At 41.0% G+C, this 72,089-nt stretch overlaps 1 protein-coding gene across 1 annotated transcript; it reads left to right on the forward strand.

Moving 5' to 3' along the window:
- Positions 1 to 31,402: 31,402 nt before the first annotated feature.
- Positions 31,403 to 39,248, forward strand: LOC310813849 (leucine-rich repeat and fibronectin type-III domain-containing protein 2; the record flags this gene model as incomplete). Its single annotated transcript, XM_083682987.1, has 2 exons — positions 31,403 to 32,778; positions 38,255 to 39,248. The coding sequence occupies 2 exons, from the start codon at positions 31,403 to 31,405 to the stop codon at positions 39,246 to 39,248; spliced, it is 2,370 nt and encodes a 789-aa protein (XP_083539113.1).
- Positions 39,249 to 72,089: the final 32,841 nt, after the last annotated feature.

The raw sequence follows: 72,089 nt of genomic DNA on the forward strand, positions 1-72,089 counted from the left end.
TCTTGCTTCGTTGCATTCACTTTGCAACACATTTTCTTTGTAAATAGGCTAAAAGGCTAGGTATATATCTTAACATTCTATTTGAAAATCACAAGAAGGACATTTTGCTACCATGTCAGAATTTATTTGACATGTTTGCACATGACCTAATGTCTGACGTTGTTGAGGAGAAAATTAGATCTGACCGATCGCCTCAGGGAAATGTATATCATATCACGAAAAATCTACATTTATGAAATAATACTTTGATGACTTCTATAATAGAAATAATGGTAGAAGGCATAACCCTTTGCATAAAGCTAATTCTTGGTAGTTCTCAAAGTTATCTTTTGCAGTTGTTGATGTTTCTGGTTTTAAAAAAGCTTCCTAACTGTCTAACAGGTAGAATTTTGATTGCAGAATAAGTATAGGTTGATTGTACGGGTGTTGATCCACCCTAGGGCCCAGAATTGTACATGGTCCTTTCACATAATCAAGAAAAACTCTGGACCCTAAAGAAATCAGCTACAGGTAAAGGTATTTTGATAAAAAAGTATCACCCCAGGATTTGGTCCTTGCTAAAGCCATATGAAATCATATGGCTTAGGATGAAATACTTATTTGGTCAGTAACAGTGAGAACAGAAACATTAAGGCAGAGGGGGCTCTGCCTTAATGTTTCTGTTCTCACTGTTACTGACCAAATAAGTATTTCATCCTAAGCCAGTGATTTGTAAACATTGGGCTGAGGCCAATTCATTTTTGGTCCAAGGCTTAAAAGCCAAGGTCCTGGCTTGAAACATTGTTTTTGCTTATGTAACTGCAAAACCCCAAATCTTGGAGAAACCGTTCAACTCCCAATATTGAATTTGGCCTACCATTCCACTCATCAAAATCCAAATGTATTCCAATGTGAGCCACTCAAGCCCAGCCAGTAGATACAGAAAAATACTGCTTGAGGATGGTGAAGGGTGTAACAAATGGTGCAGGAGATCAGGGTTTGATACCTGAGTGGAGCAAGTTGTGGTGTTGTAGTTTTAGCGAGTTTTGGATTGCTAGCAGGTGTTTTCAATTGCATTGTTATAGTATTCTGTTTTCTAAACCGAGGTGGGTTTTGTTTTCTAAGCTTGGCCAAACCCCTAACCTTTACCATAACCAATGATTTACATGATAAAGATAATTAAATGCACACTGCTCACCTGCGAAATTCTGGCATCGAAAACCTATTAAGCTAACTCCATGTTTTTGCAAGTCATTTTGTGCAATGTGGGCAAATTGGTTTGTAAACAAGAGCACAGGCAGAGGAGATCATCACAAGCAACTCATGTGGAGCCTACAGCAAAAAAGTTTTGAGGGGTGTAAACTTGCTGACAACTTCCTTTCTACTTCCTTCACCCCCAGAATCTCAATCAAGAGATGAGATTCTGGGTTCCGAGATGACCTGTAACCAGAAGTCATAATACAACAGTCCTAGTTAGAATTGAACCTATTAGGAAACAAACCATATGTTTAAGAATGCAGTGAGATGATGAAATCATATCGCTTTCGAAGTTGCCTCATTTATCCTTTGCTTATATCCTCCTAACTCGGTCTGACATTCAAAACAACAGGGGGGAGCAATATCACATTACTGGGTTCTGCAGTTGGCAAAAGCTCTGAACAAAACATACGCCCTGGCCTAAACTGCGCTCTGGTCATCACCCAGCGCTGAAAACAACCCAATCCCATGGTTGGAAGTGAACCTTTCCTCTAACAGGCTGATAGACCCCATCCATCCTCCCCTACTCCTTCTTGTCTCGCCACCCTCCCACAGCTGTGCATGAGAGCTCTATCACGCTTCACTAATCCCTCTCGTTAAGCTAAGGCCCAAGGCTCTCGTTACTGTACATCTATTCCTGGAAGCCATGTACTACACTCTCTTTCATCTTCCATAGCATGTGCAGCAGATGTCATGAATATCCTTCACTTTTGCGATGTGGCACATGTGGCAGGATCTTGACGTCTCTGTCCACCGACACCTTGATACTGAACATCCAGGCAGCTGCTGTTATCCATGTGAACAGCTCTCGGTGGAGCATCATCTCCATGTATGATCTGAAGAATTCAAATGTAGCCACTCCCCCCTCACACACTAAAAACCTTCCTGAGATGTGGCAGCTGACCTTCTGTTGGCACCAAGACAAGACACTGTACCACCCCACATGAGTGTTGAGCTTTGGTGGTCGCGGAAATAGATTATTATGGGTAATACAATGATTCAAATTTTTATTCTGAAAAAATAACACATTTGAATTCCTCAGATGGATTAAGATACTTTTCTGTAGACAGACAGACAGACAGACAGACAGGGGAAAGTAAGCAAACAGTGTACCAAAACACAGAAGATGGAAAGACAATGGATGAAATGAAATGTCAGTGTTTTAGGAGAGTAAGTGGGAGAAGAGAAGTGAGGAGGTTTTACTCAAAGATGGAGAGAGTGAGATGAAAGATTGGTAGATTGGGATGGCGAGAGAGAGCATGAGAGAAATACTTGAATACTTGAAGTAGTATTGGAGCGATAAACACTGTACCCAGACAGCCGTTGGAAGGCATGAGAGTGCAAGACCATAGTAAAACAAACCCATCACTTTTCATCACCAGTCTCCATAGCCTCTAGGCTCACTCTGTATCTCTGGATACATAAGCTGTGCTCTTTGTAGCTTGTCCCACACTACCAGTGATATGTAATGTATGTTGCAATATACACTTTGTAGCTGTGCACTCTAGAATATACACATCAAGGGGGGAGAACTATGTCTCTGTAAAGGTAAAGTGACTCTCACAAACACACATTGCTATTCTATGCCTGTACAAGAGGGTCATTCTCATGAGCAATGCATCCTTCTGACCTCACAGAAGAATTTTGATATTTCAGATGAGTGTAATGTTGATATCAGTACTACTATGATTAAACATTCCCAGAGTTTTGTTCATGTATGTTGTGCATGCACACACTCTCTCAAGCACACACACACACATGCAAACACATCCATGCACACACATGCCTTTTCATCTAACATATTTGAACGTGATATCAAATAATTTCGCCATCTGAGAGACAAAAATCAGGTGTGATAGTAATGATTTTTCAGGATGTCTACAGTCATGCATACTTAGCAGGATCTGCTCAATGCACAACACATGCTCTATTGAGAAATTTCTATCCCCCGACCCCCAAAATATCGATAATTAAAGAAATAAATCCTTGTTCTTTTTTACTTTGAATGTTTCCTCATTAGTTACTTTCTACCATGTTTTATATGCATTGCCATTTGTCATCAATTTCCAACCAACAAAGAGAAAGCAAAAGGTGTTTTATGAATGTATTCAAGGCACTCTTCAAATGTGTGGACCTGTGAATCAGGTTTGAGTTTTGTTTACGAATATTGCATTAAATTACACGTTTACTCAGAATGTCACTCTCTCATGACATGTTTGTAAGTGTGCCATGTTTTTAACAATTTGTCTTGCGGATATTCCAATTCAATAAAGTTATTTTCGATTTTAATAAAGTCTGTGCCTTCAACATCCACTTGAGAAAAAGTCTCAAACTTTTTCTTTCATAACACCCTGAAACATAGAGTGACAGGATAAGCTGAATTTGAGGGTTACAGTTGATCCACTGTGGCAGCTGAATCAGAAAGTTGGAGGGCTAAGACGGTGTATCGGAAATATGCTCAGAGAGATGAGATGCGCTATTTATAATTCCAAGGGATAAGGATTTTTTGTGTGTTTTTACCACCATAGGGAAAAGGCTGAACTCTGTGACTGTAAACTCTGATGTAATACTCACGGCTTCTCAAAGGGAGGTTTAATAGAGACATCTGACAAGGAATTAAACTACAGCAGCAGTGGTGGTTTAGGTGATAAACTGTGAAACACTTCCTGTCAACATCTCCCTCCATCCCACATTCTCGTTTATTAAATTAAGCATATTCAACTGCCTAAGGTATCTCTGAAGGTACAGACAGAGCAATGGCTACGTTTTGTTTCAATTGGAGATGTAATACTAATTGTGCTATTGCACTAAAATAGCTTTATATTGAGATCAGTGCCCTTTTTCTCTATTTGTCTGCATGCCACGTAAACTGGAACACAGTAGAGAAGGGCTATTTAATGTCTGGCCTGAAGGTTGGCAGCACTTTCATTCTTTCCTTTTAATCAGGGAGCATTTCAGACCCGGTACACCAGGTGAGTGGACTCTCAATCCAAATATTTGACATTCATTGATCATCTGACTACCAGGGAGGGAGTCAAGAAAACCATGACTGTTGCAGAATCAAGTTATATACTTATTATAAAGTATATGTATGTGTGTGTGTGTGTGTGTGTGTGTGTGTGTGTGTGTGTGTGTGTGTGTGTGTGTGTGTGTGTGTATATATATATATACCCATTACTTATGCAGGGCGCTGTATATATATATAATACATTATATAACGTGATCTGTATATATATAATACATTATATAACATGATCTCTCTCTATATATATATATATAATACATTATATAACATGATCTGTATATATATATAATACATTATATAACGTGATCTGTGTATATATATATATATATATATATATATATATATATATATATATATATATATATATATATTATACTCTCTAGAATTGTCTAATGTTGCACATTATTTATTATCTTTTAGTTCTTATAGTGTGCAGGGTGATGCCAATGTAAGCGGGTGATGCCAATGTGTATGAATTCGATAAACCTGTGGGCACTTGAACTACCCTTGTGGAAAATGTGATTACACATCTCCACAGGAGGCACAGTGTGGTCATAAGGAAGACTTGTCATTGAGACACAGCCTCCTTGATGTCTCATGCCCCACCAACAGCTTTGTCATACATGTCGAGGGCATACTATGTAGAAGACAGGTTTCTCCCTGAACAAGGATGAGCTATTTGTGTGTGTGTGTGTGTGTGTGTGTGTGTGTGTCTCAACCAGCAATTTAGTCTCATCAAATAATTTGACCTTCCACTATCAATGTCAGTCTAATGTTTGGCTGGGATTATTCTGCTCCTCCATTACAATAATAGAGGTTATTCATGTTCTCACTCAGGGTTTTAATTTTAGTATTCAATTTCAGGTTAATGTACTTTTAAAAAGGCATCCTCATATAATTCTTGAAAGGGGAGTAGAGAGAAAAAGGTCATGGTCTGTAATTTATACTGTAACTGCCTTATGGAATAAGACTTGTATGCTCACTGTGTGCTGTGTATTTCAGATTTCAGACTCATATTTGTTTTAACTTCCACTACAAGGGTGTCATAAAAGTGATGTAACAGATGTCATAAATACCCATGACAATTAGTGTCAGCTTTTGACAACAGATCTTTACTCATTGATGACACCCTGTGTCAACTACTCAATTTGTTTACAGTTGTCATGAGGACTACTTATGACATTTCTTATGTTATCATTATGACACCATTATGAGAGTCTTATGATGCATTTAATTTAATTACCTAAATATGTGCAAGGTCAAGGTCAAGGTCATAACTCAATTAAATGTAAATGAAAAAGCTATAATGTGTCCCCCAAATCTTAGAAAAAACAGATTTAGTCCTAAAACAGTTTTGGCCTGAATATTATACATTTAATGACATAGTTTTATGACATAATTTTGCCAATGAAATAAAACCACTAGCAGAGAAAAAATTTGAAAGTTATGGCCCAACCGATCTTCCCTAACAACGAGGATGAGTGCAAACCAATAGTCTGTATCCAAGTTTTGTCTGCAAAACTTTTAATGGAAATCCTCATCAATCTGTTTTACTCCTTCATCTATTTTGTGAAGGGCCCAATCTGTTTGACAACTTGCAAAAAGGCAAGCTGTCCCTGGGGAGAATGTGGTTTGTTAAAAAAAAGTAATACCTATAAACATCATGGGATTTGTCTTTTAGCCAAGACTTGGATGTCTTGCACAATTGTTGTAAAGACACGCCTGTGCTTTTGTAACAAGATCCTTTGACACAGAGGCGGACTCAGTAGGTGTGGTAAGGGCAAACCCCGTTTATTAACACTTTTCCTCGCCGACTTTCCAGTCACAGCTTTCCAGCCTCCCTACCAAAGTAGAGGCACACACATCTTAAACCATTTCGTTAACAAGGCTTCATTCGCAACAGGTGCGCAACCAGCCTCGCTTCCGTAACCCTGACCACGGTCCTGTAGCTCCCTCTACAGGCCGAACGCTACATGTCCCCCCACATACCCCCACCGCCCGACACAGGCCGGGGACACGACGGCCGACAGCCTACTCCCCCCCCCCTGCCCGGGAGAGGAAGTCTGCCACGACCATCTGCACCCCCGGTCTGTGCATGACCGAAAAGTTGAAGGGCTGCAACGCGAGATACCACCGGGTGATCCTCGCGTTCACATCCTTCATGCGGTGGAGCCACTGGAGGGGAGCATGGTCGGAATAGAGGGTGAAAGCGCGACCCAGCAGGTAGTAGCGGAGGGCGCCGACCGCCCACTTGATGGCGAGGCACTCCTTCTCCACCGTGCTGTACCGGCCCTCCCTCTCCGACAGTTTGCGGCTCAGGTACAGCACCAGCCGGTCAGCCCCCTCCACCCGTTGGGTCAGCACTGCTCCCAGGCCTCTATCTGACGCGTCCGTCTGTAGGGAAAAAGGGAGGTTAAAATCAGGCGCATCCAGGACCGTTTCTCCACAAAGAGCTCCCTTACGGGCCTCGAAGGACCCCTGGCACTGGCCCGACCCTTGGACCGGATCCGAGGCACCCTTCCGGGTGAGGTCCGTCAAGGGACTGGCCAGCTCTGAGAAGCCCGGCACGAACTGCCGGTAATAGCCAGCCAGCCCCAGGAATGCTCTCACCTCCTTCTTCGTCTTGGGCGGTGGAGAGGCGGCGATGGCCGCAGTCTTTTCAACCTGCGGCCGCACCTCCCCTCGACCCAAGTGGTACCCCAGATACCGGATCTCCCTCCGCCCGATCACGTACTTTTTCGGGTTGGCCGTCAGCCCCGCCTGCCTCAGGGACCGCAGAACAGCAGCCACACGCTGCACATCCTGCGCCCAGGTGTCACTGGAAATGACAATGTCATCCAGATAGGCAGCAGCATAGGCAGAGTGCGGCCGCAGAATGCGGTCCATGAGGCGCTGGAAAGTGGCTGGGGTTCCGAACAACCCGAAAGGGAGCACCGTGAATTAATACAACCCGAGCGGAGTGGAGAATGCAGTCTTCTCCCGGGATACCGGCGAGAGGGGAATCTGCCAGTATGCCTTCGTGCAATCCAATGTCGTAAAAAACCTGGCCGTGCCAAGCTGGTCCAAGAGCTCGTCAACCCGGGGCATCGGGTAGGCATCGAATTTGGAGACCGCATTAACCCTTCTATAATCCACACAGAACCGTATAGACCCATCCTGCTTGTTGACAAGCACGATGGGGCTACACCAGTCACTGCGGGACTCCTCAACCACACCCAGCTCCAGCATGGCTTCCAATTCCTTGCACACAACGTCTCGTTTGTGTACCGGCAGCCTATAGGGATGCGTGCGCACCGTTAAACCCGGATGCATTTCTATATGGTGGTCGATAAGCGTAGTCCGAGCGGGCAGGGGAGAGAACACGTCAGCGAACCTAGCTTGCAAATCTGCAACGTCCGTGGCCTGGCTAACAGAGAGGTGGTTATCAATATCGACCGGAGTGCTAATTTTTGATTTTGGGACTTCCGGTCCGAACTCATCTCTCTCTGGAATTATTGGAGCCAGAGCAACAGTGACCACGTCGTTCCATTTTTTAAGGAGATTTACATGATACACCTGCAAGCTATCCCCCCGGTCCGAGCGTACTACCTCATAATCCACGTCCCCCATGCGACGTGTGACCACAAACGGCCCTTGCCACTTCACGAGTAATTTCGTGCTGGAGGTGGGTAACAGTACGAGCACCTTGTCTCCCGGTGTAAATTCTCGTAGGTTAGATCCCCTGTCGTAGAGGCGCTTTTGACGCTCCTGGGCTTGCTGCAAATGCTCGCGTGAGATAACCCCTAGGGCGTGGAGCTTTGTGTGCAAGTGCAGGACGTACTGAATCTCATTTTTACCGTCGCTAGACCCTTCCTCCCAATTTTCTTTAAGAAGGTCTAGGACACCCCGGGGCTTACGCCCGTAGAGCAATTCAAACGGGGAAAACCCGATGGAAGCTTGGGGAACTTCCCGTACCGCAAACAGCAGGGGATCTAGTCATTTATGCCAATTCCGACTATCCTCGTGCACAAACTTCCGGATCATTGATTTCAAGGTCCGATTGAACCTCTCACAAAGGCCATCCGTGGCCGGGTGGTAGACACTGTTTCGAATCACCTTGATGTTCAACAACCCGTACAGTTCCTTGAGGGTGCGTGACATAAAATTGGTGCCCTCGTCGGTGAGAATCTCTTTCGGGATTCCCACCCAGGAGTTCACTTGAAACAATGCCTGCGCTACACTCCTGGCAGAAATATTGCGCAGCGGTATTGCCTCGGGGTATCGGGTTGCGTAATTTATCAAGACCAACACAAATCGATATCCCTGTGTACACCGATCAAATGGCCCGATAATATCCATGTCAATGCGGCCGAATGGGTTCTCGACCAATGGTAAGGGCCGCAACGGGGCCCGGGGAATGGCCGGGGGATTTACCAACTGACATTCGCGACAGGAAGCGCACCACCTACGCACCTCTGCGTATCATCAGGGAATGCGGATCATTCCCTGATGATCGCAAAATAGGGGTGGACGCGCACTGTGTCTGGCCATACCAACGTACCATCAATCGCTATCACTTGGTCATAGGCCGATCGTAGGGTCTCGTCACGAGACTGCTCGAGGGGGAAGTGACCTAGCAGCGGGTAGTTCGGTGGGGAAATCTCGGGTTGAGACCCCCCCGCCGGGTCCCACTCCTCTGCAGTGTCGCGAGGCGTCGCCTCAGCACAGAGCACATTACACGCCTCACACCTCCCTCTCTGTCGTGCACGCACCCTGGTAGCCCGCTTTACCGCTTGAGGAAACCCCTCCCAATCTACACCCAGAACAAGGGGATGCGTGAGGCGCGGGCTAACCGCCGCCTGTACACTATGCTTTTTTCCCTCATAATGAATTTCGATAGCGACCACAGGATATTCGTGAATGTCCCCATGCACACACTTCACCAACACCCTCGATGCCTTTAAAAATGCCCCCGGTCGAACCAGGCGCTCCTGGATCATGGACTGCATGCAGCCCGAATCCAAGAACACCTGGTGCGTATCGTGTTGTATCCTTACCGGAACACAATTCGCCTCTCCTGGTCCGGGGGGAGGGCCCGGTATGTTGCCAATGCGGACGACCTGCCCCACCTCCATCACTGGGCAATTCGCCTGGACATGGCCCAGCCGCCCGCAGCGCCAACACACCCCCTCTGCCGCTCGGGGTGCTTCCTGTGGGGCCAGGGCTGGTTCTCGACATGCCTGCCCCTGCCATCTCCGACCTCCTCCGCCCCCGACCTCCTCCGCCGAGCTGTTCCTTGGGTCCAGCCACCACCACGCGCTGTCCCGCAGCCACTGGGCGTAGGCAAAGGGCCGGCTCCCCTCCTCCATCGTCAGGGCCCGGAACCAGCGACGGTGTTCCTCCGGGGTGAGGCCCAGGCGGTCTCGAATCGCCCGGCCCAGGGAGGGATAATCCCACTGGGCGGCCGCTGGCAGGCTGTGGGCAGCGAGCTGCTCCTCACCTGACAGGAGGGGCAGCAGATGGTACGCCCACTCTCCGGCCACCCCAAGATCCTTGCCGTCCCCTCGAACACCGCCAGGAACGCCTCCGGGTCGTCCAGGTCCCTCATCTTCTGGAGGTGGACCTTGGGGGGACCTTGTGCCGACCCGGGCGCCGGTCCCGCCTTGATGGCCCCGACGAGCTCCCGGAGGAGGGCACGGTCCTCAGCCCTCGCGGTCGCCATCTCTCCCACCGCGGACTGCTGCTCCTGCTGCAGGTGGGCCTGCTGCTCCAGGATGAGGGTCATCCTGGCGATGGCCGCGCTTAATGTCTCCATATTACTCTTTACTATCCACCTTCACTCTGTGTCCCAGGTTGGGCGCCAATGTAACAAGATCCTTTGACACAGAGGCGGACTCAGTAGGTGTGGTAAGGGCAAACCCCATTTATTAACACTTTTTCTCGCCGACTTTCCATTCGCAGCTTTCCAGCCTCCCTATCAAAGCAGAGGCACACACATCTTAAACCATTTCGTTAACGAGGCTTCATTCGCAACAGGTGCGCAACCAGCCTCGCTTCCGTAACCCTGACCACGGTCCTGTAGCTCCCTCTACAGGCCGAACGCTGCATGTCCCCCCACAGCTTTTTTAGAACACAAGCCTTATGTCACGGTCATTTAGTTGTCGATGAACAAGACATTAGAAGAGTTGCACAGTGAAGATGAAGTCATCACTATTGACTTAAGTGACGTGACAACAATCAAATGTTATTCCGTAGATTCTGGACAAGAGTTTCAAACAATCAACATGACCCATTCAATCTATGCCCTGTACACCTCTGCATCAAAATCTAGCAATCACTCATTTTGTAGTGATCCCCTGCACACACCTGCATTAAATCTAGCTGATCAACAATACACTGTTCATTCTCACCTTTTTCTGCTTGGGGCCTAGAGGGTTTGGCAGTCGGCATAAACCTTGGTCCGCGATCAGATGTAAGCCTCTCCAGTAGTGCATCCAAGCCAAACCATCTATACCATCCATCCATATCCATCCATATCACCTACCACAGCTTACAATGATCACTGTCATCATCATGCAAGAAGCTTGAACTAGTAAATACTGTATTTGCTGTATGAGAATGTATGAAGTCTTCCTAAAATAAGACATGGCTAAATCTCTACCTCCGTGCCAGTCCAGATAAAGAAAGATGTGTTCTTAGTGGTCAAGGTTACCAAACACCTTGGGCTAGGCTGCTGACGGGTATATTTAATATGAGTACTGTTGCTATGAGTCATGTTGCAGAGCAGCTTCTATGTTGTGTTTGACTCTCAGTGCAGAGCCAGTGACCCCAATAATACTCTTCATTGACACTGTCTGAGCGAGTCAGGCAGTTATGCTGGACTGTGATTTCCATTACATTGTCAGGATGTTCTGCTATACCGTATTTCACCTAAATCTTTGTATTTATTCAATTCGCAATTTTTTGACAATTCGATGAAGCTATGAAGCTAGCTTTGTCCTACTATGCACATTCTGGCTCCTGCTGTATCGGCTCCTGCTATAATCGAATGTGATTGCAAATGGAAATGTAATTAGCCTAATGAAGACAGTTAATGAAGGTAAGCCGTTAATTGACTTGGGAAGTCATTAGTGCTTTACAATCCAAGAAGCGAGGATGAATGGATCTCAGGTGATCAGCTCTTTATTATGTTCATCCATCTATCTTTGCATGGCTTCCTAGCTTTCGTAAAAGCATTGAATATTCAAGGCAGGGAATGTTTACTCAACACTATGTGTGGGCGTTGTCTTCTTTGTTTGACATCGTGAGCTCTGCGATTGACAGTTTTAAGCTGGTTGGGGGGCTTCTATAAACTGAGGCTTAGATTGTACCTCTGCAGGTCCCTTGGTCGATAGGTAAGCAGCCCAGAGCGAGATGTGCTCCAGAATTCATAGCACCAGTGGGGGTGTGCTGTGAAAGGCCATCTGCCTGTCATACTACGCAGGTCCAGGACGGAGGGAGGGGAAAGAGAGAACAAGAGACAAATTAAGCTGAACTGAAAGAAAGAGGTGGATCACAAGTCTCTTGAGAGAGAGGGAAAGAGAGAGGGTGAGAGAGATAGGATCAAATGTCAGAGACCGGTGGATGTGAAGACGTTGAACATGAGACTCTTGTGTGTATGAGAGTGTGTACTGCATGTATGCAAAGGAGGTAGAGAGAGAGAGAGTGAAGACACTGTGAAGGGATTGATAATGGATCAACATTACAGGGGGTAAATAAAGTAGGCTTATTGTCAGGGGTAAAGACAATCCCCTTGAATGCTAGAGAATCCCCTTTCTCTTTCTTCCCCATGTAAATCTAAAGAGAGGAATTGACATAAAAAAAATCACACACACACACACACAAAAACAAAAACATCCCTCATCACAGCCAATGTGCATTTAGTACAACAAATAGCTTCCAGGAAATGGGATGTAATAAGATATAAGGAAAGAAATAATGGATTTTCAATCATTTCAGAGATCATCATGTCACTGGGGCGCTGTGGCACTGCACAAATACTCCTGCTGTGCATGCGCTATTTCAATAATTTCCCTGTGAATCAAACTAATCTGCCCTTCCTCCTACACTATGCTTTAAGGGGATTGGCTTGTCTTTGTTTGCAGATGAAACCCTATGAATCATAATCACAGAACCAGGATGGTGAAGTTGGCTCAATGCAAACATATGTGTATTTGAATTCAGCCTGATCCTCAGTTATATGTTTGAGTTTAAGTGGGTGTACTCCTGATTTGTACTTGGATCCAACTTGTGAGGTTATAATAGATCAAGTGGCTGTGAGGAATTGATATTTTTTTCAGTTCTGAGTTGCTATACTGGTCTTGCATATGTTTGCAAACTTTCTCGTCTTTCCTTGTCTACATTGTCAATACAGTTTGTCAACTTGCAGCAATTCAGTCAATTTAATACGCATGTCATGACCACCATGACCTGATCACTAGTGAGTTTGACATTGACTGACACAATGAATTAATAATCAACAAATGTGACAACTCCACCTTCTGACAGTAATGACTCAAAATGAATTCTATAGGCACTGCATGTGTGCGGAGGTGGGTAGAATACACGAAATATGTACTTAATTAAAAGTACAGTTACTAAATAAAGTGCTTAAGTGGAAGTGATGTGTGTCACCTGGAATGAAACAAAAAGGATGACTAGCTCTGTTTCTTTGTTTTCCTCTTTCTTTAGGCTGGCCAAAATCTCTCGGTGTAAATTCACAGACAGTGAATACCTGGCTTTGTGAGTGTGTAAGGGATCCTATGGCAGAAAACCGCACAATATAGGTAAGAAACAGACATGTATTTATCAAATCATTGAATATTAATGCTAAAAGCTTTAATAAAAAAAAAGGCCTTTCATTACGAACCAAAAGTACCCAGATTGACATCTGGAGACCTCCATTTTTTGTTAGTGTTGAATTAGATCACTTCCATGCACAAAATAATTAACTGGTTGTGTCAGGACTTCATTAGAATTTTGTATTTTAAATGTTGAATATATTACATATTGAATATAACATATTGACAGACATCATTGGTGTAACCCACGGTCAAATGTGAAGCGCCAATACAATATAACACATGAAACAGAACACAGTCCACAGACAAATCAGTCGGCTCCATGCTCCACCATGCAAATCACATTCTAAACAACTACTGATTTGGTCACCTGGCAAGCAATCAACAAGAAATCGAGTTACTCACAAAATATTGTGTTCCAAATGTCTGTAATCAGGGCAAATGTGTCCATCTCCCTGCACGTGGATATTGTGCCCTTATCAACACATACCTGTAGCCTACATACACACATAGGTGGAGAAAATATTAAAAAAAAAAAATAATAATAATTCGAAATACGGGTGTGATAAAGGGTACATGTCTTTTCTTTGCAGTCTGGGTGCGCGCTGCGCGGGATTTTATTCACATGTAATCGCTTTGATCATGCAAATAATTATAGTCTGTCTGTCTATGATGCCAATATTGCCATTACAGTTGAAATGGGTAAGAGTTTGTTTGTCCTATTCATTATCCACATCATTATGCATCGACTGCCCACCTTGAACTGGCCTTTACGCAGACATGCATACTGTAGCTCACATTCACACACAGGAGGAGATATCATAGGATGCTCATTGAAAACAAAGTCAAAATAGACTGAGAGAAAAACCGTGTATCAACATACGGGTCTCTTCTTCGGAGGCTGGGTGCTTGCTGGCTTCTATTCACATGCAATTGTGTATTAATCATGCAAATAACTGTTATTGTCTCTCTGTCTATATAAGTGACCCATTATGGTTGAAATGGGTAAGCCATTAATAACTGTAAGGTCAGTTTCGATGCACCATAATGAGGGTAAAAGGTACGGTGAGGGAGCGCAAATGGACCATCCAGATTTGTTTCTATGAGTGATTTGGAATTTGGAATTGTTATTATGATAAAAGCAGGAGGAGGAGGGCATGGGTTTCACAATGGAGTAGTGAAGTTATTTTATTATAGTGTCACATCACACCCATGGATGTCCATTTGGTATGACTAGTGTTAAGAGGAAACCCTCCCATATCACGACTCTGAACAGCTACTAATTATCAGTGACTTGAGACATCTACAAAACAGTGATCAGCTACCTTTACTCCAATGGAATCCCATATGCATTCACTGTTTCTTCAGGCGGAAATTCAAAACAGTTCACAACAGCTCAACCTTAGCAGTGTTAAAGTATCTGCTGTGTTTACAAGTGACCACAGACATCCATCTCAACCTGGTTCCGTGTGATTAACACTGGCTGCCAAATTAACACCATAATTAAGTCTGTCTTTTATTGTGACTTTTATCATGGCAAGTAGGTGGAGGTCCTTTTTCATGGCGTTCTAGATAAAACAGGCTAATTCAAAATAGAAGAAGTAATAGGGTTGGGTTGTGAACCAGTATCTTTATTTAAATATGAATATACAGTCTCTTTTAGTATAATTTTTTTAAATCCAAACATCTAACCAATGTTCACAATACAAACAGCAAGGTACATTAGACAATCAAATACAATCTTTAACAAAATGTTAGTGGTTCATATTCAAGCCAGCTTCTGAGCAAATGCATTGATTAGTTCTCACACACTTTGTATTTGCATTTTGATGAGGCATCTGGTTCCTTGCTCCTTTCGTGGAGCGAAAAGTGATGATGTGGTTCTTAAAACAAACATACCTCATGGTTCGTTAAATTAAAAAAGGTACAAGATAAACCGACTATAAATACCGACTTACCGTGGCGGCAACATCAAGGGCCTCCCTAGACTCTGAAGTCAAGTACGGAGTACTATGAACTTCAAGACGTGCTTTAGCTACGCTACTTTTTGATTCATTGATGATGCACATTCTGTACTAGTGTGTGCTGGTAGTGGTACATAACATGGGTCATCTTTAACCTATACTAAGTAACTGATATTCCCCCCTACAGTGCATGAGAGCTGCATAGTGGCTCACTAGCTTACAGTCGGAAGTCAAAGCTGCAAACCTATTGGTCTCAAGCTACGCTTTTTTGTGCGTGTGTGTGTGTGTGTGTGTGCATATTTGTGTGTTTTTTTGTCTTGAGTGGTTGTGTTAATCAGATTGCCAATACAGTGCAATATATGTTTTATGAAGGATATAGTGAGAATTAGACCCTGTCAGGAGGTATTTTTAGGCCATGAAAGAGAATAGCGCTTTGCTACTTAATGAGGTTTGACATTTGGATCACAATCAATCTCAACCAGTTTTAAAACAGTGACTTTTTCAACTATCTTGGGAAAACCCATCATGTATTGTTTAAATGGGTTCCCCTCTGCGGGGATAATATCTTAATTAATTCACTTTTGCACACAGATGTTAATTCTCTCATTAATTTGTGCATGTTAGGTTATCTATCCAATGACAGGACCCTCGTAGCATTTCTGTTCACTGAGCTTTCCAGTCTAGTTGGCATGGGGGGGAGGGGGGCGGGGTGCAGAAATTGGTGTAGGGAAATCAAATTTATTTTTCATACGCTTCCGAGATAGAATACCATATATCATGTCATATAGTAATTTCGTGCTGGTCCCCGACTCACGAAAGATGAAAGAAAAGTGATCAAAGATACAGGCAAAAGTCGGCTAGCAGAGTAGCAGTCTGATCTGCTTCCTTGGAGAACAATATGGACAGTGTTGAAAGAGTCATCTAGTGTTCTGTCATAGTTGGTTTTTGCTGGGGATGGATGGCAGGCATCTGAGAGAGAGGGAGAGGGGAACAATAAAAATGAACTAGAGCTACAGATCTTTGCCACTCTCTGTCAAATGCAAAATATACCTTGGCCAATTCTTATTTATATTTCATCGATATGGTCTACTGAGAAACTATAGCTCCATTTGGATGAAGCTAAATATGCTTGAAAGATTTATTAAACAGCAGATGTTTTGAAAAGGATATCATGCAGTAAGATACCTTGTGCAGAATAAGCCACACTGTTGTTTTAATAAGCTACACAATCCTCATGGCTATAGCTAGCTTCTTCATTTTCTATTTCTTTCACATCAAACGCAGACCAGATATAGCTCTGAAATGCAACAGAAGCTCTCTCTCTAAAAAAAAATCTAAAATCAAAAATCGACTACCATTATGAAGAATATACAGCATGTTAATTCTCTGTAGATTCATTCACTGGCTAAACCTCAGGCATCGTTTCCCTTACTCGTAGCTTCAGTAGCCAATCTAATTGCTACTGTATGGGTCAAATCCATTTTCATAGATGTACAGTATTGACTTGATTAGCCCAAATATACTTTTGTAGTGAGTATAACGTCTTCTGTGGAAATGTAGTTGCTTAGGAAGTCTTGGCTGAGGAGGAAAGTTCATTGATCACAAAAATAGGGAGACCCAACAAGCAAGAGCTTTCACTTCTTGTTGAAGGTCTTGTTCTACTCAAAAGGTCATCCAATTATCTGTATCAGGCATGGAAGCTATTTTCCATCCTACCGTCACCTGCTGTTAAAATGACCCTAGAGCAGAGAAGTAAAGTGCTGTATATTTTTTTTCTATCTTTTTTTATTTTTTAATAAAACACTTATTAAAACACAATACTGGTTAGGCTGCAGATAGATTAGGGAACAGAAACATTAGTAGCTCTACAATTTCAATGTATTATTAGTCACCATTTATTACTGCAGAATTTCTCCTATATACTGTATAATATGTAACATATTATGCTTTGTAATGAATTAATTGATCATTTTTGTTGTTTACTACATACATTTGCATGCTACAATTATCAAGTCACCTATCAAGGTATGTCACCAGACTAAACGTAAAATGAAATGAGTGAAATGCAGTGAAATGACATTTGTGATCTACTGTGTATGATCCATATCCAGACAGTGAACTGTCAAATTATTATACACTATTATTATATAAGGACAGTATGCAAGGGAAATCATCAGAGTGACAACAGTGGGCCACCAAAGTGGGCTTTATCACGTATCATCTGATATGTAGGTCACCATAAGTTAATATACCAGCCTGTCAGTCACCAGGTTGCATGTCTGGGTCGTTGACCGCTATCTTGTTGGTGGCTGAGGTTCAGGGTTGAGGGGGTGGAGGTGTTGCTGTTTGACACCTGCCACTCTATACTATACTGTCCTGCCACTCATATCCTTCCCAATGTCAAGTCTGAATACACAACATAAAGGGGTTCCGCTGTGTAGCTTGAAACTTTTTAAGCAGAGCACTTCCTTCCTTCCATACTAAGAAGTATTGGTTGTGGCTTAGAATAAGTTGTAACTTGTACACTTCAACAGGCAATACATAGTAGCCTGCTAGATAGTACTGCAATCCTAGTAAGACCATTTCCATGCTACACTCTTTTTAAACTACATACTGTATGAATATCATGCTAATATATGGATGAATAGATAGAGACTATATTTTAGATCACTGATCATAAGCTACTGGTGCCAATTTAATGTTTGATCTGAGATACATAACGTTTCATATTACAGTTAATGACTCCAGAATAATTTTAATGAATGGGTTTTCAACATTTCACCAACATATCAGCAGCACAGCTTTTAATGTATTTTGGACATGTTCATTTTGTGTCCAAAAATCTGAAGACCTTGGAACTCAAAGCCTGTTTCATCCAACCAAATCCTTCTGGTAAAATTGCACTTTGTGCACAGACACTGACCAGGCAGGCAGGATATCAAAGCATTTAAAAAAGCTGTAAATACTATCTTAGTTTGGCTTAATTGCTCACTACCTTTAGATAACTTGGTGATAATCATTTCACGTGATAATTAACCATTTTTAGAGTCAACAATCCACTTCAAAAGTTCCTCCTGAATAGGCCCCATTAGCTAAACAAGCTTAGTGAAAACATCGAAAACTAGGCCACCTCTGATGTTTTGCTGTTTTACACACAATGCAAAATTCCCTAGGAAGGAACACATTGATCTGTGCTAAAGTGGCATAAGTTTTATATCCCCCTAATTCGGTGTGACAAAACCACAGGAGCAGAACTAATGCCGTCAAAACACTGCACCAGCTTCTACATTTTTTGTGGGGGATCTTTTGTTCCCTCGTGACACCTTACAGCTGGAAAAAAAAATGCAAGATACTTGCGAGTACAAGTGGAGCTAGGTCAAAATCCGCCAAATTCTTATTTATCCCCCAGTTCTTGAATTTTCTCCCAGCTGCAGCAGTTTTCATCTAAGCTTTGCCATGGTTTCATATACTGTAGGGGAGTCTGGGGACAAATGTAACAGGGGTCAATTGTAATACCCTGCTTTTCCCAACAAGCTAAAGAGATGAAATTCACTCAATACATGCAGTTTTTGTCTTTTATTCAGTCAAATATCTTACCATCTGCAGGTTGTATTGGGAAAACTTTTTCCACCACTTATACAGTATGTTTTTAATACCGTCCAGAGCTTTAATATCCAATAATCCAAAGCATTTTTTTTTTATCACTGTTATATTGGATAAACATTGACATGATTGACTTGTGTCAATGTTTTTGTGTCTTGTTAGCGCATGAGGTTTTGTCATGGCTGTTAGGGTCAGGGGCGTAACACAATCTTAATTTTCCCCTAAGCAGCAAGCAAGCTGCTATAAGATCAAAACTAGTTATGTTAACTTTGAGATGGTATGAATTATACAAATATCTATATTTTAATAGCCTTGGGATTTATACAAATCTGATGTCTCTACACTGTCTTGACTGGGAACATGTAAAACTCTAAGTGAGTTTATTTGGTGTATTTTGAAAGTGCTACAATTAACCCCGTCGAATGTTACAATTGCCCCCGTGCACGACGGCAAATGTAACATCAATACTGTGATCAAACTGTCCTCTATAGAGACCTATAAATGGTATGAATGATTAGTAGACAGATGTAAGTTTCTTACATATTTCTTTTATATAAAAAAAGTGGTTTCAGTTTAGTGGTCTCCTCTTTTCACTCTCATGCTATGCTTGCATCAAGGGAAAGGCTTTTACGGACAAGCGTGAGGCTAAGTATCCTTGGGTCAAGGACTCATGCATGGAGACTTTACATTGCATAAGATTTCATCATGTAGACAGACACCTCGTGAAAATGTTTTGGGGGGTTAAGAAGTGCAAAGTCCTCCAATTTGTGCATGTATTTTGATTGCTGTATAAAGCTCACACTATGATCCAACACTTCTGTGAGCAAAAGTTGCAAGCTCTTTTTGAAGCTTATGCATGTTTTACAGAATCAAATTAAACATTGGCATACAAACTGGTTCAATCGCAACCTTTGAAGGCTATTATATACGACAGCCCGTGAATGCAAAGCAGTCAAATCAATTCTCTCCATTTTAGATGCTTTATGCGGAACTGTAGAAAGATATGTGGCTAACAATGTCTGGATATGGATCATACACAGTAGATCACAAAGCAGTTTAGAAAGATGATGCCATGAGACCCAGTTGAGCTATTCACCTCATATTGCATTCATTGTAATTTAACCATTTTGACCACCCAAGCGAAGAAAAATATTTACTTTAAGTATACTTAACTATTATAGTTCTAGTATACTTGAGTTTAAATATACTAAAGTATGTTAATTGATATTAAAATGACCCAGCTTGAATTTTACTAAGTTGTATTTAATATACTAAAATAATAAATTATGTAGGTTTTAAGCATATTAACTGTACTTGAAATATGTTAAATTGACCCCTCTTAATTCATATTTAAGTATACTTATAATAAGATTATCTGAGATGTACTCAACACACTTCGTCAGAATGTAATTTTAGTCATATTCAAAGTGACTGTCAAATAGTATAATATAATGAGGTATATTATAATTTTATAATAATATTATAATAAACAATTGATAATGTATCACTAGCATATTTCTGTGTATACTAGAAGTAGACTCAAATTAGATAGAAAATGCTTTGGTATTTACAGTATGTTCTTTTTAATATTCAACCTTTATTAATGCATGAAGTCCCATTGAGGTTGAGCGGGACATGACATGTAACCATGTAACTCTGTAACTCTTGCAGCAGGTCAACTGCCAAGCAAGGAGGCCCATAGGCTTCTGACTTGTACATAGGGTTGAATGGCATACCTTATCTTGATCCTAATTAGTCCTTAGTTAGTCCTACTTAATTGTTGTTATGGATAGCACCTTAATACACATAATTGAGGGGGAATAGCAGGAATCGAATTATGCAGAATTGAAGGGTAGCACCGTAATCCGATCTCAAAATAAGCATTGTTGTTAGCAAAAACTTACATTTGAGATAGGAATGCTGGGTAATATGTAAATTACATGAATATGAATATACTAAAAGTATATTAACATTGTATTTTAAACATACTTCATTTCATATTTTCTATTGGGATTTTTACAGGGTATTCTGCAAATGTTTTTGTTCAAAGCTGATGCTGAGATGGTTTACTCATGGCCCAAGATGACAAAGATATATGTAAAGTTGAATGTGACATTCTTCTGAAGTGACAGAAATGTATTCAATTAATTGCATTGTTGTCACCATGTGCTTTCTAGATGTTCTTGCCGGTGACATTCTGGTCTATGCTTGTTTTTTTCCAAAAGGACTATCTGTTGGGGTTTTTTACTGAGCTACCCTTGGCCAGGTCAACAGTCTGGTTAAATAAATGTTACATAAAAAAAATACTTTCAAGAGGTATATTGGATTGCAAATATCAGAACATTAAATTCAGATGTACTTTATGGTAGTATACTGAAATACAAATGAGTGGAAATTAAATTAAAATACATGTTCAGTAAGTATATTTTATTACAATTAATAGGACATTTATCTCAAGTATACTTTTTGTCAGTACACTTAAATACAAATGAGAGGAAATAGTTCTAAGTACAGTATACCTACAATACAACTAAGCGGAAATATATTCAAGTAGATTCTCAATAAATTATTTGTTATGCCTCAACACCATACCTATCTAAACTGTAATTAAGTAAAACAGGAAATAATGGTGCTTTTCAACATCCTCACTCACTTCCTCCTCTATGTCGTTAAAGTAATCCTGCTCAACATAAATTGTCCCCCACCTTAAGAGCTCTTCTAAGGGTCCTACCTTGTCAAACGAACCAGTGAGCCGCCAACAAGAATCGATAGATCGATTTTAGCAGCCAGCAGCCCCAAACCGGGCTACATATGGAAGTCTATACACTCCTCCCACACATTCGCTGTAACTCCCTGCTGGTTGTGTGGGGTTTTCAATCAATGGAGTCCACTGACCCTCTTGTCACTTGTCAGTGAGACTATACTCATGACCCTATGCCTGTCAGCTCTTACAGGCAACATACACTCTGCACTAATTGTTGAGACATAAGGCCACTGTTGAGACACATGCAGGCACTTTGCATTGAAAAAGGCCATTCTGCCTATCAAACGTTTGGCACATCTACTTGAGTTGTGACAGACTCATAAAGATAATTAGGCCTGTACCCAAATGCAAAACTAGGCAATTCTTCTAAAAGCACTCCACTATAAGGTCCTTTCTGAAGAGTAATTATTTGGCTGTTCAAGAAAAGGTGTGAATCCTAAACAACCTGCCCAGTGGTGAGTGTATGTTGTTTAGTACACCAACAAACTGTACTGTAGCAGGAGTCAAAGCTGAGTGTGCTGGAAACCTTGTCAGTGCATAGGATATAGATTCCTGGGGCTCAATTGAATTTCCTGTCTTTTTCGACTATAAAATCTTTTCACTTAAAATCTTCTTCCATAACATCCATCTGGGGAATTAAATGTTTTTTTATGTCGGTTTCGCTCATCATGTCCTCTCCGATGTGTGATTGTGAAGGTCTGAGGATGAAGAAATTAAGCTATTGAACCAGAATGCACCTCAGTAGTCTGAAGTGATTTCTCCTTATCTCGTCTCCTTCATCTGATGAAAAATAAACTTGGTAGGTGAATGCAAATAAATCTCTCAGTGGGCCTCTACCATATTGCTTTGTCTTAGCCTGTACTTATAGAGGATTGTACTTAGGATTTGTGTGTGCCTATGGTTGCTATGGTTTCACCCAAGGGTCATACAGTACTTGCTGATTTGTTTACAGCTTTGTTTACAGTAGAATTTACAGGTTAAAAGCCAGTTTAAGAAAATTGATGTATGCTCTGTGGAGAAACTCTTAACTTGCTATTAAAGAATTGTATTGTTTTGTCCATACTGTAGGTCTAATGTAAGACATAAAAAACAGCTGAAGGGAATTGTAAGCAGTGATAGACAAGATGGCTTGAGATCCTATCCCCAGAAAATGAAAATGCTTGCTTCAAATCTACGTATAATTAAATAATAATATATTTAATCTTTAATTGCTAATGAACTATAAACAATAATAAACAATCTCAATAGCTTTTAAGGCTTTATCTTGTCAATGAAAAGAAAAGCAGTATCAGAACACTATGTTGCTTCTGGTTTAAAATGTCTAGAGGCTGTTCCTCTCCATCAAAATGAGAAAACTGGTTATTTCATCAACTCAGTTATGATTACTAAAATAATCTCCCCTTGAAAAGGGGAGGCAAATGCAACTTGTTGTTTTAATTTTTTTTATTTCAATTAATTGTTGTCATTTTGCTGTCTATGATATTCAAACTGGTCTTTATCATCCATCTTGTGGATGTGTATAAGCATACCCAGGCCCTAATGCAAATCTGCTTGTCCCTCACCCAGGGAGCTTCAGCTCTCAACACCTGCAATATGAATTATATAACAGTTCTCTACATGGGCAGGCAGAGCCTCCTGCATAAACAAATAAATCTTGCTTGCACAAGTACTCCGGCCGTTCAAATTGGAAACAACGGCAGCTGCCTTGCATGCCACATCCACTGTTTGCTGTGGGTTGTCTCAATTAGGGGTGAGAAGGGGTGATTTTTTTTTTTTAACGCTGCTATCCCAGGAACTTATGACATGTTTTCAATCTTGTGGGTTGAACTGTTTCTGTCAAGTGTTTTTTTCTTGTGAGAAGATGCTTCAGCTGTCTCTATCTCTCTCTCTCTGCCTCACTCTATTTTCTGTCTTTATCTTCCTCTCTCTTTCACTCTCTCTCAATCTGTTATTGTATGTGTGACTTTCTAAAGTATGTCTGTCTTTCTCTTCTTCTAACTCTCTCCCCACTGCTCTCTTACTGTCTATCGCTAACTCTTACACACACTCTCTCCTGGTGTTTGTGAGGGTGCTACTGGCAATGGTAATCAGCTTTCGCTGGCAGCCTGAAGCCTGAAGTTGGAGTGGTGAGCAGCTGCTAGCCACCGTCTGTCTGTGTCTGTGTCTGTGTCTGTCTGTGTTGAGCGTATCGGAAAGGAGGACAAAATTGAAATGTGTGGTTGTCGACATCTGCAGCTTCAGTGCCATGTCAAAATAGAATTTCGGACAGCTTGATCAGGCAATGCATCTTACTCAGGCAAAAAGGGTTTTGTTTCCCATGCTAAATAGATCAAATATATCCTTACAATGAGACAGCCTCTAGCCTTTTGTATGCAGTGTGCCTGAGTGCTTGCGCCTATGTTAGAGGTGTATCGAGAGTGATGGATTGAGCCTGTTACCTGCAACTGATCTGCATCTTTACCGTCACCGCTCTGGTTCAGATCTGCAAAACCGGCACCCATACATCACAAGTTTCATGAGCCACAACCTGCATTCATACTTTCCCCGGCCTCCTTCTGTTCGATATCGACCCTCCTCCGCTTAGTGCTCCACTTTTCCCCTCGAATGTTTTCGGGCTAGGCGTCTCATTTTCTCTCCCTCGTCCTCTCTCTTTCTCTAATGTGAGATGCCTTTATGTCAAGGTGCACCTTCAGGCTTTTGCGTGGGATGCCGTCGTGGGCTGGCGTCTGGCAGCCTCTGATAACAGAGGGGGAGCCGTCACTTCTCCGAGACTGCCGTATGTATGGGGGCGTCAGGGACACCGCTGGGCAGTATTTTCTTTTTCCACTGTAGAAATACCCAGTTAAGAAACCGGGGAGTCAGAGACCACATTTATACAGTTAGGCCTAGGCCAGTTTGAATGTAATGGTGAACGCATGCCTTCTGGAGTGCCTTTTCAAACATACAGTACTTCTAAAATTACACAGTTGAGGACATGGATGACTGGATGACTATCACCTTTAGATCAGTGTACCTCCCTGAGCCCAGTACAGCCCTATGGCGATACATGCCTGGTAGGAACAAGCTCCAGGCAATGGAGGGTAGACTAGCTCTGACTAAGCCTTATTACTTATCAAGGAGAAGCATCTCCTCTTAGAATTGATGTGAATGCCTTCCTCTTATGAGAGGAGGCCCTCTTGAAACATCTTCATATTAAATAGAGCTGCTTATCTCAAGCTCCGTGGGAAGCTACAGTACCATTCCTCTGTCTCAAATTAGAACTGGTGGAGGCATCTTCCCTGTTCTTTTTGTGGTATTTGGGAAATGTTTTCCATTGCTATTTTTTTGAAAGCCCAATTTTTACTTTTGACTCTGGGGTCATTACTTATTCATCAATTCATTCCCAATGTGACCCAAGGGATGGTGCAGAGACAAAATGCTGCCAGGCGGACTTAATTACCAGTAATCATCCCCCCTTCGGGCGCCACATGGAAGGAGCATCGTGGGTCATAGATCGGCCTCTGTGGCACAGCTCGCAGGGTAATAGAGAAGTGTGATGTGGAGTGCGTATGTGATCTTGTGTGACGTGGTTCACCACCTACCGTGTGGCTTTTCAGGTAATTGTCAGAGGTTTTTACCACCCACCAGTGCTGCATGCTGAGTCATTCTTTAACAATGAAAAGCACTGCTAAGTGTACTGTACTGTACATGCAGGAATGAATGACACTGCCTTAAAGGAATGACAGTCATCTGTATATGTAATTCCTCAGATTGGCAATGGATATTTCATGTTTGAAATCGTAAACTTATTTTGACAATGTTTCAATGTGTTGTCATCTTCATATGTACACATGTATCTACACTAACGTCGCTCACATGTAGGCACACACACACATGCACATTCGTGCGATGGGTTACGGCCCTGAGTATTTCTCTCTCCTCGCTTTGTCTCACGCTTCATAGGTTCTGAAGTTTGGGCTGGAAAGCTCAGTGATCTGAAGTGATGTGATGTGCAGTGTGGGGAGAACAGAAACCAATATTAAATGAATAAGAGACACATCAGTGACTTTACTGAATTGGATAAAAGGTCTGAGAGCACCAGGCATGGGCATTGAGTTGTCAATTACCTGTTTCAGTCAGGCAAATATCATTGTCTCCAACTCTTTTGAAGATAACCTCTGTTTATTTTATGCCAAATCCATATGTAGTATGTTTGGCTGCTAGAAGGTCAAGTGTATTTACTATAAGTTGGCAGTATAAGGATACTGAGGATACTGTAGTTGCCATCTACCAGAGAAACAGAAATTCCATGATCGTACCAATCATAGTGAATGGGGGTGCATTCAGGGACATAAATAAACAAAGCAAACATATTCTCAGACACAATCAGAGTAAGCAAGCAACACAAACCAGACACAACATTATGTGAAATGTTATTTGCTACACAATGAGAAAAAAATAAAATAATAATTAACTAGTGGTGTGAATTAATTTGATCTCATCACGTGTGGTTGAGCCTCCTCTCTGTGCCAGCATTCGTAATTGTATGGAGGAGTTTTCATCAAACACCAATAAGACAAAAAAAGTTGGTGATCTGGTTAAGTGTAATTAATCTCAGTTTGGGGGGGTGGGGTGTTTGTCAAGGAGTGTAGGTCATTAGCACATGAAGAAGGTAAACTAGAGGGATGGAAGAGCACTCTTAATAAAACTGACCTTTTCCATTGCAAGGCCTTGTTATGGAATCCTAAAAAAAAATAAAAAATAATTGGCAACAGCAGGTAAAAAAGAAACATTGCATTGGACTTCCTGCAAATTCCATGAGAGAGTTGGTAAGTAGCAGTCTCGCCGGGAATAAACAGTCAAAACTCCCTGAAAAGCAAACAATTGAGGAGTTCTGTTAAAGCTTCAGCACGTAATGGGAGAAAAATACTTTGGACTGTCAATGGAAAGCAAACAGTGGATTGCTACAACTTCCACAAGCTGAGACACATTATCACTACTTCCCCTTGGGAATAGAGTACTGTGGCCAGTATTGAACCTGATCTTCTATTTCTCTGACAAAGACTTGTCAGATTAATGGAAACATTACATTTAATCGCTTTTCTGAAATGTGTCGGTGAGCCTGACACACGTTTGATGCAATCCAGTATCTACATCGCTCAGACGGAGCTGGTCACTGCTCATGCAAGAGACAGACATTTATTTTTTTCTCAGATTCATCAGATACAGTTGATCCAGCACAATTGGTGGGTGGGTGGGTGTGTTATCAAGAATATCTTTGAGTTACCTTTCCAATGTGTTTTTCTCAATATTTCAAATAATACGTACATTATTACACATCTGCAAGATATTCTCCATGTTGTCATTGGCAACAATTCAAGCCAATAGCTCTCCATTCAATATCCCGCATGCAAACAGGATTTCATTTATCATTTATCACAAATGTTAAACCTGTAACAGAGACCATTGCTGATGGAGCAATATCCAACCAATAGTAGTCTTACTGAGGTATCTTTTAATCCATACTAGCTATAAGATAAATATTCAGATTACTTGGGCCTTCTCTCTCTGCACCCGACAAAATGTAATGGGAGAGACAACAGAAGAGAGACATGCTGAATTCTAATATACTACTGTCGCTGACCATGTTCACTCCTACTCAAGGACTTAAAAGGAATGGACAGGTCTTAGAAATATGGTGTAAACTCCCTTTAACCTATAGTGTCTTTCACCAACCCAAATGTTTTAAAATCAATTAGGGGAGTAAGCAAGTGTTTACTTTTTGGAGAAGGGTAGAGAATCGGTAGTCAGGCAACAGAGCCATTGAAAAGAGATCCGCCTTAAATGGCTCATCAGTGTTTGGCGGTGTATATAACGGTACTAGCTAGCTGTATACATACGCCTTTGGTGTTGATTGATGTTTTTTTTTTTTTTTTTTGGGATGTACTAGGGGAGAAAGGAGCTGTCAGGGCGGTCCTGCTCCTCTCCCTCAAGGCCTACCTGAGCTTGAGCTTCGTCGAACAGATGGCGATACAGCTGTACTCAAATGCTCATCTGAAGATTACCCTTGTCTAACAAAATCCCCCTCTTAAAAACATGCTCTCTCTCTCTCTCTCTCTCTCTCTCTCTCACTTGTTAAATCCGTCTCTCACACTTTTACTTGTTAAACCTATTTTTCTCACTCTATCCCCTCTGTAACCGTGGGCATTTATGTCATCTCAATGTGAATTGCTTTTGGTTTACAGCGTCCAAATGAAAAAGAGCAATTACTGTATTTCCTTGCTTATGCACTCTTTGCACATGCTTTCAGAGAGTGTACCACTGGCGTTTGTGTATAATGCAATTAGGTGCTTTTGAAATACCACACTTAATAGATAGGATATTTAATTTTTTTTAGAACTATTATATCATAGCTGCCAAAAGTAATATCTTCAACAAATGGATAAAATGTATTTGACCTGGAACACTCCTTCAGTGTAACCTCTAATCACTCCTCTGACACATGCATTTCCAACCTTTAGATCCTCCGAAGACTGATCCTGGGTCTTTCATAATAACAGGAGGATCAAAGAACCACAGCCATCTTACATTTCAGACCCTGTTATCTTCTTAGGGCAAGACCTATTAGCTGTATGTGCCTGAGAAAAAAATATCTACTCACTGTATTTAAGACTACCACTTTCATTTCACCTTGAATTCAGCCATTCACACAGGTTTTAATCACAGCTCTTTCTCTCTCTCTTTCTCAGTCTTCTATGTTAGCCTGTTTGTTCTTAATGTCCATTAATGTCCATCGTTTTGGAAGCCTTCACTCTCTGGATGTTAAGTAAATTGACTTAGATACCAGGGGCCCCTACCTTCATCCTGACTCTCAATGCTCTGTACGCTAGCTTTTACCTTCCCCCTGAAAGGTCACTTCTTTTTCTCTCTCTCCTCTCCCTCTCTTTCTCTCCCTCTTACCGGTTCTGCAGATGACACTCTTACAAGGATCCACTTTTGCACTCCTCTATTCATCAGGGCATAGCACTTTGGCCTTCATCTGTAATACGAAAAATGATTCTGCACTTTTCAAATATACATTCAGTCAGCCCTTACCATCCTCAGACTTCACCACACTTTACCCTAGATAGACTTTACCTTACTTCAGAGGTTGTTGTTTTCTTAAGTTATGTTGCATATTACTCTACAAAAGTAGACTCACAGGGTGATTTTATACAGCAACATAAATATGTTTCACAACTGCCATTATTGAATCTTCCCTTGCAAATTGTCAAGACCCAGCAGCTGCAATCTTGGTAGATTTGAATTTTGTTTATATTGTTGTCTGTAAGTAGGTCATCCGCCCATCGTTTTTGATGGTGTAATCTTAAGGTTAGCTTCTTGTATATTAACATAGCCACTGAGGAAGAAGAGTGGCTGGGCCTACAAATAAGCAAAAAGTATGCTCTTTTCATAGGAAAGAAACCAGATTTCATTGATTGCCCTTTCGTCACCAACCAAGGGAATATGACCAATCCTCCTTTTACATTTTGTTCAATCATTAAATGTAGTAATTTCCTATTTATTTTTTTCTCTCTTCTGGAAACTCTACTCTCCACAATTGCTTCTTGTCAAAATAAAAAGATAAAAGTCAAAAGCATTCTCAGTTTTTCTTGGATGTTGAAATTGAAGGAAGAGATTGTCTAAACCAAGTCGGCTGTATCTGAAAACCTGTCTCTCATCACAACTGACAGCTTTCACTGGGAGGTCTAGTGGGGGTGAGCTACGGTGTTCTGAAAGGGTCACACAGCGTGTAGTGGGGCAGCAATTATTCCACTAATACTTTTCAGGATTAATGGAGTGCTGCTAGAATTTTGGATGAGCTTGAACACCCTGTTAAGATGCATTATTGACAGCTGAGAATTTTGGTTAGATGGACACATTTTGCAGGGAATGTTGGATAGGTAGTAAACACTCTGTTTGCACTGTTAGTGGATTTCATTTTTATTTGGATATACTGTATAGTTCAATCATATTGGGACTGTACCATAACATGTGTTAGCTGAAATGATCGCATTAATTTATTCACTTTTTCCATGTTTGGCATGCTCATAGTCCTCTTGCCTGTGGAGATAATCAACAATATTTTACTTTACTTTACTTAATCGAGACATTAAGAAATCCGAAATCCTGCAGGGGAAAATAAGGGACAAAAAAGTATTGAATAACAACTACAGTTTAAATCCTGTAATTTATTTTATGGTTTTGATTACATGGTGTTTAGTGTGGTAACACAGTCTGACAGCTTTGGCGCATTCCTTTGGTTTGAGACAAATCATAGGCCTCTCTCTCGTAACCATAATCTTTTGCCAATAGAATTACTCCCTGGTATTGCTTCCTTTTAACATGACTCCAACAACTGCCTGCTTTCCCCCTGTGGTTTTCTCCTTGGTAACTGTGGAGTTGCCGTAATTCAAATGCTTGTTCCTGCCTGCTGTCTCGCTCTAATTATCTCCATGTGACATGCAGCACAAATGTGGCAGCACTACATGGTATAATTGTAAACTGGTATCGGCAAGGAGCGCAGTTGTCATTTATAATGCCTCTCATAATTATGAGTTATTGAAAACTACAGTTTACATGTGAAGGGGGTATTGCAGGAAAGTAGAAGATAAGGAGTGGTGGCGTTGTGGGCAGCATCCGGTTGAATAATGGATGATATCAATAACCTATGCTTCGAATCAAACAAATTAAAACCGCCTATCCCCTTGTGTCAGTTTTGAGGCAACCAAGGCAGTCTGGGCCCTATGTTACTCCGAGATTAGGCTTGGTGGTAATGGATGGCACTGTTAGAAAAGCTGATTAAAATTGATTTTACGTTTTTAGTGTATTCAGAATTAATGATACAAATGTCAATGGGAATTAAAGGCTGTTGGATGAAGCGAGTGTGGCCATCCATTTCCCAGACCCGACAGGGAGTCTAGGCTGCTAAGATATTCACACAAGCATGCAGACGTCCACAGTCAAGTCTGCACGGCCCAACACATGTGGCTTTGCACCGTATTTCATACTTTAGCATCTCTTCAGAGTGACAGGGAGAGAGGAAGGGCTTTAGAGTGAGAGAGAAAGATCAGTGTAAGAAACAATGTGAAGGTGCAGAGAGAGAGAAAGATCCTTTATTTATTTGGATTTAGCTGAGGTGAGTGAGGTTCACTCTCTAGATCTATTTTGTCTAGCTATTGTAGGTCTAGCGTGACCAATGCAGCTACTGTAACGTAGCATTAGCGCTCTTGCACAAGGGCAGCGATATTATGAATAATAAACAGGTGTAAAGTGCTTAGCAGCTTGTTAGCAATTGTGTGATTGCACAGTTGGCAGGGGTTTATAACTCATCTCGACAGTCCTTTTCCAAATGTGAGGTGTTCAAACATATCCATCATGCTCAACGATGCTTCCTGGTGGTTGTTTTGACAAGGTGAATGACCTGAAATGCACATGCACTGCACACACACACCCCCAAGGGAGAACAGACTTTTGGGCTCTGGACACAGGGTCTGGAGCAGTTAGGGGTTAAGTGCCTTGCTCAAGGCCACAACAGCAGTGGTAGGCACCTTAGATATGATGCCAGCAACCCTCCAGGGATCAAACTAGCGACCTACCAATTGCTTGCCCGCCTCTCTAACCTCTAGGCTACCTGTTGCCCCTCATACTACAAGAATGCATTTACTGTCAATGACTCAGTTTGCACTTTCACTGCTTGGAAAAATGATTATTTTTTTGGATAGAGAATTAATCTTCAAATACATTATTTAAAGTGGCCTATTAACATGATAATAACAACATAAACACCATTGCAAACTGGTCTCTAAGTGAATGTTATTGTGGTGAATTTCATACAACTAATGGAAATGTGTTGTCTAAACCTGCTTCCTTTCTCTGTAAGTTGCTTTTGTATAACAATGACAAAGTTTCATCTGATCACGCTCCGTTTTCTCTCTTTCTGTCTTTGTTAGGTCCCTGTGTATGATCTACCATGGACAAAGTGCTCAGCAGCCTCCTGCTTCTGGGAACCGCAGTGATGATGGCCCACGCGTGCCCCAAATACTGTGTCTGCCAGAACCTGTCTGAGTCTCTGGGCACTCTTTGCCCCTCCAAAGGCTTGCTCTTCGTACCACCGGACATAGACCGGAGGACTGTGGAGCTTCGTTTGGGCGGTAACTTCATTCTCAAGGTCACCCCGCCGGACTTTGCCAACATGACAGGCCTGGTGGACCTTACCCTGTCTCGCAACACCATCAGCGCCATCCAGCCTTTCTCCTTCATTGACTTGGAGACCCTGCGATCCTTGCACCTGGACAGCAACCGGTTGACTGAGCTGGGTCCGGATGACCTGCGGGGGTTAGTCAACCTCCAGCATCTCATCCTCAACAACAACCAGCTGAGTCACATCTCCAATTCGGCCTTTGATGACCTTATGCTGACGCTGGAAGACCTGGATCTGTCCTACAACAACTTGCGGGGTGTGCCTTGGGAATCCATCCGCAAGATGGTCAACATCCATCAGCTGAGTCTGGATCATAACCTCATCAACTACATTGCAGAGGGAACCTTCACTGATCTGGACAAGCTGGCTCGCCTAGACCTCACCTCCAACCGGCTCCAGAAGCTCCCGCCCGATCCCATTTTCGCCCGTTCACAGAGTAGCGTAATACTGAGCACTCCGTATGCCCCTCAGCTCTCCCTTAGCATTGGTGGAAATCCCCTGCACTGCAATTGCGAAGTGCTGTGGTTGCGGAGGCTGGACCGAGAGGATGATATGGAGACGTGCGCTTCCCCTCCTAGCTTGAAGGGGCGCTACTTTTGGTATGTTCGGGAGGAGGAGTTTGTCTGTGAGCCGCCCCTGATCACCCAACACACGCACAAGTTGCTAGTGCTGGAGGGCCAAACAGCTAGCCTGCGCTGCAAGGCTGTTGGTGACCCAATGCCAATCATACACTGGGTCGCCCCCGACGATCGTTTGATTGGCAATTCGTCGCGTGCAACAGTGTATGAGAATGGCACCCTGGATATTATGATCACCACATCCAAGGATTACGGCACCTTCACTTGTATTGCGGCCAATGCTGCAGGGGAATCCACTGCCTCCATAGAACTCTCCATCATTCAACTCCCCCACCTAACCAATGGCACTAACCGCACCTCACTGCCCAAGTCCCGGCTCTCTGACATCACCAGCTCTACCAAGACCAATAAGGGGGAGTCCAAGCCTCAGCCTGAAAAGGTGGTATCCGTATCAGAGGTGACCTCGATCTCTGCTCTGATCACATGGACTGTTAGCAAAGCAGCGCCCAAGGTCAAAATGTACCAGCTCCAGTACAACTGCTCGGAAGACGAAGTTCTGATTTACAGGTAAAGACTTGTGATTGTGCTGTATAACTGGATGGGTTCTAAGAATAGACTGGAAGTTTTGATTAGAGAGGACCACAGGGATTGACTAACAAGCCCCAAGGGAACACTTTAGCTGTTCTAAACCAGTCAGTGGCTAATTAGTTGAATACATACCTGACATGTTGCCCATTGCTCTGATGTGTAACAGTGTCATAAACAGTAGGACAGATTCCTCTTTGCACATTCCTCAGCTTCTGCATTCAAAGCACACAAGAGATTCTTCAGACAATCAAAATGACAATGCCTGTAGTTAACAATCAGTGAGCCAGGTATTTCATCTCACTATAGGTTTGAATTGGAATAGCCAATAATCGTGTTACAAGACAAGTAACATTGCATTACAAGTGCTTTTTGGAGGGTGGGATACCATATGGTAAGATACCTGTGTTCCTCACAAAAGACATACAATTCAGATTTTCTATATACATTGTTTCGCTTATGAAAAGCTCAAGTCAAGTGCTTATATCACTCCTGTCCCTGAAGGGTAGTTATTTTCCAAAAATGTTCCCATTATACAAATCATCTGTCATCAAAATTATCATAATAGTAACCCTGCCACGTATCTACTCCATCGCCAAAAGAGGTTGTGGGAAACACATTGAATGCATATAGACGGCCCCTTGCCCCCTTTGCTTGATATGGGTAAGTAGGCTGAAGAATTGCCAAAGAGATTTACTACCCATAGTATGTTAATGGCAGTATCTGCTGCATCGGAATTGTGTGGAAATTGGTAAAGTGGCAGCGGGGCTGTTGTGGAATGCAGTTACAGTAAGTTATGTGTCAGCCATAAACCTTCTGAAATATTTGAAATTGAATACCAATGAACCCCCTTGGCAATACTTTACCTTAAAAGGCTGAGGTGCCATAGCCCTGGTGTGATTTACTCCTTATACATTTCCTGGGTGCAGAATTGTTTCATAAAGTATAGTGGACATTTTTGGAAGTCAGCCGCTGGTTATTAGTTCACAAGCAGTGTGATATTGGAATCATATGCTGTGTTGATGTGAGATATTACTTTGTTAAACTCACTGAATAGAACTCATCATCTCTAAGAATACAATAATATGCTATGTTTATCTGATTTTCTCACCGGGCACATTCAGTGCTGTTTTTCACCCTGCTTTCTCAGAGCCAGCATGTAATATAATTTTTCAATATAGCTTCCTCTGTCCAATGAATATAATGGGAGGTGGCTCAGCCATATTTTCATACACAATGTATTAATGTGTCTTGTTTGCATAGACAATAGCTGAACATATTGCAGTTTGGAGTTATGAATACTGTATGTATTTGTAAGACTCGGACTGATTTAGCTGGAGCTACGTCATTGAAAATTCGAGGTTTATTATACATCTCAGTTGGACTGCTTATTTTTTGACTGCTTATTTAATTGCTCAATGATTTACCCTGAGATGATAAATGAATATCATTGGGTATTATTAAGGTTTCATCCTCAACGACTTGTTAGAATCCTATCAGTCCAAGATGTGCATTAAAACACCATTGGCCAAACAATCTAGTACAATACAAAAAAAAATGTTTTAAGTTGCCGAAAAAATCTGGAAATTCGATTGAGTGCTAGAACTCTAAATCTGACCTATGCACTGACAGGGTTTTCCAGCACACTCAGTTTTTCCAGCACACTCCTGCTACAATGGCAACAGCAACTCATAAATATGAGACACGCTATTGTGTGTTAATGAATACATGTATTATGGATGCACAATACATGTAATTCTCTAATGATTTATGAAGTACATTTATATTTTCATCCGCCTCACATAAATGATACCAATTTGAGATGATGGAAGAAAAAACAAGGATACGGAGATTAGTCTCTGATATATCCAAAAGAAATATCCAGGATAGTACATAGTATTGCTCTCTTTTACCTCTTGTTACACATCGTTCCTGTTGAAATTTAGCCGCAAAATGCTGTCTTACTCTTAGCTATCCAACATTTTCAGGAAATATTGAAGCGTGTTATTAAAAATCAATTAGAGCTGTGCGGGGGGAGAGAGTTTGAAAGCCCTTGTATAGATGTCAAGAGGCAACATAGAATCCTCCTGGTTATGGAGAAGGCAATTAAGAATGAATAATGGGGTACATCGCCATTGGTGCCTGGTGAATATCGGAGGCTTCCGGGGTGGAGGTAGTCTCGCTGCACTGCAGGATCAAAGCTATTTATGTACGTATGGTCACAACAGGGGACGATTGAGTTTATTCATGATTGAGTCCTACTGTAGCAAAGGACATCTAAAAGAACAATATTTGGTTATTAAAAGTATTTTCAAGGATATTTTCTCCCATAAAAAACACACATAGTACAAACACAGTGTGTAACTGGTTCGCATGGACAGTCCAATTATCAGATCTTATGCGTAGCATTGGTGGATAAGAACCATTTCCAATTGAACACCTATAGGGGTGGGTTTGTAGTTTTTATATAATGGTTTATCATACCATTGAATACAAACATCCACCTTACCAAGGAGATGAGGCTGAAATAATCAGAGCTGTTTGTTGATAATATATCAAAGATATTGAATTTGGTCAGTGTCCACTCAAAAACAGTAGGGGCCTGATACGTCATGCATATGCCTCACATACAGTGCTGCTTGAAAGTATGTGAACCCCTTGTGCAATTATAGATTTTTTGAAATCTTTTTTTAATCAGAACCAGTCTTATCTGACATAACAGGTTTATATTTACCAATTCCATATGTTGGTTTAGAGGAAATCATGCGTGTAGTAGAAAAACTAAATTATAAAGAAATGAGTGCCGGTGCAAAAATAAGTGAACACCAAGTTGCCTTGGTTAAATCAAGTAGGTAAGTAGAATCAGGAAAAAGTTTGGGCAGGACTTTGATAAATAGAGATAAGAAACCTGGTCAGTTTTGTGTTACCCATACAGGTGAATGCAAAACACACCATGCCGAGAGGAAAGGAGATCTCAGAGGAAACCAGGAAGAGGGTAGTGAGAACACATCAGTCTGGGGAAAGCTATAAAATCATCTCAACAAGATTTGAGCAACATCAGTCCACTGTGAGGCAAATCATTTACAAATGGAGAGCATTTAACATGACAGCAACTCGGCCTAGAAGTGGACGCCCTTCCAAAATATCCCCAAGAGCCACAAGAGAAATAATAAATCAGGTAAAAGCCAACCCAAACATAACATCTAGCGATTTAAAGACCTCCCTTGCTGCAACTCAGGTAACTGTGCATGCTTCAATAAGAAGAAGAACACTGAATCGAAATGGCATTAATAGGAGGGTTGCTAGGAAGAAGCCTCTGCTGTCAAAAAAGAACCAAATTGCCCGTCTTAAATTTGCCAGAGACCACCTGGACAAGCCTGACGTTTTCTGGAAGTCCGTTCTCTGGACAGATGAGTCCAAAATTAACCTTTTTGGTCACAATCAAAACTACTATGTTTGGCGAAAACCCAACACTGCCTACCACCAAAAGAACCTTATCCCAACAGTCAAGCATGGTGGAGGGAATGTCAAGATCTGGGGCTGCTTTTTCTCCTCTGGACCTGGACAACTCCACATCATTATGGGAACCATGAATTCTGAGGTGTACCACAAGATTTTTTAACAGAACGTCAAACCATCAGTCAAGGAGCTAAAGCTGGGCTGAAAATGGGTCTTCCAACAAGACAACGACCCAAAGCATTCAAGCAGATCTACAAAAGAATGGCTCAGGAGAAAGAAGATTTGTGTTTTGGATTGGCCAAGTCAAAGTTCTGACCTAAATCCAACTGAGATGCTGGGGCAGGACCTGAAGCGGGCAGTTCATGCCAAACACCCCTCAAACCTCACTCAATTGGCTGTAATGTGGAGTTCTGTAAGGAGAAATCCCTCAAAACAGATGTCAGAGACGAGACGTTTACTCCAAGTTATCGCTGCTAATGGAGGTGCCACAAGCTATTGACTGAAGAGGTTCACATATTTTTGCACACATGAAATCTGAGTTTTTGTTAAATAAAATCACTTTTGTTAAATAAACAATGAAAATATATATAATCTTTTTTTGTTTGTGTCCTTTATTTGGAAAGTTTTTATTATGAATTGGGGATTGGGTTTAGATAAAGATTTTAGAAAATTACAAAAATAATGACCATCCCTGTAGGGTTCACAAACATTCAAGCAGCACTGTATGTACCTATAGTATGTGATGCCTTGTGAAGACACAGGCCTACAGTACAAGCCCACCTATCCCCTCACCTAAGACCTGTGAGTTATAATGGGCATCTCCAGATGTTCACTTATCTCACTTGAATGACACAAAGGATACAATTAAAGAGAATATCCATCCAGAAAGAGATCTCATCCGGAACAATTAGGCTCAATGATTTTCCTCTTTTTTGGAGACACGTTTAGCATGTCTCACATAATTACAAATCCACCTGGGTAAGGTTTGGAAAGAAGGAACATCATAGTGTAACCTGTTTGGCTCATAATTTTTTGCTAAAATGTTCACCTGTCTGTGATGCAATACAGGTAGAGTACTGTCTAGTCAAATGTATTGTTTGTGAGTTGATGAATTGCCTGCTGTAATTAAAATATATGTATTTAGCTACCATGTTCCATTACAAATTCTTCCACAGCCTTAGTTAATCATGTCTTTCAGGGTATAGTGCAAGGTCAAACTGAATAAAGATTGTGTCACCGTGGCTTTCCAATCTCTGTCTAACCTTTGGGATTTAATTAAGAAGAGGAAATGTATTAATATTGCCAGATACATTTGAATATCAACACAGATTAATATATTTTCTCCAGCGGTTTACAAATTAAATCTGACTGTGCGCTCTGTATTCTAGGACAGATGGGTTTGCGGCATGAAAGCTTCTATTACAGGCTGTCATCATAACACAAATAGTGATTGTTTTTCTGTTTGATTGATTGGCAGCGCAGTTGGGAGTAACGAAACAAGCATTACTTTTGGGTTCAGTAAAAAAGTGTTTGTATCTTGTGTGACTTTTGTTGAATATGTTTTTGTTTCTCTATTTAATCTTTAAGCCACTCTTTAATAATCATAATTCTAGTCCAAAAACCTAGTTGTCTCTTTGTGATTGGCTTGTGAACAATTTTGTTATGTTAACATAACATGGAATAAAGTCAGACTATGATGCAAATATAATCAAAACATACTCAAACAGGGACCATTGAATGCTTCACTCAAAATCATTGCTCCATGCGTATTAAGTCACTCATATTGTGACCTATGAAGTAATCCTTCTAAATTACTCTGTGCATTTAAATAGCTACTTAGCGTGTTTCATTTTGACTGTTGCTTTGATCTGTCCCCATCTGGTAGAATGAGTCATTGGCATTTGCCACACAAATGTGCTTTAGCCTCTTTTTGAACTCCCATTGCAGGAGGGCTAATTATTAACACTAGGCTCTTGTGTCCCGTCTTGTGTTTTCATAGGATGATTCCCATGGCCAGCAAAGCCTTCTTAGTCACCAACCTTGTCCAAGGGATGCAGTACGACCTGTGTGTTCTGGCTATCTGGGATGACACTGCCACCACCCTTACTGCTACCAACGTAGTGGGCTGTGTCCAGTTCATCACCCGCGACGACTACCCACAGTGCCAGTCCCTCCACAGTGGGTTCCTAGGTGGCACTATGATCCTGGTGATAGGTGGCATCATTGTGGCCACGCTCCTAGTTTTCATCATCATCCTCATGGTTCGGTACAAGGTGAGCGGTAGCACCCAGTCGAGCAAGCTACCCATGGTTAGTAACACGTACGTGCAGACCAACGGCGGACTGAACAGGCTCAACGGTGTCCCGCCGAAGGTCAAACCCACGGTGGTGGTCATGCGTGACGAGGTGGTGGAGTTTAAGTGCGGGTCCCTCCAGAGCAGCCTCTCCTCTTCCTCGTCTTCATCCAACTCTCTGGACAGCCGCAACGGGAGAGGGGGGGACCGATACAGTATGCGTGACAGTGAGTGCAGCACACTGCCCAGTAGCAAGTGGAGGCGGCATGGAGGGCCAACCACCAAAGCCAGGCCCAACTTGGACCACCTTTTAGGGGCCTTTGCCTCGCTGGAACTCCGGGGTCCAAACAGGGACCAGGGGGCAGCTTGCTCTTCCACCACCCCCAACGCCATGGTGGCAGTGGCCATGGCGCCTCGATCTGACAAGGAGCCCCTGCTAGGGCGGGCAGAATCCACCAATATGCTCGGGCGTTTCCTGGGGCTGCCCCAGGAAGGGAAGCCCAAGAGGAGTCACTCGTTCGACATGGGCCACGTGGGGGCCATGCAGTGCCTGAACTATCCTCGCAGGATCAGCAACATCTGGACTAGGAGGAGCCTGTCGGTCAACGGGATGCTGCTGCAATACGACGATAGTGAGGATGGCGAGGGCGAAAAGCCCGCATTGGAGAGCAATGAGTGGGTTATGGAGAGCACGGTTTGAGCTTGGTCAAGGTCGTAGGTCAAAAAATAAACTTACTTATGGACCTAAGGGACCTGAGTGTGTGTGGGAAGGGTACCTCTGGGGTATCCACAATGCTGTACTGCATGAAGTTCATCCATGTGAATACTATTGTCCTTCTGTTCATGTGATTCTACGGAAAAAAAAGAAAAACAACACTCAGGTTGGTGGTTCCTAAGACCGTAATCAACCACGCCAGGGTTGACCACGCTCTAATCCGTTGACAGGGGGAACCATCTGACCGCATTTGAAAATGTAAGGCATTATGGAACAAGGACCCTATGGAATTGTGCAGATACAGCCTATGTGGAATAATGCCCAAAACCACTGGGAATGTGGGAGTATCTCTGAGACACAGGGGAAAATAAAGGCTCGGAATTCAAAGTGGATTTCCCTGTCTTTATCTATAGAGCTCTATGCCAAGAGGATTTACCCTGACTGTGGTAAAGTGGATGTGCATCATAATGTGTTGGACTCTCACAGCATGAAATGAGACTGCTTCTTCAGTAGGAGGAATGAGAGAGCAAACATAATGAAAAAGTCATTTTTTAATTTTAATTAGTTTTTTGTATGATTTTTACTATTTATTATTTCAGATGTTATGTGACCGTTGAGAGTTTCACTTTCCGCAAAAAGAAATAAAACTATAGTGATGTTTAATTTTGATGACGGTGAAGGATGTATGCTTACTCCAGTCCCCACAGTTACACGATTTCAGATCATCTTTTATTTTGCCAATTGCAAATCTTGACAAATGTTAATTTATTTCAAACCGCAATATTCCCTTCAATGTGGACATTGTTATTAGAGTGAAATAGAGGTTGACTTTCAAGCCAGTTATATTAACATCTACCTCAGGGTATTTATCATATGAGGTTAAAAGAGGTACAGAATGAACACACGTCCTCTTGCGGTGAGAGCATATACTACTGCCACTGCTGATGGGGATAGACAGTCTGAATGCACTGGATTGTTTTGCATACATCAAATAAAGTAAAATGCATATTCCTTACTTGTAGAAATTACTTAGAATACAATACCCCTATCAATACCCTTATCAATCAAATTCCTTATTTTATGTCTCTCAGGTGGCAGGTCAGAATCCTGCTGCGACAAATTGCCCTTTTGAAAGCTTGTTTGGTATACTCACCGCTGTGAGTTTGTGTAAATGTGTGACAGTGGATTTTCAAGTTGTCCCTGGCTACAAAGGCCATTGATGTATACAGAAGTGTTCCCTCAGGATGACACACTTGTGGTGTGTCACACAGTCAAAGTGCGAACTTATTGAAAACCCTCCGCAATCCCCCTGGCTATTTCTTGTCATCCTGCTGCTTTGTTTAAGTTCTGAAAACAAAATGAGTAGAGAGGGGAAAGGAGAAGGACATTGTCTTGCCAAATGAAGGCGTATATCCATAGAAAGCAAATTTCAATGGAAATAATGATATATAATTCATTCACAGAACCATGTTGGTTTGTTTAAGATATCGAAATGTCTGACCTTGTTTTATTTATTTGGAATATGGTTTATTTTTCTATTTTGTTCTCAATAGATCAATATTAGTTTTTATGTCCCCCACATTACAGTGACCGACTCAATGACAACATATAAAGCTGGATATGAGTTCTGAATTATAGTATTTTTGTCTCTATCCAAACTACTGCCTATGATCAACCCATAACAAAGAGAGCCCTCTATGATCATTTGCAGATTCTGATGCCTTTTAATGTCCTTTCTCTGTCTCTGCTGCATTACAGTATGGGTTTGGGTTTTCATCTTTTTCTATTTGTTCCTTCTCTTGGTGTACTGTTCTGTATATTGAATTTTTTGTACAATAACTGGGTAAGAATGTAAAAGGAGGAAACTGTGCAGTAGTACTTTTATTTTCTTGTTCAACAAAAGTGAGAAAGTGCTTTACTGTGGTGTGACATGGCTGTACTTAGCTGGCACAATGGGATGGAAGGCTGCATAACATCGCAAATAGGAATGGAATTCACAGAACAGTTTTTTTCGTGTTGAGTATAGAGCTACAGAATGGCTGTTCTTTGTTCTGTTTCTACATGCAAGGCTGTGAGGTCACCTTCCATTGTGATAATTAAGAACACCCTATAAGTGTGTACATGACTTGAAATAGTCACGATTCTCACCTGAGGTTGTAGAAAAGAGAAGAAAAAAATGTTTCTGTGTTAACACATTTTTGCTACAAAAGAAGATAAAATATCAAGAATTCCTATGAACCAAATTGTGTGTTTTTTGAGTTTCCTTCTGAGTTAGATCGTTTAGGTTTTGCTTATGAATCGAGTATTACAACATAATTTCTCAAGCAACGTTACATAGCTGATTCAAAATGAACATGGTATAATAAGACAATGTTATGTCCGTCGTAGTAGCATGCAACCCAATCTCAGGGAATTTTTGGGGAGCAACCCCAGGGAACAACCTTGTGGTACATTCAGTGCTGCAATCATGACAATGGAATTAATTTATGTTGGTTGTCATAACATATTCATACCGTAAAAGCATTTTGTAGGGACATTAACATACAGTCAAAAATACAGTAGTGAATGACAATGATAATGAAATAATAGACTATTGTATTAGACTATAATGTATAAGCACATAATGAAATGGAGCATGGTGTACACAAAACGAAACAAAACAACTCAGGTAGGTGCAGAGGTTGGCTATTTCTCACCATGCTTAGCTCTCTGTTTACCTTGGAGGATGAGCAGAGGGGATTTGGCCAGGTCCACCTGCTGTAATCGAGCCAGTCATCACTGCACACTCACCTCAGCACTGTCCTTATTAGAAATCAAGGGGACATGCTGCTCCATGCCAGGGCCCAGAATAAGACCTTAATTCATCTAATCTACCAGGAAAGGTGCTTACAGCAGCACTGTGTTAATATAATCTCCCCAAAGGCGTGTGTTGATAGATAAGCTTGGGCTGTGCATCTATAGGCCAAAAGGATATGACCCCCCCCCCCCCCCCCCCCCAGCCTGTTGTATAGTTATATCATCATTGTTAAGTTGTTGTGGTGGTGTATATTAGCTATACATTTGTTATTGCATATTGGAGACAGATATATGATACACACCAAGGAACCTGTAAGCAACAATGTTATTACTTGTATACTGATATTGAGTTTTGCCATCCCACAGTATGAAAAACTGTTTATAGAGTTGTGTGATATATCTTGATGTCTTTTCAAGATAAGTTTATCATATATTTTATATTTTATATATTTGATAACATTTTAGGTAGATTATAGAACAGCATAGTGAACAGACATGGTCCTGGGGTATGAAAGCCCATCCAACTGTACAATTCATCATTATCATCATCAGAGTCATTACCTGTTGTTGGTAACAGATAGACAACAAACATTATATGAACAGCTGCTGTGGAGGTAAGCCTTTCTCTATACTCTCTGTTTCCAATCCCAAGTACTACAGTGTAATGGTTTATGAATCAATATATAGGTTCGTTGATAGTTCTGGAAGAACGTGGTCAATATGATTGGGATGGCAACCCAGTAAACAAATCTCGACGCTAGTTAGTCAATTCAGTTTTTGAGGAGTGTAGGAGCATAAGGAAAATAAAAACAACCATGAATGATCCATTGTCATAATTGACATCCTTCCATTGGTCTAGCAACGTTTTCATAATTGAAAAAGGGTTTAAAAAAATTACAATATCATGAAGTGTTTATGGTGTATTTATACATTTTGCAAGTAAAAGTGATGAAGTAGCCGTTCTGATATCGTGGATATCGCAACGGCTGGAATGCTTCTTGGCCAATCACAATGCTTGATGTAATCGACCTATTGTATAAAGTGTAACAATGATTAGTCCCAATAGTGTAAACTACAATAATAATTACACTGTAATATGACCACTGTAAAGTGTGACACCACATCCCACTTTAACTAAAAAGACTGCAGAGCATTTATGGAGCCATATGCTTGCTAATGTTAGTGCTAGCTAGCTAATGTTAGTGTTAGCTGGCCTACTAGCTGAGCTAATTGGCTAGGTAGCTGATTGGCTAGCTAGCTAATGAGACATACAGTATCTCTTAACACTAGAAGACCCAGGCCCTCATTAGTAACCAAAGCACCCAGAGTGACATTTGGAGACCTCCATGTGTTGATGTTCGTGTAACAGTGTAATCATTGAATTAGATACCCTGTGCAAAACTATAGCTCACCTCAGCTAACATCCCATTGAACAATATTGTCTCAATGTCACATCTACAACGAGTGAAACTCTTTTCCAAGCATGTTGTTTGTCTCACCCAATTTATAGGCCTACATTGCCATGGCATCTGGTTGGCTCGGATGATGAATAGGACTAAATATAAACTAGATCATCCTGTCCAACAAACAGCAAACTTGGTCACAAATCCCATGCATAAAAATTGCTTCTGTAATTGAAGAGAGAGTTATTCTTTTTCCCAACAACCATTATGAATATTTTATGGCACATTTTCAAGCCGCAAATGGTGCAGGAAATAGGTTTCACCCAGGAGTTGTATTAAGTGAAATGATATTTTTGCAACCCTATCTGCCAGGTGAAGAGTCATCTTTTGGATCCATCCATTTTGTTTGCGTTCACTGGAATGGAAAGGAGGAGGGGGGTGGGTGGGGGATAATGCTTCAACAATTTCTATATCCTCAGTGGATAAACCAGAGAGGGAAATCTGTAAAGAAAATGAATTGAAACTGCTGAACATGTGCTTCAGAGGCCATTGAGACTGACTTGTTTTGTTTATTGTATTGGTTTAGCATTTTGCCACTACTCCTCTGTTTCAAGACAAATAATACACATTATTATAAAATGGGTGCCATTAGCTGGGAAATATGAACCAAGATTGCTTCTGTAAATTGCTATGCACTCATAGAAAATAACCCAATGATTGCATTTTAGTGGCTACTTTAGGTCGAGTCAAATTTGAACATGGATTTGAGCTAAAAGCTTTTGAAAATATCTGAGTGGTTGATATATAAAATCAGTCTTGATCAAGTACAATTTCTTGAAGATTTTCACTATCAAACAAATCATCTGAGAGAGAGAAAGAGAGTTTATGTTATACACAGTAACATTATGGGGAATACAATACAACATTTGGATTTAGATCTACAGTACGTATGTAACTACATCAGCACAATGGCAATTTAATGAGTTGTATTGAAACATTCTGTCACAGTGCAACTGAAAGTAAAACATAAAATATGTGAATATTACCTGTTTAGACAGCACTAAGCAGTGCCATATGGTAATTGTTTTGTGTTCTCCTCTGCATCATTGAACCATGCCATTAAGTGATTATTTAAAAAGCTATATAGTATACAGATTAATAAATAACAACAGTTTCAAAACATCCCTGCCAGAAGTTCAACATATCTAAAAAAAATAATTTGAATAGCAATAGCATGTACAATACCAACAGCATTAATATTAGTTTGGTCATGGGGTTCTGGGGGATGCCTTTCTCAAAATAGTCTGGGCATTCTCTTGGATGTAGTGCAGCATACAACATTAAGATTTTCTTTCTGCATTTATAGAGAGTGCTGGGCTCCAATGAATTGCATTTCAACAATGTCTATGCTGTCTTTGGTTCTCCATTGATAGGAATCTGTTTGTCAGTTTATCCCATCCCATATTGGACCAGCAAATAACAGAACTGCTTGAAATTGGTTCCCACAGGCATTGGAGGTAAGTGTGTTCATCCAACTCTTAACTACAACAACACCAAGACTCTCCAGTTTATTCTATTGATTGTGTTATTTGTCTGTTTTGTGGTAAAAAAAGAAAGGAGCCTCCATTACCACAAAGTTGAGGACTTCAGCTAGGTATGAAAGGGCCTCCACTAAGCCTCAGGTGTGCCAAAGTAGTAATAATACATATCTGTTTGGCACAGAAGATACACAAGATAAGGTGCCTTAATTTGAAATGAACACCCACTTCAACCCAGTTACTGACAGTATTACATTAAAGGTTTATTGTGTTGTTCTCTTCTATGTCATTATTCTTTGGTATGTTGTTAGTCCCAAAATTGTCTCCAAATGACTACGTTCTGGGGGATAGTTTCTGCAGACCAGGAAATACGGTCTGGGGGATCATATTATCTGGCCATAACAGTGTTTGACCACCTGCTGTGACGTAAGATATGTTGCATAATAGTTACGTGAATTATGACTTGCATGGCGGTTAAGCAGTATTAGGCATTAACTTCGACTGGTTAAGGTTAGGCATTAACTTTGACTGGTTAAGGTTAGAGTAAGTTGTCGGAAGGCATTAGCAAATATTAGCATACAAGTCGAGCGGTTTCAGGCTCCAACACCCCGCCTCCTCCTTATACAGCATTTTGCCTTACAAATTTACCTGCCAGTATAGCTAGATAATACCACCACACGTATGCATTGGTCTGCAGAAGCGACCCCCCTGAACGTAATCATTGACTGTAGCACACTGACAGACTCATCAAAGCCAAATGAGATGAAACACACAGACTATCTGAAGAAATCTTGACCCATCTGGTTTTGATGAGTCTGTCAGTGTGGCCAGGTAATACAAAAAAGACCAAATCTGAATTAAACTGACAATCTGACAAAATCTATTTTTATGGATATTCTATGTGTTCAATATTCTCTGATTTTGTCAGATTGTGTGTGTGACCTCCCCAATTTAAGTGATCCCAGAATTCCAAGTTCTAAAGCAAACTGACAAGATCTGAGCCAATTAACTTGAGATAAGTCTAGATTTCGTCAGACAGACCATCTGTGTTGTAGACTAAGATGTTAACAAATTCTTAGACTGACAACAAAACTGGATAAGCAAATAAACTTGTAGGACATCAGCTTCCTCTGACTCCCAAAAAGCTCCCTGAACACTTTCCTCTATTCTTAGGAGACACCCAATTAGACTCTGATGTGGCCAATTAAGACACCGTACCTGATGGCCCTCCACTGTTAAGGCAGTATGTAAGCTATAGCCTCAGTGTAATTTGGTGGGAGTTCTTTGGCAGGAGGCAGAAGGCTAGGATGCTTATGCATTTGTTTAGATTTCAGTGTTGCTGGTACGCTGGGTAGCAAAGTGTTCTTATGAGTCACTTTCTCTTCACTTGAGTCCTAAAGGTCTTTTTTTATCATTGTCTTAAATCTTCTTCAGTTAAATTATAGTTAACCTGACTAGAATTGATTTTGTTAAAGTTTTTGATCTGCCCTTAAACTAAATAAATACCCAACAAGACAATTAACTTAGATAATACAAAATGTAGAAGATGAAGTTGATGTGGATTAAGTATATGTATGGATGAAACATGGTAAATTGACAAATTGACATAATTGACACAAAATCACCAGTGCTCCATACTCTACCATTGTTACGTTGCTCAGGGTAGGGTTAATCCCTGGGAAAATATCCAGAATCTACCAGTTCCATTATATCTCAGCGATTAGTCACTCCCATATTAGTTACATGTTTGCAGTAGCCTTTGAACTAAGCACAGGGTGCTACCTAACTAGCAACACAACTTTGTTTAGATCATTAGCTGGCCATAGACTTTAACTTCTTGCGGCACATGCTCTGCCCTCTCTACAATCAACCTAGGCTTAGACTACATAAGGCATTTGTATTCAAATTTAGTGAAATGGGGGAGATTATACCCTCCAACTCCACATCTGAAAAAAGGTAAAGTAATAACCGTACATGCAAAACAGACCTATAATCCAGTTCAAAGGTGTTACTGTTTGCTTGCAGGGAATCCATTTCCCAAAAAGCCCTGAATGTTGGTAGCTCAAGATCAAACTCAGCAGGAGTTTGGACAGTAGGGTGCAAGAAATTGACATCTAATCATAAGCTGCCTCATCCTCCACATAAATTAGACTCTCCCTAGCAGCACTCCACAATAACTCATACCTTCACACAAAACCTTCCTACCTCACATCTATACCTTGCGCCCGCCAGCTATTCTCATACACCTGTCTCCTGAGATGAGAACAAGACTGGGGAGAGACACGGTGGAACTGTGTGTTTGAAGGTGGGGGTTGAAAAACAGAGAACAGGATGTTTGCTGGCTCGGAGTAGAGCCACATGTCGCTTGGCAGAATATCCCCATCATTGATACTCCTGCTGGTGCCGTGGTGAGCTGAGGAAGGAGATATTTGTCAGAGTCCCTCTGGACTGTGGTGATTGCTGAGACCAATACATGGGGATTAAGGGGAGGTAGGGAATAGAGATGCTGTGCAGAACAAGAGTGCGATACTAAAGGGAGTCGGTTTTTAAATGGATAATTATGGTATAAAGTGGATAGTGGATTGTGGTATTTAACAAAATTGCTCTGCTGTAAATTCCATTGCATTGTCTGCCATGCTCTCTATAAGTCTCTTTACCCCTACCAGTATTGAGCAGGTCAATTTTAAATATGAGTTATATTTTACTGTTTTGTCAGTTCAATTATTTTGTGACCTACCTTCCTCCCAATCATATACATGATCAACATGATTTAATTACCTGAGTAATCGTATTACTGGACTCCAACTGGGCAGTAATGGTCAATGTTGAAGTGGCCTATGCTGGGGTGGAATTGCACTGCAGGGGTCCATGTGGACCCCCTACGGCCTAAAAATTTGACCGAGAACATTTAGGGAGAACTATTCATCAGGAGCTGAGAGGTCCACTGAATTGCCACAGGAGAATTTCTTAATAGACCCTTGGTGTTCTGTAATGGAACAGTGGCACAAGAATAACCATGATAGGCGCACCTACTGTAGAGGTTTTTCAACAAAGAGGCTTAAAAGATATAAGCCTACTGACATAGAATTTTTACCTGAAGGAGAATAAACGTTTAAAATCATCCTGACTTGATTCCAGGTAATTCTACTTATATCACCCTGGTCTGTGGATTACTGTAATGTATATTAAAGCCATTTATAGGTCTTCCTCAACGCTGAGGCTTTTTTCGAAAATTCATCTCAAATTAGCATACACTCAGGTTTCATGACAGCGCTGATCAATTTTTCACCACAGCAGGTTGTGCCTAAGCAGCCTCAAAATGTTTTAAAACAAATGGTAATGAGTACAGACTCCAGTGATCAAGAGAAGACTGGAGTCTCAGACACAACATATTGGCCTCCCTGATTCTGACTCTGAGGTTGTCATAATTAGGTAGAGAGCTCATATGGTTCTTAGAGGAGCATATCAATATAATTAACACTTACATTGCAGGGTATAACACTGAAGTTTGCATGTCATCTATACGACAGATTAACAGACATTGCAAACTTTTTTTTTAAATATAATGTAATTCAATATTATATATAGCTGTAATGAAGTAAGGAGATGGGAAAGATTTAGAAAAATTGTTGTTACTATTTGGAACAAGATTATGACCATACTCACTAAAAGCAAAAAACATCTACAGTAAAATCTGCTACATTTTATCAATGCTGGACCCTTGTTCATCCAACAACAAACCTACGATATCCTTCACTCAACCATGATCCACCATCTTGATTTTACTTTACATCCTGGTATTCTTTCCAATATGGCAGACTGCTTTATATGAAAAAAAAACTATATTAAATCAGCTATATATGCCTGAGCCTAGCTATGGGGACATGATTACTTTTTTCCATAAAGTGAGATTCCCTAGTGCAGCCGTGCCCACACTTTTTCGGCTTGCGAGCTACTTTCAAAATGACCAGGTCAAAATGATCTACCTACATTAAAAAATGCTATATATATATATATGACACGTGACCCGTAGAAGAGAAGCGATCTCAGACTGGCCGCATTGTACGTCAATCAAGTTGCACACTCACACTGGCTCAATTGCCTCGTGCCATGCTGAAGCACAAATGTCCGTCGTAAAAAATAGAAATGTGTCACGCGATCGACCGGTCGATCGTAATCGACGTATTGGGCACCCCTGCCCTAGTGTATTACTTAACTTGCCACTTAAAGGTCAAGTGGGTGGAAGCTGCAAGAACAGTGCACATCATCATGGGAAACTGCAAATAAATCCTTTCCTCGCTTGCTGCATCGTAAGGCCTCCATATGGAAACAAATTGACTATTGAGATCGATTCACTTTCAAACTTTCAGGGTGGGGTAAAAAAAGAAAAGAAAATGAAGGCAATATGTTATACTAATGCATTGATATTGCTTCTGTGACTTTAGAAACCTGGAGTGACAGGGACCATATTTCCAGGAACAGCAATCAAATATTGAGAAATATGCTAAGAGGGACTAACTAAGAATAAAACTATAAACTGTTATTACTGAAGTTATAAAGATGTAATAAGTTAGCAAGTCTAACAAGCCTAACAAGGATATTCTATGTGCACAAAGGCATTACAGACATCTCCCATTATTCCTTGGGCTTATTACAGTAGTTGGATACTGAGAGAAACAAGTAGTCTATTTTGAGGCAGACTCCCTGTGCTCTAACTGAGGTAGTGTTCCCATGCATCCATTAGAGAAGCATATGTGATAAGGGTTATCTTGCATGTCCTGTGTGATACCATTTATTTGAAAAAGCAGGTTTGTGCATTCATGTGCTTACAATGTTGTACGCATCACAAAACATGCCATAGAATGGAATCCGTAGGGCAGGAGAGGTCAACCAACCATGATCGTTTGCAAACGCTAATCATATAACTTAAGAACATCCACTTGGCATGGCCGGAGGCAAAGAAAGCAGCCCAAGTACCATATCAACCTCCATGCACCCCATGGTCAAGCCACACCAAACTACTTCATGCACCCAGAACTAGGCTCTGCGCAATGGGGGGGCCGTGCCTTTTCCTCCCACTCACCATGCCTTTGGAACTCAATCAAAGTCTAAGAGGAAGGGTAGGCCAGCTGATAAAGATGCGTCTATAGGCCTGCTATAAAAGCCCCAATCTCTTCCTGACAATCTAAGGACTGTTCAGACTGTTGGGGCTTTTATAGCAGGCCTATAGACGCATCTTTATCAGCTGGCCTACCCTTCCTCTTAGACTTTGATTGCTGATTTTATGATATGGTTATATATATTTGTTTTTTTTTGTTTTTTTTTTACAATTTTGTCTTTTATTTTATGCACTTTGAGATTATTTTTGTATAATAAAAAGCACTTTATAAATGTAATACATTATTATGATTATTATGATTATGATTATGATTATTATTATTATTAAGTACAGGCCCTATGTTCCTTTAGGAACAAACAGGATTAAGTAAGTAAGTCATTTGTGTGCATATTATTGGTAACCATAAAATGGTAATATTTTTGGACTGAAAATTAATTTGACTGTGACCAAAAGAATCCCATGTCAGAGTTATTGAAAAACATGAATTGATATACCCAATGCATTTCTATAATAACAGCAGCATTTGTGTATTCCTTGAGTAATAAGCCCTGAAATACTTATTATGCAGCTGTTTTCATTTGATCGGTAAACTGTGTAAGGTACATATACCTCTTATCCCATTATCTGCCGGGTTGACTCTAGTTCTCAGGGTCAGCCTGGTGACACTTCTTAAGTTGAACTGAGCTATATTGAACTCAGGTGAAGCAGGTCACGAATGAAGTGCCACTGATTAATCCCCTTTGGATTGTGGGGATGAATCCTTGTCTCCAACCCCCGCCCAGCAACCTACCGTCACCTTTCAGAAGCAGGCTCTGCAGCTTTGATCTTCCCACACTCTTATTTCACACCTCACGGCTAGTCAAACCTCTTATGCGCTGATCTTCGAGGATGAGGGGAGGGCTACTTCTTTTTAATCAGATCGCAACCAATAAGACTCTTTTGGTATTTGTGTGGTATTAAGGCTTCCCTAGCCTCTGATCCTCTCTGCATGCACTCCTGAGGTTAATTCTCAGAGTTAAGACATCAACCTTTGCTACTTTGGTTTCACTACCCATTTTACCCTGCAATATTTCATAGAGAAACCCATAAGCTGTCAGGTCACTGTAGAAAACGTATTGCAATGTTGCAAGTGAACATTTAACACTAGAAGCTGGTTGTGTTTAGTCAGGACTTAAGAATCATTAGAATAGCACATTTTGTTTTTTAAAGAGCTTACATATTGATGTATATACAGTACTTGGTGTAACTCTACATAGCCTACTGTAAAAAAAAATAATAATAATAATAAATCTGTCAAATGTGAAGCGCCATGCTTGATAATAAGTAAAACAGAACACAAATCTGAAGCAATAATGACATGTCATGAAATGCAATTATACATATTTGCAAGAAGGTCTATACACCAGTCATCAACCCTAAGTACAAAAAAGTATAAGTGGACACAAAATTGCTTGTTCTTTCAGTGGCTATGTGCTTTACTGAAATGCATCAGTAAAGTCCATAGACAAAATCCATTGGCTCTTATGCTCCACCATGCAAACCACATTCAAAACAAATATTGATGTTGTCTTCTGGCTTATAGCAAGCAGTCGAGTTACTCACAAATGTGTTCCAAATGTCTGTAATCAGGGCAAATTTGTCTGTCACTGTGTGCTTGGATATCGTGCCCTTATCAATCAGACACACAAACCTGTAGGCTGCTGTAACCTACGTGCACAAACAGGTGGAGAACATATGGTGGTTCTAATAGACTGAGTGCAACAACAAATGTAATAAGCCTGCGTTACCAAATACAAGTGTGATGAAGGGTAGGTGTCTGTTCTTCGCAGGCTGGGTGCGCGCTGTGCAGGCTTCTATTCAAATGTAATCGCCTTGATCATGCTTGAACTGTTGTAGTCTGTCTGTCTATGTTGCTGATATTGCCATTACAGTAGAAATGGTAAGCCATTCATAACTGAACTAAAACAACATTTCATAAACCCACCAGACACACATACACACACGGTAAAGTTTGTTTGTCTTACCCATTATCAACAACATTACACATTGACTGCCCGCTTTCGGTATTGTTATCAACATCACTGGCCTTTTCACACAGACACACATGCTGTAACCTACAGTACATACACACGGGAGGAGATATAATCGGATGCTCATTGAAAACAAGGTCTAAATAGACTAAAAGAAAAACTATGTTTCGACATACGGGTGTCTCTTCTTCTGAGACTGGGTGCGTATTGGCTTATAATCACGTGTAATCGCGCATTGATCATGCAAATAACTATTATGTCTTTCTATCTATGTGTGCAACCCATTATGGTTGAAAAGGGTAAGCCATTCATATTTGTAAGGTCAGTTTCAATTCACCATGATGAGGGTAAACTACAGTGAGGCCTTTTGGGAACAGGTGTTAACAGCGCCTCGGGACATGACTTGGAGATGTTGGCTATCAAAAATGCTGTGGTAGTCATGAACATGCTTCCAGATTATTTTCAATGTGTGATTTTGAAATTGTAACAATGGTATTATGTTAAAAACAAATATTTCTGAAAAATCAGGGAAGAAGGGAGGGCATAATTTTCACAATGGAGTTATTTTAATGTAGTGTCACATAGCGCCTGTGGACGTCTGTTTGGGAGAACTAGAACCATAATGAGGAAATTGTTTTCCTTGATGAGATAAAAAGATGGTAGATGGTTAGAGAGAGATACTGAAGATGCACAAATCAGTGCATGCAACCAGCCCTCCCTCACACTGATCGATAGTATAGCAGCCTCTTTTTTACAATTTCTCCAGTGGCCAGAATTGATTTCACGCTCCCCTCGAGCACCTGTTCTCATCGGATTCTCAGATATGTTCTGAAATTCCACTAACAGCAAAACATCCTCCATCTCTCTCCCTCTCTCTCTCTCCTTCCTTCTCTCTGTCTTCCCTCACTTTCGCTCATCACACACCCAGTCCAAGACAGCTAATCGATATCCATGGCTCAGCAACGTCAACTCTTATTGACTTTGTTTTCCGGAAGACTCCATAAAGAGTCATTGGGGAAATTCTGTCACTGTGAGTTCAATCCCTGGGGGTTTAAAACTCCCCCGCCGCCAAAGACATGGGACTCGTGGTCGACCCATTCCAGCTTCCAGTCGGAATACCAAACACATGGAATGGAGACAACAGCGCAATTTTTCACCTGGAGATGAGACAAGACTTGACAGCAGCGACACAAAAACAAACAAGGCTTGGGCACCTCAGAGATTGAGTCTTCAGATCAACAACCTTGCTATTGTGGTTTGTGGACACAATGGGGTTTTGGAAGATATTAGATTACTCTAATCTTGACTGACTCAAGACAGGTCGACAGATGTTCTTTATTCACTGTGTACATGTGTCTATATTTATTTACTAGTATACATTCAGTCATTGCATACATAGCAGACCTGGGTCAAAATAGCATAGATTTAAAAAAATATATATAAAAATGATTAATCTTCTGGCACTCCAATTGGGTGGGGTTTGCACTGATATCATTGCTCTCATGGCATAGGGAAAAATGTGCGCAAAAAGATGGGACACAGAGAGGACACATTTTAATACCCTACATACCTCATACTCGTCAACATGTTGGATAATCCTATTAACGGCAAGCAACAGCTCATTGCTGTCATAATGACAGGGAATCGACCAGGTGATGAAGCTTTAAAGATAAAAGAGGGTAATGCTAATTCCCTTTAGCGTGCGCAGCATCAGTTATTATGACTTATACAGTATGAGGATTTCCATATTGAAGCATGGTTTTACTACAGTTCAAGACCTTTAAATGACTTTGTGTATGTATGTATGTATGTGTGTGTGTGTGTGTGTGTGTGTGTGTGTGTGTGTGTGTGTGTGTGTATGTGTGTGTGTGTGTGTGTGTGTGTGTGTGTGTGTGTGTGTGTGTGTGTGTGTGTATGTATGTGTGTGTGTGTGTGTGTGTGTGTGTGTGTGTGTGTGTGTGTGTATGTGAGAGAGAGAGAGAGAGAGAGAGAGAAAGAGAGAGAGAAAGAAAGAGAGTTGTGTGTTAATTAAATTGTGTGTGTGTGAGTGTGTGTGTGTGTGTGTGTATAGCCTCCTCCCTGTAAACTAATTGTGCATCATGCTGTCAGTCAAACGGTTGATGAAACCCTCTTAATAGTGATGTGCGCCTCAGGGGATCAATTTTGACTCCATAAATTAATCATCAATCAAACTTTATTTTCCTACACTGGCATCTCTTAATTTCTCCCGAGGCACTCGTGCATAAGATTTACAGTATATTTGTGGCTGAAAAACCCCAATTCTAGATTTCTTTACGACTCATTGCTGATGATTAGTGATGGGCACTTATAGTATATGGAAAGTCTATATCGATATCAGTTGATTTTTTTATACGATATTGATACATTGGTTGGGAAAAGCTTTAATGGATAGCTACTGTATAAACAGGGCTGCCCGCAAGAATCGGAATTAGAAAGAAAATAGCCTACAACTGCGTGAATTACTTCTCTGTTGATTTTCACTCACTGAATGTCGTAGAATTTAAATCATAGTATTTTGAAATAAAATACCGTTAACCAGAGCTGTTGATTCATCCAAAGACTTTATTCACAGAGAAAGAAGCCGGGTCAGGTTTGCAAAGTTGAACACCTTTCCACTTCCGTTACCTGTCTTTTTATAAACATCACACAGGTCAACGCCTTCCATTCAACAAACTTCTAATTCCTGTCTACATACACCAATAACATTCAAGAACTACATTTCGTCATCCAGGGGCTCCTCCTACCTGGCTTGGCGTCGGTCAGTCTACTGAGAGATCAATTGACCTAGGCTGTTTTCTAAAGCCTTTTGTCCTGGCTGTTTACAACTGTGTTTATTACTCATCTATCCTGTCCCTAGATCACTCTATCCTGTTTCTGCAGCTTTGATCCATTGCACTTTATTGTGTTCCTACCCTCTAGTTAACCCCCACCTCTCTGATCTCACCCCTTCTGCCTGCATTCTCCAAATGTTTCCAGGACCATCTGTTTTCTTGTGATCTCTTCACTAGGTGTGGGATTGCTAAGGCTAATATTGTCTTTAAATTTACCATATGAAAAGGTGATCAAATTATTAAAGAAATCAACATATTTAATGCAATAGGCCAGATAGATAGACGACAGATATATAAAAACATTTTTTAAAAAGCATGCATACATCTACATACATGCATGCTTGTGTCAGGTACAACACTTGCTAGGTGTATATAATTATATGTCCTAATTATATATGTTATATAATATATAAAGTACTTCATTTGTAGCCAACTATGATACATGATATGATGGACAAATGACTCATTGGATACCAGGTGCAGCAGAGGTTGTCAATGGCATTATGAATGCCAAATACGCTACAATTAGCTCACCTTTCACCACTGTGGTCAATGTTTGGAATGTTGCACATGGCCGTACCCAGTAATTCTATTCAAATGTATTATAAGTGTTAATATTTGGAATGTCTCCCATGGCTGTAGCCACTGATTCTATTCAAATGTATTTAAAACAGTCCCAAGGTGAATGACCTGAAATGAAACTCACTAGTGCCATGCGACATCGTCATACCAGCAGCCAGTTTCTAAACTTCAGCCTACTTGTAGGTAGTAACTGCAGACCTGGCTCGAAGTACTATTTGTTTTCTTTCAAATAATTTATATTTGCTCAGTTTAGTGTTTAAAGAATGTATTATTAATTGGGAGTGGTGGTAAAGGTACATATTCATAAAAAGGTGCAAGTAAATGCAAAATACATCTTTGCTGTGCTGAGATTTACATCACTGTATATTTCCAACCACTCTACCTGTTACAGAGAATATAAAATGTTGTTGGGATGCAATGGGTGCAAGTCAGATGAACTTCAGGGAGCCTTGCCTCTCTATAGGGCAATGAACTGCTTGTGGGAGCTTCAGTGCTCGATAATGGAGCTGCTCATTGTAGCTTAGCCATGTGAGTATCATGTGAGTCCATCACAAGTTCAGCCTCCAGGCTTGCTAAGGAGACTAAGGAAATAATTAAGTCTAAGTGGATATGACACCATCCTATAATATTAACCTCTGCAATGATACTTAACTACACATTTATAGGTTCACAGCATGGGACATGCACACACACACACACACACGCACACGCACACGCACACGCACACGCACACGCACACACACACACACACACACACACACACACACACACACACAGACAGCCTGACTATTGTAGACCCTTGCATCAATTAATTGGATTCAGCAGAAGGAAAGATCATCCATTAGCACCTCACAGTTAAGTCGTGTATGACTCTGGGGAATACTTTCCTCCTAAGATGTTTATGTTTCTTTCTGATGAAGCTGGACTGCATTTGGAACATGGTCTACTTGCTCCTATTCACTCCTTTGCAAACAAATCCGAACTGTGGATGGCAATTTTTCATTTTGTAATTTGGGCAAACTATCCCTTTAAGAACCACTTAATTCACCGAAATGACATTATTTGATTCAGGATAGTCTGAATAATATTATAAGCGGGTTGTTATTATCATCTGCCATGATTTTAAAAGCCACAACTGTTCATAATCAACCACCACTACTAGTCTATAGTAGAACAGCCAGTTAGCCAGTTCTCCTGAGAATAAAGCGTATCCTCACTTCCTCTCAGGCTTACCCTGTGGTTTGGCCGCCCACTCTCCCCTTGGTATTCATTATATGTTTCTCCTCTGATATGACGGATCTATCCACTGAGAAAGTAAAAGTTGTACAGCTCCATGTGTGTGCTTTCTTCTTTCTAATAATACTTTCAGGACACATTTTAAGAGGCAATTCTGGTAAAGGCTGTGGCCGAGACACTGACAGCATCTTCCTAAAAGGGGTTGGTTTTGACACAAGTGCACAACTTTGAGGTAAGTAAGGGTCAAAATGATGTTGGAGGACTGTTTTGGCACTGTTGTGTTCTTTTCAAGTAAATTGGATCCCAGGGAAACTATAGCAACGCATAGAGGGAATTAGTGTTTATTCGAAGTTGTTAAAAAACAACCAAAAAGAAACACCAGCAACAACAACAAAAAATCAACAGGAAAAATGTAATCAGAAAGTGCTAAATTGAATACATTTGGTGGTTGACACATGGCCTAAAAAGATGCTGAAGTCCATTGCAATAATTAAATGTCATATCCATTAAGACATTCATATTCCCTTTTCAATCAATGTTGATAAAAAAATACATGTCCAATCTAACCCAATGAGACATGCTGCAGATATATTGCTTTGATTGGGGTCAGATAGCTTTTCAAATGACATTGGTAAGGTTTTCTTTCATATCCTTCCATCCCAGCCAGACTACATTCCTAATCTGTCTCCCACATGCTTTGCAAACAATTCCATAACCTTCATCGCAAGGTCAGCTGAAGTAATTTAACAGACTCAGCAGCCACTGTTTTCTCCAGACAGACTGATTGTCTGGTCCAGTAATTGAGTTGTGATGATCCTAATAATGGAACTGTAGGTGGAGATAATACTTCATTTTAGATTAGACAACCCAGAATGATGTACATGAGAATTTGTATTCGAGAAATCCTCAAAGTGCCAACAATGGACCAATGAGGTCAAACTGATGATGAAGGAGTTTACGCACAATGTGCAAATTACACAAAGGGAATTGTTGTTTGTACATTTTGGTCTTGAGGTCTTGTAGTGTACTTATCATTAGAATCACCTCATTAGAATCACCTCATACTGTAGTTCAGTCTCAACAAGATTGGAAAGACTATCAGTGGTAAAGTAGACACAGTAGTGATGGTTACACTGGACAGAGGAAGGTGCTGCCTTTGGGTTTGGTAATGATAGATGGAAAACCACAAAGTGTGATATAGTGTTGAGTCAGATTATACCATACATCACTATCACCATGATCGATCAGACTTTTAAACTGGCCTTCCAAAAATCAGTGTTACAATTACATAATCAAAAGGTAGCCACTCTGTGGTGTGTGCCTTTCAACATTCTGGACTTGTGTGCTGGAATGGAAACAGGGTGGTGATATGATTATTTATTTTTTGAGAGGCCATACCACTTTCTCCACATAATGGCTTAAGCAGGATTGATGATTCAAAATGCACTTTCAAGAAACCAAAATAATTGGTTTCCCGACTGGTGATCAATCTTTGTGATCTTACAATGTTAAAGACACCATTAGTTAACCTCTCAGTCTATAACAGCCAGAGAAAACCCCTTCACTTTCCAATGCTACATCTCTCTCTCTCTCCTGAGACAAGCTGGAATTGTCTACTTGGGGAAAGTAATTAGCTTTCTCATCGTCTAGCTTGTGAGACGTTGAACTATAGAGGAGATATCAAGTCATTGACAATCCAATTCTCATCCGCTGCTGTGGTCTCACAGCAAGACATAGAGCCCTGGGTGGCTAACCTAATATCAACTGGAAAGGAATATTCCGCTACGCTTGGTTGGGGGGATTCCTTTTTAGATTACAGTCATGTGAAGAAAGGGAATTTGAGGAATAATAGATGAGTGCAACTGTTGCTCAAAGACAGATAGACTTGATGATTTAGGATCCAGAAATGATTTACGATGATCTAAGCCAGGGAACCTATTGATGGATATTATAAGGCTGCACGGTAGTGGTGATGCCTACAGCAAACAACGTTTCACGTGAACAATGTTTACGACTCAATGTGATTTGCATGTTGTTTATTCATCTGCCTAAGCCTTGAGCTCTTGGTTACTCATTTGAAAGAGCCGATCTAGCAACCATAGAATGCCTGTAGCTAGCTACTGTGATGGTCTAACTGTGTGGAAATAAAATGGGGAACTTCCTAACTAATCTTCCTAACAATGTCATGTCGCCTGGATAAACGGACCATGGCCATACTTTTCTTCTTCTGAAGATACTGATGTCATTACGCTTCCCACATTTACTATACAAAGCCAATCTTATGTCTCAGTCTCAAAGAAGATAACAATTGAATATTTCAATCAGAGACAGAGAGAAAAGAGGAGAATATCCCCATGTTATGGTCAACGACTAGCTACACCGGCTCCATTCTAATTTGCCTGCAGAGGCCTTTTCTGCTCTTTACCCATGCAGGAGTTCTATTTGAAGTAGAAGCCTTGGGGATAACTGCAAACCAATTAATCTAGCCTGTAATAGACTGTAGGCCTGTGGATTATTGTACTGATTGGAAAGTTCAGGCTCAGACACTTAATTAGCTTTGCAGGTTCGCCCGACAACCGAATCTCTCGACTCCCTCATTTAATTTAATTCTTAATATAATCATCATACACAGACTCTATTATTGATTGACTCTGGGTTTTGCCATGATAAATGGAAAAAAAGGCCTCTACCCTGAAGCGTGTGTGTTTCTGACATTATAATAACTGTTATATTGGAAACAACGCAACAGCCCATCTGCTGTGCTGCCTTACCCGCTCTAATTTGTCGGCAGAGATTGTTACATTTCATGTAAGGATGGATGGATAGGCAGTTGGAGATAGTGATGTGAACAAATTGAAGCAGACATTGACTGAGAAAATCCACTGACATGTTGCAGATCGAGGTATCATTGATTCAAGTCATCGGCCAACATACCTCCTTGTGGCTACTCACAGAGAGATGGTCTTTTGCAACCCCCGGTTTATGATTATGATGATGTTTTTGAAATCTTGAGTTTTTTTTTATTTGATGGCAAAATAAGATTTCCAGGTGTCAAGAAGAGTTTGTTGACAAAAGACACGATGACAGCAATTTATAAGCCTTTCTTAATGCTTATCAGTGCTTAATAAAAGTAATAATAATTAATGCAGTGGGTAATGCTTGTGAATGCTGATGCTGGGATACACATATAATATAAACACTTTTCCAAAATAGTTTATTAATGTTTATTAGTGAGTCATTATAAAGTGCCACCATACGCCTAAAAGAATCATGGGGCTACCTACATGCAGAGAATACATTGAAGCATTGCCTGTCAGCCTTGTACTTTAACCTACACATCTCGTTTGTTATAAGGCTTCAAATATTTGAAGGAGGCTTTGAAGCACGACATGTGCAGCACTGTAGGTCGAGGAAGAATAGAATTCAACAAAAAGTAATTCCCGCCGTAAAGTTCTGGTGATGTGGTTATTAGTTTCTCATCCCTCGATACATCCATCTCAATCAAGCGGCAGACCATGCTCTATTGAATTCCCAGACAGAAATAGACTTTGGGGGTTTCACATCCAGTAGATATCAAAAGTGGCACACAAGGAAGACATCAGTGAATGCGTTATGATTAACATGACGGGCAAAGGAGGCGAAGAGAGCTGGATTGATGTTGCATGCATTGTATTGTTCATTAGTGTGTACTCAACCATAGCTGGGCTTTAGAACTATTTGAAACTGTAGCTTCCCAACCTAATCATTGTTGCTCATTCTACGCTATTTTGGTGCAACAGAATACATTGTTAAAAACAAAAACAAAATTGATCTACTAATGGGTTTTCCCATGTTGAGTCAAATCATTTTGAGGGCCGCAAGTAATACCTTATACGGTCTCTTCTCGTTCTATCAATCCATTTCAGAGATCTCTAAACAACAGATCTACAGTATATAGATTGGACCATGGAAAACGTCAGTCTTTGAGAGCATCCATATGTTGCTATATCCATATGTGTCCATATCATCTCTCCACTGCCCTGTCCAAACTAAGGGAGCGCCCACACAAGGCATGCATAGGTGGTGACTACAGTTTCCAATTGGCTCATTTCATGCACTAAAGACTCATGGGAACTCATTAAAAAGAGTCAGGTGAAAACTTACCATATCTAATTGCTCCTCCTGAGTATAGTTGCCTGTGAACTAACGAGGGAGACTGAGAGATGGTGAGAGGGTGATAGAAAAAGAGAGGGAGAAAGAGAATAACAAAATTCCCTCATCTTTCTAGGAATATTTGTACTGTATGACATTTTTTTTACTGCCCTTGAAAATTACAAGGACTGGGAATGTATGCACTCACTGCAATGTAAGTCGCTTTGGATAAAAGCGTCAGCTAAATGGCATATATTATTATATTATATTATTATTATTTTTCCAAGCAAACTGTGGATTTAAAGGCTGAGCCCTCTGTGTTGAAAGAATAATATGTATTTTAAACAGTTGCTCATCAGTGGAGTGTAAACAAAAATGATTGTGTTTTAAAAGCCTAAGCCTTCTCTTAAGAAGAGATAAACATTGTTTTGTTTGCCAGTTGCTCACTCCCGACACTAGTACTTGTCTTTTTCATCTCTGCAGAAATACATATAAAATAAGTTTGTCGATCCAACACAATACTGTGCAGTGCTCTCAATAAAGATGACATAAGATCATTCATGAAATTCTGTACACAATAAATACTTATTTCAAACTAGTAACTCTTGTTAACCAAATAATGCTTGACTGTTGATTCACATTCTAGGGAAAGAGAGGTCCAAGGTAAGGGGTTGGGCCCAATTTGAATGCAATTTCGCTGTCTTGATACCATACCCAGTAAGGGACTGAATATTTCAAGGAACATGGTAATTCTCACTAGTCATTTTACAGACTCTAGAGATACCCTAGAGGCTTATGTCTTTGATTAAGTAGCAGACCTACTTTAAAACACCTCTCCTGCAGTGACCCTTCCCTTAGCCCTGGAGAAATCCCCTGGCTGAACCAAGAAAATGGATGAAATGCTAGAATGGACAGAGATTGCAGGTGTGAGCGAGCGAGCGTGCGTGCGTGCGTGCGTGCGTGCGTGCGTGCGTGCGTGCGTGCGTGTATCTAGACGGATTTGGTGGTGCCAGCCATGTGATTTACATGTGGCTGAGACAAAGACAGTGATCATTTGATCGTCCATTGTGAATGGTGATCAATGCCCCCCTCATGTAATGTATATAGTATAGGCCAACAGGTTTCTCCTTTCGATGTCTCTGATGTCTTATTGTTTGGAGCATATTGGGTATTCTTAATGGAATCTAGGATCCAATATGATTCAGTGTCTGTCATACAGGGATGAGCAAATCATTATCAATCATTAGTAATCATAAAATAACTTTTGGAGTCAGATATAACGTAATGTTAACTTGTGTTAGTTGGTCATGTGACCACTAGTGTGTAGAGTCCGCTTTATTATGTCCTTAACCGTCTGAAGTTGTACTGGGGAATACATGTCTGTTTTTTTATTCTATGTCTGTTAGGGTTAGGGTAACCCTAACCCTAACCCATATTCTATAAGCCTTCAGTTTTTAACATGTCTTAATGTGTGTGAGCGTGTGTGTGTGTGTGTGTGTGTGTGTGTGTGCATGCATGCATGCCTACTTAAGTATGTGTGTCCACATGTGCATTCAAACTGTTTCCATAAATTACTGGAAACAGCATGCACAAGATGGGCTGTCGAACTCATTTGCATTCCATGCTGTGAATGTTCTCACCTACTAAGTGAAGGGGTCTGAATACTTTCCGAAGGCACTGTATACATTTGTATCAAGTGTCATTGCAGAGGTTAATATTATAGGATGGTGTCATATCCCTTTAGATTTAATTATCTGTGTGTGTGTGTGTGTGTGTGTGTGTGTGTGTGTGTGTGTGTGTGTGTGTGTGTGCGTGCATTGCATGTGTGCCTGTTCATGTAAGTGTAGGCGGTTGGGGGTGTATGTTCATTGGTCTCACTTTCAATAAAACACCACTAAAGGGGCATTACACTCCAGTATTGACGTTTGTCCAGATGCTTTCAGACCTCAAAGGCCTTGTACAGGGTGTACAGTATGAGGGTTTCATAGTGTTCCTTCATTAACATTGTGTATGCATGATGCACGATACCGGTGCCATTATTTCATCAAGCATCCTTGCTCTCATAACACATTCATTACTCAGTTTTTTGCAGAGATTGGGGCTTGGGTATTATATGATTGCTCGGTAGTTTTTTTCCACTCAGCCATCTACAGTAGCCTTCTCTAGCCTTGTCTCCGCTCTCTGCCTGCTCCAGGATTAGTGGAATAGGTTTCTTCTCTTCATCAACAGTGCAGAAGTCATTAGTCATTTGTCATTGTATTCTGCTGACTAAAAAGCTACCAGCAGGCATACTGTACAGAGGGATATTTAATACATTTATTTCTCAATTGATTTGGTCCGTTTTTATTTGACACTATAGAATTCAGCTTGATATCAGTGGCAGCAGGCCTGAACAAGTAAAAAAAAAAAAAAAAAAAAAAAAAAAAAAAATGTATGTATGTCTCATAATGAAATGTTCTACTATTCAGTGTAGTGCTACTATTCATTTCAATGCTGAAATGCCACTTGCGGGAGTAGCACTGGGTGTAGAGGGAATAATCTGCGCAAGCAGCTCTCTCTGCTGATCAACAGGCTCTCTGTGGTCAAAGTTTGGCAATCTTTGCCTATCTTGCAGTATTAGTCAATTATCTGTCATCTGTCATTATCTGAGTTTTCATCTGTTACTCAACTCAAGATGTGTCAGGACAGGTCCATTTCAGGACCATTGCTAGCTAACCGAATTTAGTTAATCTATGCTACAAGTAGTAGGGTGAGTTTACTTGGTTGTTCCCCTCCTCGCTGAAGGCTAAGTAGTAAGTATTTCACAGTTGTTTGTCATTGTTTTTAAAACGGTTGGTGTATGGCTTGTTTTGTGTTGTTATATAGCATAATGATTTTTAGCTACTTTTCTGGAGGGCATGCTGCCAGTGATGATGACCATTGACTGTTTAAAACTGTGTCTCTGCAACGCAAATACCGGTATAGCCTTCTGATTATCATATATCATACATTAGTCAGGCTGTAATAGGTCTCAATTAAGAGATTTTTTTGCCTAGCATTCCCTAGAAGAATAGCTAGTGGCCGCTACTGCATTATACGTTTTAAATTCAATTTGGCACTGAAGAATTCAGCTTGGGTGTTCACAATGTTAGCTTTACAAATGTTTTGTGAGTGTGGCTAGGACAAATACCATTTTTGGAATTCAAAGTTTTGTACAACCAAGATCAATCTTTTTTTTTTCCTTCAGACCTGAAAACCAGATGTTTCTTCCTAAGCTGAAGTTGGAGAGTCTCTTTACATCAGTGCTGATCCCCTGCCATTCCTTTACACCCTGGCAAATTTCTCCCCATGAAATAAAGTGAAAGCAGACTCCCCGAAAACACCATGCTGTGTCTCCAACTTCTCCAATCCACGACAAGTGTGGTCCAACAGACGAGCATCAGATGTGTACATTCAGCTTCACAGCAAGGACCGCCACAATTGGCGCACACCCAGAACACATTACAGGAGATCTCTAACGGAGATTGATGGAACGAATTGCTTTTATTTAAGTTCCCACTCCAGTCTCCCTGCCTGTGGGTTGCCAGCTGTCAGGAAGCAATGTGAGCATAACAAGATAAAGATGAAGAACGGTCTCCCGGGCCAAGATGCACCGAAACTCCAAATGGAGACGTCTCTCTCAAGAGGGAGTTTGCCTCGAGTGTTGTCACCGAAACGAGCGTTTGAAATCACATGGTGTGAAGTCCTCTGTGATGTGAAAACATTTAGCTTGAATGTGCCTGTTTCTGTGCATTATACTGTATCACCGCTCCCTCTACTGTAATGAAGACAATTATTATCGTTATCATGTTGCTCCTCGACACAGATTTAAATATATGGAATTGTTGTCACTGACAGTAGGAAGTTTTACTGTATGCCTGTAATGTGTATTACTCCTCCTTGCATGTCTGATGTTACACTGCCTTTTCTGACAAAGTGAAGTGTCCACTATGACTTTTTTTGTTCCGTGTTTTCAGATTCACTTTACACGTAACCTAACTCTCTCTCTCTCTCTCTCTCTCTCTCTCTCTTTACATGAGGGAACAAGTAAATACTTTGCGGAAATCTCTCACTTTGCCAACATCATTGTATTTCAAAATCTCTCTCATTCTTTCCCATTTACATTTAAAATAAACTGGTTGTGCAAAGGCAAGACAACTGATGTGTGCTCTGTTATACGGTGACGTCATGAAAAGGAAACAGGCCTATATCAACATAAATCTCTCTCTCTCTCTCTCTCTCTCTCTCTCTCTCTGTCTGTCTGTCCAGGGCCAAAGGACAGCAAGTAACCATGGTCTTAAGGCCATTAGCATTATTGATATGTGAGAGATCATAGTCTTGATACAGTTGAAATACCCTGCATCATCAATATCCCTTTTATGGGAAAACCGTTTTCATGTGGAAGGGTGCTAATGAAATGTCCAAACCTAATAGCCATGAAGAATGCAGTCATTACAATGGATCTTAATGTAGGCGTAGTTATTAGTGATAGCACGGGCCAGTGACAATTAACCTGTCTCTTCTGATCAAATCTGGGGCTCTCAGAATCCTCCTTTCTAAGCCATCCATTTGATGATGTGGCGTCAGAAGACAAGTGGCTGAGTGCTTGATGTATATTTCAGGAGATATGTGATTCAACTAAAAATAAGTAGAGGAGTGTGTAAATTTCACTTTAAACTTTTCTGTCTATAAAATGATTGTGGTTCACTGGTTACTACAATTGCAGGCCTGGAGATTTTATGGCACGGGTTCTTCTTTAATGAACTAGAGCTTGTTGGGGGGTGCGTACATTTGGTTTACATTCACCGTTTGCAGGTTTTTCTATATCATTTATTTCATCCTAGCCAACTTTCCCATTCTGCTCGCATATGCCTCTCCTATAAAGGAGTGTTTTTCCGTGGCAGTGGGCGTAGGCAAGTGGAACTAGTAGCGGAGGTGTAGGGGGGGGGGAGAGATGCAGGTGCACAACTGCAAAGACAAAAACAAATGTATGTACAAATGTTTTCATTTCGTTGAGATGACTGTTAAATGTTCAGTTTTATGAAGATGAGAAGTGTGTAGCTGATGATGGCCACCACTGCAAGCAAGGGTGTAGTGGGGGCAGTTCGCAGCGGTTCGGGGATGATGAACAGAGCTTGTATACATATTTCTGTGCACAATTCCCATTCATAGTTTTTAAAGGGCAGACCATAATGTACAGTCCAAATACAATTAATGGTGCATCTTCGTCGTCTAAGACATAGCCATATCAACCCTGAGAACTTCTCTCCCTTCTCCCTTGATTCGGGAAACCGGAATCAGCAGCCTGGGCCAAAAGGCTCAACCTTCCGCCCACTCCTGCAATAAACACGTTCAGCTACTTGATTGACACTGGTGGGAAACGCATTCCATGTGAGCTGAAACCCTTGATGAACTGCATCCTATATAGGTGTATATATGCACCTATATAGGGTGCACATCGAAAAATGGATCAATAGCACATTGAAAAATTCATCACTTGCTCAATGTGGCAACACTGACTCTCTACTCTCTCAAAGGGAAATATTTATACATAGCCTACTAAATTGACATAGGATAGCAGGTGTTTCCCAGTTATGGTTCGGTAGCAAGCAAACTGCTGATTAAAAATGTTTCTGAAAACTACAGTATTTAGATTTGCATTAAATGTGCTTACAGAAGACCAAATTTTTCCCGGGAGAAAGCTCCCAGACACTCTGTCCAAATGATGATAATGAATTCTAGCGCCAATGATTCTGCTAGCTGAAACGCCATTACTGACTGTATAAATAGCATTCCAACCCTGACTGCAAACTATATAGGACCAAGCCATTTACACCATCAGACAGCATCCCTGTACTGTGACCCTGATTGTAATGAGGTAGGCTTGATTTTTGTGGCCGTAATCATCATTTTGATTTAATTGAATGAAGGGGGAGGGTAATGGATATTTTTACAAGGGGAGGGTCATGCGAAAATATCTTTAAAAAAGTAAAATATCTCTGTTTCTTTTTTTTTCACGACACCTCGAGTTGAACCCCCCCCCCCCCCCCCCCCCTCCCAATATTGTCGAACGGTACACTTGATACTTTTCATCAAGAAGAGCCTGAGGTTATTTTGTGCACTGCTTAGCACTGGCTATCAATATGCTCTGATATAAATTGCTTTGAATACTACTGCAAGTATTTAGGGGATTTAGGCAGGCCCCGAAGTTGTCCGAAACATGCTGTGGTAATCAAATTGCATCACAAGCATCCATGACTGTTTGGGTCTGGGTATCTTTAGGCTTCCAAGTGGACACATTTCTATGGTATCCAGTTAACTGTTAACTGAGGATAAGATGACTTTCGGAGGCTGCTCTTTAAAGGGTGAGATGAGTCTAATTGCCATAGCTGGCTTGAAGGTTTATCTGAGGTTTAGAATTTGTTTACAAAACTCCACCGAGGACAGGAAAGGAAAGTCTTATCAGACTTGTGTATACTCTATTTATTATACAGTGCACTGGCTAAACATGCCTAGATATAAAACACTTTGTATTACCTTATACAAAATGCAAATACAGTGTTGTTACAAGAGTAAAAGTAGAGTTACTACACAGGTGCAAATCAAGTATACTGTATCTGTCACGACTCCGCCTCCATGATCTCTGCCAGCGGTGACTAGCACACCTGTCGGCATTCGAGTCATCGACTCCCCACTACTTATACGCTGCACCTGCTGCTAGTCAACACCGGATCGTTTGCCATTCATGGTTTGTCCTTGCCCACACTTCCAGCTCCAGTACCCTGCCTGTCTGACTACCCGCCTGCCTGCTCAAACCCTGCCTGTCTGATTACCCGTTTGCCTGCTCGACCCCTGCCTGTCTGACTACCCGCCTGCCTGCTCGACCCCTGCCTGTTTGACTACCCACCTGCCTGCCCGACCCCTGCCTGTCTGACAACCCGCCTGCTTGCCTGCTTGACCCCTGCCTGTCTGACTACCCGCCTGCCTGCTTGACCTCTGCCTGTCTGACTACCCGCCTGCCTGCCCGACCCCTGCCTGTCTGACTACCCGCCTGCCTGCCTGACCCCTGCCTGCCTGACTACCTGCCTGCCCCGCCTGTTCCTTTCTATTATACCTGTCTTATTAAATCTACTTGCTTTACACTTACCTGCTTGTCCCTAGTCTGCATTTGGGTTCAGTCTCTGATTCGTGACAGTATCTGTATGGTAGTATACTACTGTATATTGTGTTGACATAGAGATAACCTTGGTGAAGAAGAAAACATTGGCATTCAAGAACAAAGATAAGCTTCCAAAGCTTCCTATTAGTCATGCTGGTCAGCTTGGGGGTGAGAGCACCTAGGGCACAGGCCATGATGACAAAGATGAGAGTAAGCAGCAAGGTCAGCACAACTGCTGTTAACACAACCACCATCTTTGATCATGGCCAGAGCAATTTAAAGGACCATCAGACCCCTTCCCGGGAGACCCCCACCGTCAACTTTCTGGGCTCTCATCTCACTCAGTATGTTTATGTGGCTCAGTCCATATGGAGGGGGGGTAAGGGGGGGGTGATGACGACCACTGGACTGAAGAACTGTCTGCTTGGATCCCCACTGTGTGCTTGGACCCACAGTCTACTTCATTAGCAGCGAGCTTGCTTTGTCTGGGGCCACTGCTTTGGAAAACACTGCCACTGAATACCAAATATGCTACTGAAGAGAAAGCCTGCATGTCAGGCTTCGATGTTTCCTTACTTAAGTGTGACCCTCAAGGAAGATGACGGCTTTCCTCCCACAGGAAGGCCTTCATTATGAGACTAGACAACGGCTGTGGTTGTTTATCAGTGGTAAAGAAACTTTCTTTCTTTATAACCTCTTGGTTATTGTCGCCCTGTATTGGATTCCCTGTTGCTGTTGAGAATAGCCACATGCTATAGATGCATAGCTACACAAGCCACTCCTTTAGTATCACACAGACTGTGGCAGTAATAGTGTGTTCACTTCAGAATTGTATGGATACAACCTGGTATCATTATGATCAATATAAGCAGATTTTATACACCTATGGAATCTCTAATGTGTGAAACATCTAAGTTGGGTGAAGCCAAACCATCTCTAAAATCATTCCACTTCCCAAGATAACATCATATTGTTGCGTCCACTTTTAACGGCAGGAGGTTTGGTTGTTTTGGTAAGTTTTGTCACTGGTTCCCCAACCCTTCAACAGAACAAGAGAGCAATGAGAATTCTGAACAATTAGTTACCACGTATAATATGGTACAGTAGTTTTGCTCTTGACACAGTGGTACAGACTAGCCAAGGGTAGGATTTTAATTTCTCTGAGGAGGATATGTCTGGACAAAATGTGAATTGATTCTCCCCAGTATTATGACCTCAAGCTGAATTTCAAAGTTTTAATCTGTCTACATGTTATGTTAAATAGTCAATAGTGCCTGTCTTTTAGCTGTCTCTTGAGCAATACACAGACACACATACATTATTTTGTAATACATCTGAAGTGTCACACAATTAAATATAAGTATAAGTTAAGTATAAGTAAGCACAAATAACTGTTTTGCTATACTTATACTATATACTTACAGTATACAGGAAGTGACTTTGGAGTAACTTTAAAAAGGCATCTTATAATAAGACTATGGGTGAGTTTCCCGAAACCTTCCTGGCATCAAGATCATATTCTATCTGTGGCCTACAATGGACTACATGATCCTAGTGCTGTGAAGCTTTTGGGAAACTCAACCCAGTTCGATGAAACATAACCTTGTGATCTCAAAAAAACGTGGAGAAAGCTGACCTGAAACCAGGCCTCTGTCTGGGAAGAAGTAATCACCAGAAACAGCAATTCCTCTTGATTTATTGAGGTATTGATTTTGTTATTCAATTTTAAAGATGAGGTCTCGATGACATATGGGTCAGATGAAAGAAAAATGGAATATAAACAGACATGGCTGCACAAGCCATGATTTACACAACAGCACTGCTGGATAGAACTGGTATGATAAAGAAGGTAACACTGCATGGCATGATGGTATCCTTTTTGACACTTTTCATCTGCTATTTAACAACTTTCTCTGAGCAATACCAAAGGACACATCATATGTAGAGACTTAAAACACTGGATTGTAGTTCATAGAAGAATACTAACTAGAAGTAAGACCATACGCTATTCATTTTGGAAATATTGGTAATTAATTCATTTTCAAGTCTTTTAATGAACATGTATATGAAGATACTGCAGTATGCATTTCAAGCCTGTTTACATTTGGAGCACCAACTCCACAACATAATTCGCCAGAAGAGGCAACTCACTGAGTTAATACCCCCTGGAAGGTTTTTGTTTAGGAACTCAGAATGTCACAGGGGTCCCACAAAGCTCTGTGCTTAGGACTAGACCTCCAGGCTAGGCTAGCGTTAAAGAGACATGATTGTAGGCGAGCACTGGTGGTTTATAAATTTAGATAATCTATTTAATTTTGGAGCCCACCAGCTACTGTCTAGCCTCCACAAATCCCACAGAAACCTTAACCCCGGAAATTAAATATGGGATGGATTTCTCTGCAGTGGGTGAACTGTGCTGCAATTGTTTTCCTTGTTAAATATAACCGCATGCTGTTTTTCTATACTAAAGCACATATTATCAGTATGTGAGTTTAATCGCTTTTACACTTCCACTCCCCTTTTTACGACCATTAAGACCATTCAGTGAATAAGATGAGGTAACCCAGGAGATTTGGTCATCCCACAAACTACATTTCCTAAACCAAATCAGAAGAGTTTTGCTTTTTGGGAAAAGTGTTCCGTTCGGCTTATAAGATGCCCCTGCACTTAGTGTTTTGATTCAATCGACAGCTTGGCTGATCCCAGTGAGGGAGTTAAGATCAATATCAATATATTTCCTGCCATATCTGATGGTGACTTTGGAAGGCTTTGAGCTATTGCTGTACTCAGCTAAACTGACAAGGTGTCTGCTTGGAGTTTATTTGTTCGAGGATGTCTTTATGGATAATCAATACAACACTCACAGACCGATGAATTAATCACAGGATTAGCATTAATGAAATATGGTATATGATGAATTAATTACCATTGAATGGGTTGTTGCTGAAAGTATATAATTATTTGACATGAACTCAATCAATGTTATGGTAGATAATGTGCACATTAGGTGCATGTAGGTTGAGCCAAAAGCGCAGTCATCGGGTACATCAACATAATAAACTAGATTGTCTTACACCTTACTATATAATGTTATTCTCATCAGCAGATAGGAGACTGAATAATTATTTTACCAATTATGCTCTCTCTATTTAATATCTTGAGGGTGCCTGACGAACAGCCTCATATGCCCACTCAATCCACACCATTGTCAGAGTCATCACTCACCGGAATACCTGACATGCTGGATATTCTAAATAGGACAATTAGATTGACAACTGGTGGGTTGTCAGTGTGGACCAAAATCCCCTTCCACCTGACAAGTCATTACAGAGAGAAGGTTCATAACAGTGACAGGGTGGTATGAAGTGACTGATCCTGTAGCTTGATTATGGGCTTAGTCAAGAGATGCTGATCAATAGCAGTCAGAAAAGCATGGGGCCAAGCCCATTTAAATGCATAGGCCCATTACATCAGTGCTGATTGCATTGGCACCGCAACTCCCCAAATCTCAAAAGGAACTGTAATCAATAAATAGCCTCTCAACATAGACAGGCTTAAGATTGCAGATTTCAAGCCACTGTAAGTCCAACATCCATTAATTAACTTTGAGCTTGTGCACTTCTTCATTGTAAACATGCATGCTATGACGGTGTTGAATTTTAATATGGCTGCCATCCCATGGCGTTACTTTGATGCCACACATTGCTTGAGGAAATATTTATTTTGTGCACACAGATTATCTAGTTGTGCGACCCCAAATTATGGAGGAATACAAATTACATTGTAGACCAGTATACTCTAATTCATAAAAGGAAAACAATATATATCTGTAGATATTCACCTGAACAAGCACAGAATGTTTCAATGCATGCACAAATGAAAAATTAGACAGATTCGGACCTACAAATTGTTTACTCTGTGTGTGCACAAAATCTTTTGAGCACATGCATGGAGCTGTTTCT

This window comes from Argentina silus (assembly GCF_951799395.1).
Source record: "Argentina silus genome assembly, chromosome: 13".
Lineage (NCBI taxonomy): Eukaryota > Metazoa > Chordata > Actinopteri > Argentiniformes > Argentinidae > Argentina > Argentina silus.